The following is a 72,089-nucleotide window of genomic DNA, read 5'->3' as shown; positions in this document are numbered from 1 at the left end:
ATATTTCACATCAAAATATTAAATTAAATAAGTAGTTATTTATTAGTAATTAACTTAACTTTTAGCAGATGACCCAAAAAGAAATTATCTACACTTATAACAAGGAGTTTGTCAATATCATACTCATCTTTATTTAAAGTCACTTTTAAGATGAAATCACCTGCCTAAATTTTAGGGTGTTTTATTTTTTAAAGTACTACAAATTTTAAAAATTTATTTGATGAGATTTATTCTAATTTTATGTTTTAAAAATTGTTTCCAAGATAAATATTTTTAAAATACGAGCAACTATCACAAGCTTCGCTTTTATTTTTATTTGTGTGGTGGTACATTGATGAATATGTCATTTTCAGTAGTTTTTGTTTTGATGTTTTATAACTAGTTTTAAAAAAATATTTTTTTCATAAAACCAAGAATGAAATAAGAAAAGCTCTTGATCTAAATTTGAAGAAAATAGAAAACAGTGATCTTTACAAAGATAAACAAAAGTGATTGAAATTTTTTCTTATTCTTGAAATTAAAAAAAATATTTAAAGAGTGATTGAAAAATTTATCTTAAAATATAACATTATTTATAATTTTATAATCAATTTATGAAAATTTATGAAAATTATTTTAATTAATTTTATACAAAATCATAAATAAACTATAATTTAAATATTACTTATATAAATACTTGATTAACTTAATTACTTTTTGATACATCTACTTCTAGGTGAATCATAATTCTTAAATTAATTTTATATTATTTTTAAGAACAATCTTAAACATGAACATGTTTAGAAATTAGTTATTTTCTTTATTTTATCGTATGATTTTTTTTCTGTACTAAAATTTTAATTTATTTTTAATTTATTTTTAATAAATTTTTAACTATTATATTTTTATTTATTTAATATAGTAAAATATTTTTTATTTATTCCTAAAATATTAATTTTAAAAAACTATCAAAATTTATTAAATTTAAAATAACTATATATTACATTTTTAAAATTTTATTTTAAAAAATTAATTTAAAAATACACATACAATACATGTAAAACTTGTTAATTAATTAAACTATTATTTCAACAAATTAAACTCTACTTAAAATACATTTTAATATAAAAATCAGTTTTCTAATATATGTTTAGAAACACATAATAAAATATTAATAAGTAATAATTTTTGTTAAAAATTATAATATAATCTAATAGATTCGGTAATATTTTATGATCTTCAATTAATAAATTTTTATTGTGTATTTTCACGTGCATATTAAAAGAATTATCAATTTTACACGGTTTAATAAATTTTTTAATATTTTTTTAATAATTAATTACTAGAATAAAACAAAAAATAAACATATTTTTTATTTGAGACAAATTTTTTTCACGTTAGGCTATGTTTCTATTTAAGTGAGACGAATTTTTTTTTTAATTTACCTATTTCATCTCAAATAAGGATGAAATAAGCTAAAACGTGATATATGTCACAGATTTCGTATAAAAAGAAACAAAATGCATTAATTATTTCATTGAATTTGCAGACAAAAAAGTAAATTTGTTGTATATATAGACAAAATGCTTAGATATCGACACTAGTCAAAGTCTTGATAATTCCATCTGAATTTGGAAAGAAACTATGCAATCATGACACTATAATAATCATATTAATTTTGTCTTTATGTAGTGCAAAATTCTTTACCTAGTGGTTAAAAGATTGTCGTTACACTTTATTATCCAACAAAATTTACCTATATAATGCTACACTCCACACATTAAAATGAATCAAGCTAAAGGAAGAAGATTTGGAAGAAATATTAGAGGTGAACTATACTTGTAATATTTTGTTAAATTTTTTTATATATTTTTAAAATTAAAATATTTTTTAATTGCTTAAATAAATAGAGGTAGATAAAATTGATGAATATTTATTAAATGAATTTTTGTGTATGTTGAAATTAAAAATTTAATTATTATTAAAAAAGATATAGAAGTTATGTTAGTAGATGTTTAATATTATGTTGATTCATAATTAAAAATAATGTTATATTTGTTGTAAATATTTATTTTATATGTGTGTAATACGTATAAAAAATTTTATTTTTTAATATAAATTGATGTGAAAAGTAGTAGTATGTTAGTATGTGTTAATAATAATTTATTTTTTATTATTTATATAAATAAGTATAATTGTAATTGTTTATTGATATTGTGTTTTTTATAAATGTAGGATGAGTGATATTATTATTATTGTATATTGGAATGGAAAATTTGATGTAGGAAACAAAGGTGTGACATTTGAAGGTAACAAAAAAATGATAAAGATACAAAGCAGGATAAATTTTATGAATTTGAAAAAAAATATTCATGACAAGTTGAATCTTAGTAATAATCACTGTATATCTAGAATAATTTCTCGTTTTATGGTTGATTCAAGCACTAAACAATACACTGCATTGGATATATATGATGATAAAGACATTGATTGTATGATTATTGTGTATCAACAATAAAGTATTACAACTGTTATTGAATTATATGTGGATATTGCATTTGGTGATAGTTTAAAAGTTGGCTCAAATATGTTAAACTTAAGTTTATCAATGTCATCGCCTAACCTTATGAAAATGGTGAATATAAATGTTACAAAAGGTATAAATTATACCATTATAATGACTTTTGATTTATTTTTAGTGACGATACATATTGAATAAGTGTATGTATTTTGAAAGATGTGCAGATTTATGCAATTATGAGAAGATGAAGAAGTCAATAGTGATAATGATGATATTGATGAAGGATATATTCTGTTAGACAGCTCATCAAATACAGACGTAGATGGTGATTTTGATTCAAACTTAACTTTACCACAAGAAAATGCTTGAGGTATTGTTAGTTAAAGAGTATATTGATTAAATTGTATATTTTTTATAATGATCAATAATGCCCGTTTATATGTAGGTGTAGGTGAAATATGTAATGCCCCAAGTTTTATAAACTATTTTGATTATTGATATGAATATGAGGGTTTCTATTTTAATGTGTATTTGATGTATATGATGATGCGAATATAAGTGTATATGTGTATAATGACATGGATGTATATGAATATGTGTATATGAGCATAAGTGTGAATGTTGATTCTGTATTAAGACTGTTTGACTTATGGATGGGCTGGACTGATTGAAAAATAGGCTAAGTGTGGGTTGCAAGAGCATTCTTGTTTTAGCGAGAAGGCCTTGGGCGAAGGGCATGCATCTATTGCGTTCTCGCTACAATGAGAGTCTTCTTGCTATAGCAAGAAGGCAATACAAAATGGTGCATTTCTGGGTGCAATCTCACTGTAGTAAGATTCTGCAGAAACTAGAGTGCAATTTTCTCCAATATTTTCGCTGTAGCGAGAAGGGGTCTTGCTGCACCTCCCTGTAATGAGAAATGTCTCACTGTAGCTAGAGTATTGTGATTCATAAGATATTTGAGGGGTTTAGGGTTCGGGAAATTTATTTCCCCCTTTTCCCTTTGAGCCCTCTCTCTATTCTCACGATTCTTAACACATTCTTACTGATTAAATTGCCTCCAAAACCGTTTAGGAGCTAGATTGAAGGTTGAAATCATGTTTGGAATGCTTAGAGATAAGTTCTATGGGTTAGGGTTTTGGTTCTCATTCCTCTTCTTTGTTTTTTCAAATTCTCATGGAGTTTTTCATGTGTATAAGAGAAAAATCTGTGTGGGGAGCTATTCTACCGTTGATTTGTGTTGTGGGTCTTCAATCCAAGGTAAGGAGAGACTCTACCCTATCTATTTGAGTTGAATTTCGTTTATAATATTAAATGTTGAAATGTTGTTGAGATAGAACTTAGGAGAATGTGTGTTTTAATAAAAACTTCGTATGAAGTATGATATGGTAGTTATTAGGTGATATAGGGGATGGAATGGTTTGATTATAATTGGATTGTAATGAAAACTTTGTGTGGAATGCAATGTGATTGATATTGATTATGATGTGTGTTGAAATATTTGATTGCAATGTGGTTGAAATGGTGTGGAAATGGCACGAAATTGTGAGTACGATTGTGATTGTAAATTGGTTGGAAACTATGAATGGTTCAGCGATACACTAGGGGTGTGAAAGATGGAGGCGGTATAAATACCTTAGGGAAGAGAGGATGGTGGTGACACAACAGTGAGCGTGAGTGCACCACAGTCGAGTGAGATCCTCCCAAGTTGGAAGCAACATATCTCCGTCATAAGCTTAGAAGACCTTAATGGGGGAAAGTATTTTTCCAAGAATTGTTGAGTGAGATTCTCCCAATTTGTGATGCAATTGGCTTGGAGTGAGGAAAATCTTGCATTCACCCTTTTAGATATTGAGAAGGGAAAAAGTCAGAGTCGAATAGCATCGTTGGAGACTCCATTGTACTTTATGGTGTCCGTCAATCGGAGGAACTTTATCAGATGTAAATTAGGGTCTTCATTAGGCATGCCTCCAAACTGTATAGAGTTCTGGACCAAGGTTATGAGTGCTGGTTTCAATTCAAAATTGTTTGCCTCCACATTAGGGGCCGCGATGCTTCTAGGGGTGCCTCTAGCAGTAAGTGTCATGTAATCTTGAATTGATCTCCTTCCCTCTGTCATTCTTTGCACTCTTACTTCTTTTCTTTGTCTACAAATTATTCTTTCAATCTCCAGATCAAATAAACAAGTTGTAGAGCACTTAGAACAAGTGAGCATATATTAAAAAAATTAAAATAAAATAAAAACAAAAATTATAAAAAAAATTAACAATAAGCAAAATAGAATTAAGATAAAGTAAAACACAAATTGCTGAAATCAATTAAATTTGAGATTTTCTTAATATTGAAAAAGCAATCCTCGGCAACAGCGCCAAAAACTTGTTTGGAATGTAAGTGTACCCATCGAGAAGTAATAAAAGGGTTTTTAAATTAAGTTCCCGAAATATCGTCCCACAAGGATTGATTTCCAATTACTAAGAATTTTCTAATTCAATTGTTTAAGCTTCAAAGATACGAGATTAATTAAAAATAAGAATTTATAAAATCAATTATAAAACTAAGAGTAAGAAATACAATGCACGTCTTAGTTAAACTTATCGAAGAGGAACATAGGGCATATGAGTTTTCTCATTCAATCCTTTATGTTATTTTTCTGTTTAACTCTAAATCTGATTTCTTTATAAATTACCAATAATTCATACAAATACTATTAATACCAAGTGGTTATGCAATATTAATATTCTTTTCTCTAAATTAACATTCACAATGGTCATGCAAGACATGAATTTGAGAAAGTTTAAGGAACCTATGAACTTGTTAATTTAATAACGATTAGAAGAGAAAGATTGGTTTGGTCTACCTAATCTTTTGTCTCGTTTTACTCTATAGATCTATTAATTAACTGAGGTACGGTCGCTTGACAATATAATTAATTAGGATTAAGAGAGAAATACAATAAGATAAAATCTAATCACAAAACAGAAATTAAATATAGATTCAAATGTCACAATTTCATAAATTCATGAACAATAGTTCTCATAACCCTAATTATAGACTTAGTTACTCATGCTAAAGAAAAGAACTAAAACAATCTCAAATAAAACCATAAAGAAAAATAAACGAGAATGAGATGAGTTCCCGATCTTCAAGTACAATCGCTCAAAGCTTCAAGTCTTGCCAAGCATGTACTAAGGATCCCCGTGCAAGAGAAAAGAGACGAGAAGTGTATCCGAAAGCCAAGACTAGGTGTCAAAAATGGTTCCCCTTTACGATGCCTAAGATCTCCCTTTTAATAGGGTTTGAAAACTCTAAAGACTCTTTATAATTGAGCTTCCCGTAAATGAGCACGACCATGCATGGACTTAAAGCACCCCGTGCTTGTTGGAAGGGTCTAAGCGTGCTGACTACTGCGAAGCTCTAATCTTCTATTAATTTGGGCCCAAAAACGCACCCAAAGTATAGTTACGGCCTCTTTATACCAAACTGCATAATTAATATATAAATTAGTGTAAACACCAAATAAAATAAAGGTCAAATATAAATACATTGGATGTAAAATGGGGCCTAATTACAAACTTATCATGGGGACTATCTAGTGATCATCCATAGTGTGAAACTAAGTAAGTCCATGAGGTTGAGGGCATCAGAAAAATTATGATCACAATGTCACAATGAGTGTGGCTAACGTGCAACGAGAGCACGTGTGTTTATGGATTGATTGAAGGTGCAATAAGCGCACTTGTGTGTAAATTGATGTGAACGTTAGTGTAAAAAATTGATTTATGATTGTTTAATGATTGAATTAAATTATGTCATGATTATGTTAGAAATATGTTGAATGTGCAAGGTAAATCTCTGTGCTTATGTGCGATAGTGTAAAGTACTCACCCTTACATTTTTTTTTAGGTGACCAAGATAATCATCACCAAGATCAATGAAGGGATGGATGAAACTATTATAGAACTTAGAAAGTTATCTTTGAAAATTATAATGTATTTAAATTAGTCCTGTAGCAATTACTTGATTCAAATTGTAATCCATCTTTATTTTGAAAGACTTTATTGAAACCATGTGTTGGGAACTAATTAAATGAAAAATTTTATTTATTCCCACTCATTGCTAAATTTATTTATTTTAGAAATTAAATTTAAGGTGTTACAAAATACCTTTTTGGAATGTAAGTCCATACTATAATTATATTAATTGGAAACACCCAGATCAAGAAACTGAAGCACACGAAATTAGTGAAGGCATTTCATGGGTTATTAGAGATCCCTTACATGTGGGTTTATTATTTGACTTCAAAGATGAAGTTAAAAATGCCCTAAAACAGCATGCAATAAAAATACATTAGAGTTATTTTGTTATTGAGTTAAAATCAACAAAGTTGCATGTGAGGTGTTTGAACTATAACAATAGTTGTCCATGAAGAATAAAAGCATCATTATTTAAAAATTTAACAAAGTGAAAAATAACAAGGTGTGGAAGTAAGCATACATGTCTTAACCCTACAATATCTCAAGACTATACCAAACTAGATTCATATTTGATTTGTTTATGCATCATTGGTAAGTTTTTATTATATGAATGAAAGTTTGCATAATGTCTTATTTCGTGAAGCCTTTTCAGAATAAAGATACTTACCTCTTTTGTTGTGTTTTGTGTAGGTATGGTTAATCTTGAACCATCATTGTCTATAAGTCTAATTCAAGAAAGGATGATAACTCAATTTGGATATAAATTTTTATACAAAAAGGCCTGGAAGACGAAACAAAAGGCAATTGTAAGAATATTTGGTGATTGGGATCAATCATATGCTACATTGCCAAGATGGTTAGAGTATATGCAATTTCATGTTATTGAATTTGTTTATAAGATTGAAATGAAGATATTTGTTGTTGGGCATCAAGAGGACAACAGATTTAGAGTATTTGAGCGATTGTTTCAATGTTTTCATCAATGTAAGGAAGCATTCAACTTTTGCAAACCTATTATTCAGGTAGATGAAACATTTTTATATGCTAAGTATTGTCACACATTGTTAATTGCAACAACACAAGATGGAAATAATTATGTCCTACCACTAACGTTTTCTATTGTTGAAGCAGAGACTTTGTTAGCGTGGAAATGGTTTTTAGCAATGATCCGTGTGCACGTAACAACAAAGTCAGAAAAATGTTTAATATCTTATAGACATCAAAGCATCAAAAATGTTGTTTTAAACCCACATATTGAATGGCAATCTCCTAATGCATATCATGTTTATTGCATTTGTCATATTGCGAGTAATTTCAATCAAAGATTCAAGAACATTGAATTAAAAAAACAATTGACAAAATTAGGTAACATGATTTAATTGCCTTTTGTCTTCCTTTTACCTTATATTTATTTTAATTGTGAACAATTACTTTATGTACATTGCAGCATATGTACCTTCGAAGGTTGTATTCAAAGAGAAGTTAAGAAAATTTCGTAATGAATCACCAAAAATATAGAGGTGGATCAATAACATATCAAAGGAAAAAAGGGCTTTGATTCACAACGATGAAAGATGTTGTTATGGACACATGACCACGAATTTGTCAGAAGCTGATAACAAGGTATTAAAGGGGGCAAGAAACTTCTATATCTGCTCTGGTGAAATGCACTTACGGATAAATGGTTGAATATTTTATGAAGTGTGGAGAGGACGCAATGAATGACATGAATGCTTGTAAAAGGTTTTGTTCTAAACTGATGCTAAAAATGCAAGAAAATCAAGAGAAAGCATCTTCACATCAAGTGAGACAATATGATATAGAAAGAACAAGATTTGAGGTTGAAGAGACCTTTAATCCTATCATGAAATGTGGTGGTAACAAATGGACTATTGTATTGTTTAAAAGATATTATGAATGTGGAAGATTTCAGGCATATTGATTTCCATGCTCGCATGTAATCGCAGCCTGTCTATTGGTAAGTATTGACTTTTGGCAATATGTTAATCTTGTTTACTCTGTGCAATATGTCATCAATGCATACTCATCACAGTGGTTCTCCCTAGGAAATGAGAGTAATATTCTTACATGCAATGAGTGAAAGTTAGTTCCTGATGAGGCGATAATCAAAAGTAAGGGAAGACCAAAATCAACTCGTATTAGAAATAAAATGGATTAGCTTGAATCACAAAGTAGACAAAAGATATAGTAATTGTCATCAAATTGGTCACAATGTACTTCTTTATCACCTAATGAGTAGTATAGAAGATATTATGTATAAAGTCGTAATATGTAATTTGTTAATTATTAGTATGGTTCTTTGTAGTACATTTATTTGGCAATATGTTCATTATCACCCTACTTTTTGTATGTTTATATGCATAACATAATTAAATGTTAATCGAACGGTGTATAACATAAACTAAAGTAGTAAGTTTCATATAAGATTTAGTAAAACTAGAAAAAATATGTCATATAAATATGTCATATATTACATAAGAAATATGTAAAACTAGTAAATCAAGCTTTATCCTCGTCCGGTTGGTGGTGCTAATGTGGGGTCAATATGCACTCCCTAGGTCGATCTCTCACTCCACGATGTGGGTTACGATGCACCTCTAGAGGTGGAATATCTAATGTTGCTTCAAAGTCAATATTCAAATCTATTCCATGATTATACGAGGTATCATATGAGGTCCTACTTACAAAATCTAGTGCAGGTGGTGGTGGTGTTAGAATGGCTACATCATATGGAGGCGAGGTCATGAATGGTGATGGACATGGGATATAACACTTTGTGCTGATGAATGGTGATAGAGGGGTTTATGGTGGATGTTGGGTGGCATGAGATGAGTGGAAATATGTAGGTGGCCTGACATGCTGTGTGTGGAAAGGAAATTGCGACGGAACCTAGAAGACTCCATCAGAACGGTCAGGTATAGGAAAAGAAACCAGTCTGTTGCTTGTACCTCTGTGCATCTATGTTGTAATCCCCTGTCTTCCTCATGGTCCCTAGGTTGACCGACATCTAGAATTGGATCCTCAGTATTGCCACTATATATCGAATGCTCGAATGAAGAAACAGACTCCATAATGTGGTCCAGATCATTCTTCAAAACTAGCATAAACTGACACAAGTCTCGCATCTTATCAAAGGTAAAAGAATCATAGTCATCACTCATCAAGTAGTAGGCTCTCTCAAGACCATCACCCTATAAAACAAATTTTGTTTTGTAAACAATATCATTACAAATCATAAATACAAAACAAAATATGGTGCATTTAAGCACATTTTATTACACTTACAGTAATAATGAGATAACTGCGTCTCTTGTCATCCAGCGTCTAATGTGAGCTCTATACCACCACATATACTCAGAGTTGGAACTTCGTATGCCAATCTGGGGGTCATTTGTCATGACTCAATCTCTCCTTCTCTTCCAAATGTCTAAGACATCCCTAAGCTTCTCTTCCAATTCTCTGATACCTTCCTTTGCAGTGTCAAGTCATGTAGTACATCTGGCTAGTATGGGACACAAGATATGTGTTGAACCATACCAAATTGCCACATGACTCGATCTGGTTGGTGCCACTCACACACCTGAAAACATATCAGAGGCACTATGGCCTCCACAAATCCATCCTCTCACGACATATAAGTGGTAACGAATTAATCAAATCAACAGAATATGATTGCCAAATTATCTACAAATAATATACAAAAATTAAGGTCATTTTTCATAAATGAGAACAAAATTGACCTATGACGATAATTTCATATCTAATTAGCCAATTAATATTTACCTCTTCATTATTAAACATGTCAAATTTATGTATATAATAAGAAATATTCTTCCTCCCTTTACTATTCCTTTGGTATCACCTGCAAAAAATTTAAGATAATGTTAATACAAAAGGTATGTTAATCAAAGCTGAACAAATAAATGTTAAATATTACCTAGTAGCATATGAAAGATGGGCTCGTGTGATGGGGGTTACCAGGAGCTAGAAATGGAAATCTATCTCATGCCTACATTACAAGTAATGCAGCTAACCCACCTAAACCATGCCGATTAATGTTGATAGTCATGCACAACTCTTTATACAAAACACCCAATAATGCAGACCCCCAACTATATTCACCGCTGACAGCAAAACCCTATAGTAGAGGTAAATACCTCACTGAGACTCTGCTGCTAGAGTGGTCATTCAACATAAAACTCTCAATCAACCACAAAATGTAAGCCCTAACAAATCAGATGATTTGTAAAGGACTCTGTGCATGCATTGCAACATGGATAAAATGTTGATCTAGTCAACATATCTTTAAGAAGCTACCAACAAAAGCATCATGTTTTGGTCGAATCCCTAAGCTCTCCTCAACCATATCAACATAATTACCTCCAATAGGTGTTATTATAGGTCTTCCATCAATTTGTAAGCTTAACAAGATAGATATATCTTGCAAAATGATCGTACACTCGCATGAAGGCAAGTGAAAAGTGTGTCTTTGGCCTTCATCTTACTAATGCAGTGATCAATGGGAAGTCTAGTGGGAACTGACATATGTGAATAATCCCAGTAAATCCTGGAAGCTCTAAATGTGGAAGGATCTCCTGTAGAACATCATCCAAACCAGCTAGAATAAATTGTCTCTTCCTAACCTTCAAAATAGGATGATCCTAACCATCCCAAATATGCTCAGATACATGAATCCTCTGTAACCGCAATAATAAATGATCCTCTAGTCTAAAATGAATGACCTTATTCTGTCCTGAAGTCATCTAAAACAAATATTATATATATATATATATATATATATATATATATATGTTAGTTTCATATTTCGTGTTTAGGACTTACTATTAAATAAGTTATCAACTCAAATACACAAAATATCAATAATTTATAAAATACAACATGGTCAAAATTTTAAATTTTAATATAAATTATACAAAAAAAAATTCATAACATAAATAAACTATAATATAATAATATATTCCTACTTCATTACATTATTCAAATACAAAATCTATTTATAACATTTTAATCATTGTAAATACAAATAATATGAAATACAATTATTCACAATAAATTTTTTAAAATTTACTAAATAAAGTGGTTATTTGTTCATAAATTAACATTTTTCAATTCATTGTATTTTTTTAAAACTATTTTCTAAACTAATTCTTAGTCCTAAATATATGAATGACCTTTATGAATGATTTTTTTCTATTTTATCAATATTTATTATTTTAAGTTTACTAAATATTTTTTCAATTATTAAAAACATCAAAATTTACATTTATATTTTATTATCTAATTATCCACATTTTTTCCTTATTCATACATGAATTGATCTATTTAACAACAATCTTTTTAATTTTCTTTACATAAGCAATATGTATGTTTTCAATTAAATATAATAATTTTTGGATTTTTTAATTTATTCCTATATTTTAAAATATTTTTTTTTTTACTAAATACAACAAAATATATTATTATTACAATTAATAAATATAAACATTAAAATATGTGCAGTACATCCAATTTAACAATTTTCATCATACAATAACAACACTAATTAACAATATTTTTGTTTTTTTATTTTTTATTAGCCACCACTTATTTAGTTATTTAATCATAAAAAAATACTTATAATTATTTTTATTATTTCATCATAAATTAAATTATATAATTATAAATAATTAACTGAAACTAATTACTATCACTCTAAAAATTTATATTGGATAACTAACTTTTTATTTTATTAAAAAATTATATTACATATTTAAAATAATTTAATCTCAACTAATTAGTATCACTCTAAAAATTTTAATTCAATAACTAAATTTGTTATTTCATCATAAATTAAATTATATAATTAAAAATATTTATTCTAAACTAATTACTATCACTCCAATAATTTAAATTACATAAGTAAATTTTTTATTTCATCATAATTAACCAATAGTATTAAATTCTTTTCCAATTATTTATAAACTCAAATATTTACTATCATAATTTTAATATAAATTAGTATATAGTCAATTTTAATACATTCAATTTTTTACTTTTACATTTTTTCTGTAATTATCTAAATGTGTTCTTTAATTATAAATAAATATAAAAATTTACATATATTTTATGTTAATTAATATTAAAAACAAAATTTTTATTATCATATTTATACACTATTTTCTAAATATCATTTGTTATATAATTAATCAACTAATCTTATACAACTATTTTCTATTTTTCTATTCTGAATATTATTTAATAATTTATTTTTATATTTAATTATTTTAATTAATTTTTAATTGTTTTTAAATTTACACCTCAAATTATTATAATAATTCTACATGCACACTTTAATTTTACAAATTAAGATTTTTTTTTTATATTTTTATAAAATTATTGAACTAAATTAAAAACAGGTTGTCGTTCTCTCAACATCGTCAACCTTCTATTCCAAGAACAACCATCACTGGCGGCAACAAAAACAGAGTTGGAGACGGTTCTGCAATAGGTGAACAACATGACTTTGCTCACTCTAAAATTACGCTAAATGATCAAGAAGCAGCTGTTAGTGTATATGAACGGCAAAAATGGTAGAAGAAATTTTCGAACCAAGAAAGGGAGAAGAGAGAAGAGGGTTGCACAGTAACCATTGCCTATGCCAATCAAGGTTTTTTTGTTCCTGAGTAAGACAAAAAGACTCTGATTGAGCCACATGTCAAAAAAGTGGTAAAGTTAAATTTTTATTTTTATTTTTATTTTTCGTCTTTATTATATCAAAATACTAGACACATGTCACATTTGGGCTAATTTCATCCTTATTTTACATAATCTAACTTGACAAAAATTTGTCCCCGCCACAGAATATGTATTTTTTTTGTTTTATTCTGATAATTATTTATTAAAAAAGTATTAAAAAATTCATTAATTCATTTTTACGCTCTAAACATTTGGTTTTACGAAACTACCCCCGAGTAGATGGCATGGCACTTTCGCAACGCGTTGGAGTGATGTAAACGACGAAGGAGTACAAAAACGTCCCTGCGTTTTTCGTCGGTGGTGGATTTGGAACCGTAACCACTAAGCAAAAAGCCTTTAAATAAAAATTAATTCCCATCTCTTTCCGTACACCTTCCTTTGCAGAACAAAACCCCTTTCAAAGTTCCATTTCTCAACCCAAATTCTCAACTCTCCCTCTCTCTAAAACTAATCCCTCATTTCTCTCTCTAAACGGTTTCCGCAAACAAACCAGCCAACCATGGCCTCCACCGCCCCACCCGTCCTTCCCATTTCCAATGCACAACCCACCGCAACAACCGCCCCATCCGGCGGTGCCGTCGAAGCCCCCGCCAATAACCCTGCCTTCCGCGCCTTCATCAACCACCTCTCCGTCTCCCTTCGCCACGGCCTCGACCAACGCCGCCCCTGGACGGAGCTTGTGGACCGCACCGCCTTCGCAAAGCCCGAATCCTTCTCCGAAGCCACTCTCCGTGTCCGCAAAAACTTCTCCTATTTCCGCATCAACTACTACGCCGTCGTTTCGGTGATTCTCGCCGTTTCGCTCCTCACGAATCCTTTCTCTCTCATCCTTCTCATCGGTCTTCTCGCTTCGTGGACGTTCCTTTATCTCTTCCGACCCACCGATCAGCCTCTCGTCCTTCTTGGCCGCACCTTCTCCGATTTCGAAACCCTCGCACTTCTCGCCGGACTCACCGTTTTTGTCGTTTTTCTGACCAGTGTTGGCTCCGTTCTTGTTTCTGCTCTCATGCTTGGTGTCGCTGTCGTTTGCCTCCACGGCGCATTCCGCGTCCCCGAAGATCTCTTCCTGGACGAGCAGGAAAACTCTCAGTCAACCGGATTCCTGTCCTTCCTCCGTGGCCCTGCCGCAGCTGCTGCCACCGCTGTTCCCTCCGTCGCTGCACGCGTTTGATCTCGGATCCATCAGATCTGGCATCGGTGACGGTGTCTTTCTCCTGATCCGGTGAATTTTGGTGCTCGGAAGCGAATTCAATATGGAAATGTAACTTCTCTATCTTTTTTTGTTTAAATTCCTTTATCTGTATTAACAAATTTGATTATACGTAGGTGAATATGAATTATGATGATATTTGTATGGATATTTGTTTTTTATTTTGTTTTACACAGCATTTGCAGATCTTGTTGATGGATCTGTCTGTTAAATTTCCCTATTTTCTCCAATCGATTTATTCATTCAATTTTCTAAATCGATTTATTCATTATGTGATTTGTTTGATTTCATTCTGGAAAATTGTCATTAACGCTAAACTGTAGGAGGTGACCTGTGGGTTGTGTTGTTCGGCTGCTCATGCGTGGAGTGTTTGGGTATTTTTAGTTGTGGGTTAGGGCACTTAAATGGGCTGCCAATGCCATATCCAACCTAGTTATAGAAAAGGGTTGCCTTCGGCCTTACAAGGCTTATCTGAGGTTCGGGCCTTCTTTGGTTTAATCCAAATGTTTACAACCAAAAAAATTCAAAATTTACCTGAGGTTAAGATATATAAAAAGCATAATGTGAAATTATAAAAAGAAAAGTGTAACTTACCTATGATGAAATTAATTTTTTTTGTTCCATACATGAATAAGAATACAATATGTTTTGTCCAAACTTAACGATATTTGTTTTAAATTTAATTTTTGTATTGCATTGCGTTACAATTTTATGAAGTTGTGTTTTTACACAAATGACATCCAAAAAAAAAATAAAAATATCACAAAGAATGAAAAAAAGATCCCGGTATGTTAATATTGAAAGCAAACCAAAAGATTGTTTTGGGCACTTGAATTCATGAGTTATACAAAAAATATATATAATAATAAAATTGAGCATATTAGATACCCAATAATTAAAAAATGTTGCCATGTGACACAATGACGAGTGTTGAACATTATATTATAACTAGACGAAACAGATGCAGTGTTGACCATTTGAAAGAGGCAAAATAGTTGTCATGAAAAATCAACATGAACCCCAATATGACCTTTTCTACATGTCAATCGCTCCTATGTTATGCACAATCAATGTGTAAAAATGATCTATGGTCTAGACAATCAGCAAAAATAAATAAATATTGATGAAAAGAAAAACAAAGACACTGTTGAACACAATGACGTTTAGAAAGATGGATTTTTCATTCTTATTTTCAACAAATCTTGTTTAATATTTTGGTGCATGAAGTAATAGTTGGAAACTTGAAATTACAAGCAATCTGATGTATGTTATGTGGTTAAAAAAGAGTTTAAAGATTAAAGAAAAATGGATGAGAATTAATATTTTTTTTAATTAAGAAACTTAAAATCATAAGTTTAATATAAAACATCTCCCTCTTGACTCAAAACTTATTGATTTAATAGGATTTATTAGATATCATATTTTTTATAAAAATTAATTAAATTGATTATATTTTTCATAAATACAAATTTTATTTTAAAAATACCTATTATATTAAATAGTGTTATTAATGATTTGTATATTTAATGACACTAATAATTATTGTCTTATAACCATATATTTAATAATAAAAAATGATATAAAAAATTAATAATTTAAACAAAATAAAATTAATAATTAATATATCTCAAATTTATTTTATGTATCTTATAATTATAATTAAAAATATATTTTATTTTATTTTTAAGAGAAAGGATTGGAGGGATTTTTTTTTCCTTCATCCCAAAGAAAACCTAATTTTAAAAAGAAAGTTAAGAAATAATAAAAAAATAAAAAAGTGGAAAGTAAAGGAAATTATTTTATAAGAGCATGTGTAGTATGATGGTGTTGATGTGATTCATCTTTCAATGTGGAATTCTACATATTATAAGTATGGACTTTTTACTATATCTCTATACTAATACGATATTGTCTACTTTGAGTTTAAGTCTCAATAGTTTTATTTTTGTACATCAACCCAAAGACCTAATACTAATAGAAATATACTATACTTATATGTCCTTAATTCTCTTCAATTCTAATCAATGTGAAACTTTGTTTGTACATTCTAGCATTTACATCACACAACATTGTAACATGCGATAAGTTTTGTAATTTATTTTTGGCTTAATTATGATTCTCTTGCAATAAGTTTTTATAATTTTTTTTTTAAATTTAGTTATTGAAAAGTTAAGAAGTTAATAAAAACTTTTTGACGAGTTAAGTAACTTCCTAATGTTAAATACTAAAATAGCTAATGGAGAGTCAGCATTTTCATGTGATATGTTATTTAATTTTAATATATTTTATTATTTAAAGTAAATATTTGTAAACAAATTCTTTGACATATTTTAAAAATTTTAAAAAAGTCTCAATCTTCTTCTCCTTCACTTCTCGTAGCCTCAACTCCTTCCTTGTCTACTTTTTCCCCTTCTCTCGTCCTCAAATTCTGAACGACAGTTACTTTCAATGGACATAAAGACTTTGACAAAATAAAAGAGAGGTCAAACACAATTTTACAACAAGAAGATACAACATAACCACAAATTTAAAACTTCTCCACTATCTTTTTTTTTTTCATTAAGTTCAATTAACTTTTTTAAAAATCTATTATTAATTTAAAAAGCTATGCAAAAACGAAGAATGGATTAATTAATATAACCCCCAGCTATTGCAAGTTGATTTGTGATCGAAGTTTTCGGTCTTTTCAAATTCTCACTCACTCAATCACGATGATGTATATTGTTTTAAAGGAGGAGCGGATTCTGGTGACCTAAAATCATGAGTGTGAAATATTTATAGGGCTCTACCCATCATAAAGCCCAATTCAAAAATTAATAGAGGCAACCTCCGTATAAAATAAAAACAGAATATTGTTAATAGAGATATGAGTCACTATGTTCCTATTTTTATGTTCCTTAAAGATAGGAACTAAAACTAAATGGGTTGCTAACATTCTTCCACTTAATCCATTAATCACATTATCAACTATAACAAGAAACTAAGTATATGAATCATGGTGACAGTTCCTCCAATGGTGAGTATTATCTCCCATGTATCACAATATACTAAGCCTCTCAACACTAGCTCTCAACTTAATGAATAAACTACATATTTATTCAAGGTCAAATTAAAATGATATTTCTCAAACAAACAAAAGTGTGCACAAAATGAAAGAGAAAACATCAAGTCTGAATCAAAGTATTAAAAAAATAATAAAAGTACTCATATGATTGTCACATCATGGAACCAAGTCCCATTCGTGCTACATGATTCTTAAAATTCTTTGGTAACATGCCTTTAGTCAAAGGATCGACAATCATCAACTCAGTACCAACGTGTTCAATGACCACTTTCTTTTCCTTAACACATTCTTATATGGCTAAATATTTGATGTCGATATGTTTACTTCAACTTCTACTCTTGTTATTATTAACCATAAATACTGCAGCAAAATTGTCACAGTACACCTTCAATGGCCTAGATACAGAGTCCACCACTCTAAGCCCAGATATAAAACTCTTCAACCATACACCATGTGAGGTAGCCTCAAAGCAAGAAACGAATTCAGCCTCCATAGTGGAAGTAGCAGTCAAGGTCTACTTCACACTGCTCCAAGACACAACTCCACAGGCTAGCATAAAAATGTAACTAGATGTAGATTTCCTTGTATCAATACAGCCAGTAAAGTCTGAGTCAGAGTAGCCTATCACTTCCAAAGCATCAATCTGTTTGTACATAAGCATGTAATCCTTTGTTCCTTGAAGATTTCTCATTACTTTCTTTTTGCAGCTTTCCAATGGTCAACACCTGGATTGCTCTGATATTTTTCTAAAATTTCAACCGCAAATGCAATGTCAGGTCTAGTGTAAACCTAAGCATACATAAGACTTTCAACAACTGAAGCATATAGAATATTTTTCATGTGTTCCTACTCAAGGTCATTTTTCAGACATTGACTCAATTCAAGTCTATCACCCTTCACAATGGAAGCTACACTTAGTGAACAATCTTTCATGTTAAATCTCTCTAAAACCTTGTTAATATAGGTCTCTTGAGACAAACCCAAAGCCTCGAGATCTTTCTCTATGGATCTTAATGCCTATGACATAAGATGTCTCACCCATATATTTTATATCAAAGTTCTTTGAGAGAAATTGTTTCACTTCATATAGCATACACTTATTATTAGCTGCAAGCAAAATATCATCCACGTATAAAATAAGAAAACAAATCTTACTCCTACTAGCTTTCAGATATATACATTGATCCATGATGTTTTCTTCGAAACCAAATGAAGATATGACTTCATGAAATTTTAGATATCATTGACGGGAGACTTGTTTTAATCCGTATATAGATTTATTAAGCTTGTAGACTAAATGTTCACCGTTACTAGAGAAGAATCCTTCAGTTTGTTTCATGTAAATCTCTTCTTCTAGATCACCATTGAGAAACGTCGTCTTCATATCTATTTGATGTAACTCAAGGTCATAAACCAATGTCATAATCACTCAAAGAGAATCCTTTTTAGACACAGAAGAAAATGTCTCCTTGTAATTGATTCCTTCCCTTTGAGTGAACCCTTTGACGACAAATGTTGCCTTATGTCTCTCAATGTTGTCTTGTGCGTCTTTCTTGGTTTTAAAGACCTACCTATATCCAATGACTTTTACATCATCATGCAACTCAATGAAATTTCAAATTTTGTTAGATGCTATAAAATCCATCTCATCTTTCATGGCATTGTACCATAAATTTGATTCCTTAGAACTCAGGGCTTACAAAAACGTTTTAGGATCATTTTTGGCTCCTACGTTATAGTCTAATTCTTGTAAATACACCACTAGTCACCAGAAATTGCCGACTTTCTGACTTTAGTAGATCTTTCTTAATGTTTCCTCATTATCTTGATGAGGAACTTATTGTTCAACCACTTCCTCAACAGGTTGATCAATACTTACTTGTGGCTCCTCGTCAATAACTTGATCTACCAAATCATATTCAACAGCTTGTGGAACTTGGATAACTTGTTGTCTAATACGCTTTTGAACTGGAGGAGCATGAATGACTACCAATCTATCATTTGACTCAGAGGGCTTAACTTTATAATGATATGTTTCAAGAGTAGCGTCTTGAATCAGGTCACTCCCACTAATCAAATTATTTTCAAGAAACTTTACATTTCTTGATTCCACAATTTTAGTACTACGGATGGAAAATAGAACCAGGCATAGTGTACTCGGCAACAATCTCATGTTCTTGAAGAAATTTCACAAATGAACCAGGTGTTTGTCCATTCTCTGTGTATCTACCATAATATTTTCCACCTCAATCTGATCTCACAATCTTAATTTTCTCTCAACATTGTAGCTCTACTTTAACCTTGAAAACTTTAAAGGTATTCAATGCTTCATCTTTAGAACGAAGCAAGTAAAGATACATATATCGTGAGCAATCATCTATGAAGGTGATAAAATATCTCAAACTACTCGCGTCCATGTCTGGACAACAAATATCTGTATGAATGATCTCTAATAGGTTTGAACTCCTATTGACACCATTTTTAGACTTGTTAGTTTACTTACCCTTAATGCAATCCACACAAGTCTCAAAATCAGTAAAGTCCAAAGCACTAAGTACTCTTTCATTTACTAATCGCTTAATTCTCTCAATGGAAATGTGTCCCAATCTCTGATGCCATAACATAGAGGATTCCTCAATCACAACACATCATCTCACCCCATCAGTAACATGCATAGAATTATGAGTGACATTATTTTGCAAAGTAATAGAATAAAGACCATCACATAGTTTGCTAAAACCAACAATTTGGAATTTATTTAATAAAGTAAAACTAGAGTCCACAAAATTAAGGAAAAAATCCAAAGGTCCAAGTCTTGAAATTGAAATCAAATTCTTAGAAAAACTAGGAACATAAAATATCTTTTCTAAATTTAAAACAAAGCCACTACTTAAAGCCAACTGCACGTCCTAATGGCCTCCATATGTGAACTCATCCTACTCCATGAGTAGATGCATCGCTCACTTTCCACTGGCCTCCTTGGATTTTGCATAACTTGCAAGGTATTACAAACATAGATTGTAGAACCAGAATCAATCCACGATGTGTCATGATTAATATCAACTATATTAGATTCATAACAAACAAAAGCAAATGGATTACCCTTCTTGTTCAGCCAAGTCTTGAATTTCAGGCAGTCTTTCTTCATGTGTTCTTTCTTTTTACAAAAGAAACACTTTGATTCTTTCTTTATGTCCGGCTGAATAAAATTTTTTCCCTTGTGATTAACTTGATTCCTTTTACTCTTCGCAGAAGTGGTCAAGTTCACCCTCTCCCCTTCTTTCATCAGTAACCTTTCCTCTTCTTAAGCATACATGGTCAACAATTCATTAACAGACCACTTATTCTTATGTGTGTTATAAGAGATCTTAAAGGGGGCATATTCATGAGATAAGGTGCACAGAATGTAGTGTACCAAGAAGGAATCTGACATAGTAACCTCCAAAGCTTTCAGCTGAGCCACTATATCCTTATGCACATGATGAGATCACGCACTCCTCTAATCCTAGTGAGCTTCATAGATGAAAATTGTATTATAAGGGTGCTGGCAAGAGATTTATCAGAAGTAGTAAATTGCTCATCAATGGCCTTCAATAAATCCTTGACTTTATTATGCTGATCGATAGAACCCCAAATGCCAGTAGAAATGTTAGTCTTTATGAAAGTCACAGAAAGATGATTAGACTTCTCCCACTTTTCATAAAGTCAACTGCATCTAGAGTGCTGATCTCAGTAATTGCAGGTAATTCGTCCTTCTTAATAGCATAATCAATGTCCATCCAGACCAAATGGAGAATAATTCTTTTCTTCCAGATCTTATAATTGTCACCCCTTAACTCGGGAATACCACATTTAATATAAAAAATATTCACAGATCTGAGAAATTGCAAAATTCAAAATACCACATACTTATCATAATTTGAAGATAAAATAAATATCATGTTTTACCAATACAAACATGCTTTAATTCATTAATCTAATGACATAAAACTTACTTGTGGGCTAAAGTCTTATTCAATTAGGCTCATTATACATCTTTATGATAAAACAATCAAATTATGTTCCTTTTCTTAATTCTTGTGGGTAGATTAAGAAATATAATTCAATATTTTATCCTAATTAATTATACAAGTGCAATAAAATTCCTGTGGGTAGATTTCATCACATCACATATAATTAATTACAATTAATATTTTTTTAATGTGACTTAAAAACTATATATAATTTTAATCAATCAAAGATGTTGTGGCTACTTTCTAATTTATTAAAATTATATTCATGATCAAACATTAGTTCTCTCTCTCCAAAAAGGTAGATATTAGCATTAATATCAAAGAAATTAGGCATAAAAATTAATAATATCATGCTAAACAGTCATAAGGAAGGATATACAGTATATAGTTTTCAGAATCACATGGCTAGGATAAGTTTCGAACCCGCGCCCTTTACGAAGACCAAAGTGCTACTTACCACTAGGCCATCTTCGACAAAACAATATTATTGCACGTACAAAACTATATGTTCATATATTTAGAAACTCAGAAAACACGCAAAAAAAAAAAGACAAATAAGCTTGCTTTTTTTTTTTGTTGTCTTCAACCTCCAGCCAGATCGGCTTGACCCGGTTACGACCTGCGCACCCGATTTTAAAATTTTAACATTTCCAGTCTCCATTAAATGTGAAAAAAAAGATTTTTTTAGATTCAGAAAACATAGAAAATGATTTTTCATATTCGATTTTGATAAAAAGGGTCAAACACACAACATCCATGTCCAAAACAAAATTTCGAATATGCAAAACAAGCAAGGCAGAGGTATATGGAGCTCTAATACCAAATGTAAAAAGCTATCAAAGCTATGCGGAAGCGAAGAATGGATTGATTAATACTAAAATCTAGTCATTGCAAGTTGATTCGCGATCGAAGTTTTCGGTCTTTCCAAATCCTCACTCACTCAATCACGATGGTGTGTATTGTTCTAAAAGAGGAGCGGATTCTGGTGACCTAAACCATGAGAGTGTGAAATATTTATAGGGCTTTGCCCATTATAAAGCCAATTCAAAAATTAACAGAGGCAACCTCCACATAAAATAAAAATTGAATGTTGTTAATGGAAATATGAATCATATTATATTCATATTTTTATGTTCCTTAAAGATAGGAACTAAAAGAAAATGGGTCGCTAACAATTAGGAAAAGAAAACTTGTAATTTTCAATATTTTACTAAGGAGTTAGAGTTGCAAAGTGGGTTTGAGTGAGGAGAGGGAGAAGATTTGGGTGAGGGTTGGTTGGAGGAGGGAGAGGAGTTGAGATTGGGTTGAGACAAGAAGAGGGGTTGGAGGTGCGGGTAGAGTTGGCCGGGAGGGAGAAGAAGAGGGGAAAAGAGTGTCAAAAAAAGATGTGAAAAACGGGAGGAAGAATGATGGAAGTAGAAGGAGAAAAAAGAGGGAAGAATGAAATTAAAACTGTGGTGGTGAAAGGAAAAAAAGAAGAAGTGCAAGAATAAAAAAGAAAATAGTTAAATTTTTTATATAATTATAAAAAATATGTTTAAAATTTTATTTATAAAATTTTAAAAGAATAATATGGCATGTTACTTTCAATTTAACACTTAACAAACAGAATAAATCTTTAACTTCTTAAGAACAAATTTTTATTGATATTTATTGTAAAATATGCTAATTTTACGGGAATAAAAACTATAATTAAATCTTCATTTTTTAATGTTAAGTTAGTTCTGGTGTCAACCCACAACATCGTGACACATGACAATTTCTACAATTTCATTTTTCAACGTCGAGTTACTTCATAATGTGAAAACACACAATTTTGAGACATGCGACAACTTATGCAATTTAGCTTATAAACTACGTTATTACATAGTTAGTTGGCAGTGATATCTATTGTTGTATGTTTATTTTATTAGTTTTCTAGTATTTATTTTTCTTGTATAGAGAATTTTCTTTTCTATGCTAACAATTTATTTAGCAGATCTATTTAGTAATTGTATTATTAAATTTCTTATCAATAGAAACATTCTTAACTTTTTATGAATAAAATTTAAAATTTAATTGTAAAACAAATTAAAATTATTTTTAATTAAAATTTTACTTTAATAATTAGTGTCAACTTTTATTATACATGTTACCAACAATCAACACAAAATATTTAAGAAGGTATACTTAAATTTTACCTTTTATATTTTAATGTTCAGCTAGTTTACAATGGAATGTCTTTCATAAAGTTAAAAAATTATGACTTATTTATTATTGATTTAAATTCAAATATTTTATAAATACAATTAAATTTTAATTAGCTGTATATAAATTATTACTTTATTATTTTACACATTTTATTACTTTTAAAAAAGAAAAATCTATTTATAATATACAACACACATAATATCTTGTGAATTTCTTTTATAGTTAAAATTGTGCAATACAATTGTTATGTGTCAAAAAGAACTGTAAATTGATAAAATATTTTTTATTTTTATTATTTTGGTACATATTTTAAGTCTTACATTATTTTAGTAAAATGAAATGAATCTCACTTTCTAAAAAGGAAGGAAAAATAAATAACCCTAAAAAAAAAATGTCCGTTGACGTTAAGGAACCGGTGAAACAAATAAATTCTAAGATAAAGAAGAAATTGCTCAATACTTATTAACATTATAGATGCTAATGATAAATTTAAGTTATTTTTTTATGGAAAAATGTGAGAAGTTTACGAAATCAATTTTGATAAAAGAAAAATAAAATTCTACCATAAAATACATTTAATATGTCGTGCATGTCCCTGTTTTAACCTTGATTTTGATATTTTCGTTTGCAAAACAAAGAACAAAAAGGGTTATAAATAAAATTGATAATGAATGGCATATTTGATAACTTTTGAATGTCACAGTGTTTGAATAGTAAAATAGTGAATTAAAATCTTCAAAAGGGAAGGGATTCTTTCTATGGTTCAGCATCGAACTTCACCACCTCAGTCTTTGGAAAATCCAGCATGCTCCTCCACGTTTATACCCAAGCAATCAATTTATGACGTAATATATATGCAATTTTAAAAGTATTGTTAACTTAGAACAAATTTACGGTTATTTTTTTATTATATGAAAAAAATTACTAGAATATGATGTTTGCCAAAAAAATTATAAAAATATAATTTTTTTTCAAAAACCCTCAAATGATATTTTTTTAGTATTTTAAATTTTTAAATTATTTTTTAAAAAATACAGGAATTTTTTATTTTTAAATATTTTTATTAATTTTTAAAAGATAATGGTCAACTATTTTTATTTTTTATAATTTTTAAAAAACTTTGTCAGTGATTTTAAAAATAATATTATATATATATATATATATATATATTAAATCTCATATATATAAAAAAAATTAAACCACAAGTTTAATGTAATATCATACTGGGATTTTTTCTTCATTGTGCAAAAAACTAATATAAGTGACTGCCAATTTTTATATTTTAAAAAATGAGTGTCATTGTATTTTTTTTAAAACATTTTTAATAGAAAAATGCTAGTAAAAATTAATGTTTTACCATTGAGGGTATCTTGGGATTAAGAAAGAAAATGCAGATGGCCAATTTTTTTTACAAGTATTAAGACTGAGTCTAAATTAAAGAATAAACATGGTCGAAGATAATCACAACTATTCAAGTATTCATCTTCGAAGCAGACAAGTTTTAATAATTTGCAGAAAAAACTGTTTTTTTCACCTCATTCTTGCACAATGAATTGGGGAAATTTTCTAGCTCAATAATTGAAGAACATAGACTTACCCATTAAGAGTTGATGATGTATTTTTTTTAAAAGGATCACATGAAAAATGTTCTTTGTTATTATAAAATCAATCAACTTTTAATTAATTTATTCATGATTAAAATTGTTGTTACTTAATTTAATTTGATAATTTATATATATTTACATCAAGATTTTTTATTTAAGTTTCTGCGGGAAAGAATCTTGATCAGTTATGAGACAGTTTTGTCTATCTAAATTTTTCATTGTTATGAAACTTAAAATGAATATTGAAATTACACAATTCTCCTCCTACATTTTTTTTTTATCAAAAAGAAGACTAGTAAAATAATTAAAATTATCACAATTGTTAAAAGACAAAAATAAATTTAATGTAAGGCTGAATTCATATTATTAGTTTATAACTATTATCCCTATCTTGTTTTTAACATTTCAATTTATAGTTTGTTGTTCAAAAAGTTGAACACAAATGCCTTAATCCTTAATCCTCTGATTTTTCAATTTCTTGGGGTTCACTTCTTGGGCATGTTGTTCCAAAATGTAACGTAAAAATGGTTGAAACATAATGGGGTCATTCACCATAGTTTCCTAATGACAGTGACAGCTGAATATTTTTTTGCCCCAAAGTAATACAAATTCACAACTCTTTTTGTTTTATGTTTCACTTTTTTTAGGCTAATAATGCATTCCACCAATTATCAAAGTTTCATGGGGGCAACAAACAGTTCCTTTATTGTATTTCTTGCCGTCATTTATATAAAAAAATAAAATAAGTATTTTTTAGTAGAAAAAATTTAAAATATATTAATTATTTTATAGTAATTTAGTTTTTATTTTTTATAAAAAATTGAAGGGAGTATATAATATATTATATGTTTTCTGTCTAGACTTCTTCAAGCATCTTTCATGGTAAGTAATTTTAATTGGGTTGACAACATTTACAGAATGATAGAATTAGTCTTTTCAAAATAGATTTATTTTTTATATATTAGATTTGAATTTCATTTTTTTTAAAATTAAATCTGTCATTTGAAGAATAATAAAATCTTATGTTCTAATTTTGTTTTAAAAGAATTACTTTATTACGTTATAAATTATTTTAACCAAGACAACGGTATCTTTTGTAAATGATACTTCTAGTTTAAGAAAAAAATTTGTCATTTTTATATTAAAATATATAAATATTTTGAAAATTTTAATGACTTAAAGTTAAAGTCAAAGGCTTACATTAATAAAAAGAATTTGTTAACCTTAATTTTAAAGATTGAGTTTAAATAATTAATAACAATAAAATTTTATTAAAAAATATTCATCACTTTTTTGTAATTATAATTTAAGAATTTTTTTAATAAAATTATACTATTAGTTACCATTATCAAAATCCGAAAAAAAAGAAGTTAAGGACAGGTAGGCAATCCGTGTCACATTAATGTCCCTACGCGCAGTACAAATGCATGATGCCTCAACTCATCACCAGAAAGATAATGAAAAAGCAAAAGAAAAAAGCGAAAGGCTAATGAATTGCCACTTTTGCCCAAACGAAATGCATCACAAGTTTTATAATCAAAGGGTAGTTTAGGCGACCCAAATTTTTTGTCCCTCGTGGCACACTCATGTTTTCTTATACTATAATAATGTTGATGATGACCAAGTCACATTGAGGAAGCAAAACGTGGAAATGGGTCCCTCAAAAACATATATGCATCCAAAACCAAATCCAATGCAATGTAGCCGTTGGAAGACCAAACCTCATCTCTGCTTGGTGCTCTCATGCACGGTCTTCTAATGTCCCAACCCAACCCGTTATGTAGCAGTTATGATAATGTTAGACTATGAAGTAAAACTAGCCGTTAGGATTAAGAAAATTGTGAACTTTGACCCATTCTCCTTACCCATTTCATTTATCTCTCTCTCTTCACAATACCTTCAACCCCACCAGCTTTCTTCACTCACATGCCCTTTTCAGAATCATAGTCCTTTACTTTTCATTCTACACTTTCTTGTGTTATTTAGATCCTCCTCATTGTTCTTCATTGTACTACTATCTGAGCTAAGCTTGAGAAGTGAGAGACTGTAGAAACACACACATAATAAACATAGAGAGGGTAGTGTACAAGTGGAACCTGTTTGTTTCTTTTTGCTTAGCCGTTGTTTTTCCAAAGTTTCCACTTCCTACAACTTAAGAGATTCATGGGAAATAATGGATGTCATGTCAAAGATTTCAACACAAATCCACTTCAGCTTTTGTTCTCTTCAAATGGTGATGAAAGGAAGGAATGGAGGAGTAATCACAAAGGTGGTTTCATTTGCTTAGCCTTTTTACTCTTTCTTTTGCAAGCTTTGGCTTCCACCATTCAACCTGTTTCAGGCCACTTGTGGGATGGAGTGGTTGTTACTCAAGCTGATTACCAATCTCTGAGGGCTATTAAGCATGAGCTGATTGACTTCAAAGGGGTTCTGAGGAGTTGGAATGATAGTGGTTTAGGTGCTTGTTCAGGTGGGTGGGCAGGAATCAAGTGTGTGAATGGAGAGGTTATAGCAATTCAGCTTCCTTGGAGAGGGTTAGGTGGCCGCATTTCTGAGAAAATTGGCCAACTTCAAGCTCTTAGGAAGCTTAGTCTCCATGACAATGCTATTGCTGGTCCTGTCCCTTGGTCACTTGGCTTTCTTCCTAACCTCAGAGGAGTTTATCTCTTCAATAACAGGCTTTCAGGTTCTATTCCTCCTTCCCTTGGCAATTGTCCAATGCTTCAGTCCTTTGATGTTAGCAATAATTTCCTCACTGGTAAAATCCCTCCTAGTTTAGCTAACTCCACTAGGATATTTAGGATCAATTTGAGCTTCAACTCACTTTCTGGATCCATTCCTAGCAGTTTCACCATGTCTTCTTCTCTAACCATTCTTGCCCTTCAACACAACAATCTCTCTGGTTCTATTCCAGATTCTTGGGGTGGAATGGGAAAGAAAAATTCTGCTCAACTTCAAGTTTTGACCCTTGATCACAATCTCATTTCTGGAAAAATTCCAGTTTCTCTAAGCAAGCTAGCTTTACTTGAAAACGTTTCTTTGAGTCATAACCAGATTGTTGGGCATATTCCAAGCGAACTAGGTGCACTTTCCAGGCTTCAAGTTCTTGATCTATCAAACAATGCCATCAATGGTAGCTTTCCTGCTAGCTTCTCTAACCTCTCTTCTCTTATTTCATTGAATCTGGAGAGCAATCAACTTGAAAACCATATTCCAGATTCTTTGGACAGGTTACACAACCTTTCTGTGATTAACCTGAAGAACAATAAGCTTGATGGCCAAATCCCATCTACAATTGGGAACATCTCAAGCATTAGCCAAATTGATTTCTCTGAAAATAAATTAGATGGAGAAATTCCAGATTCCCTCACCAAACTTGCTAATCTCAGTTCATTCAATGTCTCTTACAACAATCTATCTGGTCTTGTCCCATCTATACTTTCCAAAAAATTCAGTGCTAGCTCTTTTGCAGGGAATTTTGAGCTATGTGGGTACATCAGTTCAAAGCCATGCCCTTCACCCCCACCACATAATCTTCCAGCTCAATCACCACAGCCTCCTTCCAAGCCAAGTCACCATAAATTAAGCACCAAGGACATAATCCTCATAGTAGCAGGTGTTCTCTTGCTAATTTTGTTACTACTATGCTGCTTTTTGCTATGTTGTTTGATCAGGAAAAGAGCTGCTTCAAGCCGAAAGAGTGGCAAGACTGCTAAGGCTGCAGCATCTGCTAGGAGTGTTGAGAAAGGTGCCTCAGCTGGTGGTGAAGTTGCTGAATCAGGAGGTGAAGCTGGTGGAAAGCTAGTTCACTTTGATGGGCCCTTTGTGTTTACTGCTGATGATCTTTTGTGCGCAACTGCGGAGATAATGGGAAAAAGTGCATATGGAACTGCATACAAGGCAACACTGGAGGATGGGAACCAGGTTGCTGTGAAAAGGCTGAGGGAGAAGACTACTAAAGGGCAGAAGGAGTTTGAAACTGAGGTTGCTGCACTTGGCAAAATCAGACACCCAAATCTCTTAGCCCTTAGAGCCTACTATTTAGGACCAAAAGGAGAGAAGCTTCTTGTCTTTGATTACATGACCAAAGGAAGCCTAGCATCATTCCTTCATGGTAAGTACTTAGCAGTAATATGAGTTAAGATTTTATCTCCTAATGTGTTGTGTCAATTCTTCTGATATTGATATTATGTGATATTTCTAACACATGCATCATTACTTCGTTGTAAGTACTAAACAGTAATTAGAATATCTTTTTGAGAAAATATTTTTTTTAATCTCTTAATGTGTTGTTTCAATTCTTGTGATACTGATATTACGTGATATTTTTAATATATGCATCATTCTTCCAGAGGAAGAACTAACAGTAATTAGAATATCTCTCGAGTAAAGATTGTTTCTCAAAATGTGTTGTGTCAATTAATTTGGTTTCTGACCTAGTCTTGTGGCGCGATATAATGATCCATTGAAGGATAAAGCTTTGTTGTTGTAGTATGTGTTGTGTGATTGTGTCAGTTCTTTTGATACTGATATTATGTAATATTTCTAATATATGCATCACTCCTTCATTGAAAGATTTTACCTCTCAGTGTGTGTTGTGTAGTTGCTTATGATACAGATATATGATATATTGAATATATGCAGCTCGTGGGCCTGAAATTGTAATTGAATGGCCAACAAGGATGAAAATTGCAATTGGAGTCACCCATGGTCTGTGCTACCTCCATAACCAAGAGAACATTGTACATGGAAATCTTACATCTAGCAATATACTATTGGATGAGCAAACAAATGCCCATATAACAGATTTTGGTCTTTCAAGGCTAATGACAACTTCTGCCAACACCAACATCATTGCAACTGCAGGAAGCCTTGGCTACAATGCACCAGAGCTTTCAAAGGCTAAGAAGCCTAACACAAAGACTGATGTTTATAGTCTTGGTGTCATCATGTTGGAGCTGCTAACTGGTAAACCACCTGGTGAGCCAACCAATGGGATGGACTTGCCTCAGTGGGTGGCATCCATAGTGAAGGAAGAGTGGACCAATGAAGTGTTTGATTTGGAACTCATGAGAGATGCACCAACCATAGGGGATGAGTTGCTTAATACATTGAAGTTAGCTTTGCATTGTGTGGATCCATCTCCAGCTGCTAGGCCAGAAGTTCAGCAAGTTCTCCAGCAGTTGGAGGAGATTAAACCAGACTTAGCTGCAGGGGATGATGATGGAACTAAGGTCCAAACAACTGAATAAAGGGTTTTTTTTTTATAGTGTGTTAAGGAAGGATATTTTAATTACTTGAGAAAGGATATATATATTATTCTTTATTTATTTGTTTATTAAGTTTATGTATATAGACGAGTGAGGATTTGTTTACACTAAGTATTCTTTTTAACTAGGGGAAATAATGTATGTTTTCAATATTTGTTTAGTTTGATAGTAAACCTGATGAAATTATGATTATGCTTCTGTTTTCACTTGATTCAACGGTATTTTCCATGCATGGCTTCTTCTTCAAGTGGAGTAAAAGAGGAAAAGATTATACTGTATTTGTGTTTTTCCCCTTAAGCTTACAATGCATTAACATGATATAAAAAAGTTAAATTTACAGCTGTACGACTGCTGTAAATTTAAATTTTTGATTCTTTATATGTAGCTTCATCAAGATGTCCTGTCTAATTTCTTGAAGTTGAATTTTCTTATATTTCTGTACCTCTTTTTCTTGATTTTACTCTCATCTTCTTTTTCTTCTTCTTTTTCATTGCATTTATCAATAATATTTTTCATTTTTTCTGTCTTCTCTTTTTTCTTATCTTTCTCTTCCTTTCACCCACTTTACACTCAAAAAGTGAGCTATTCTCCACTTTAATCGGTTGTTTGAGATACATGAATATGTTGCGATATGGTATAATTTGGTCTCTTTAACAGAGAATATTTGGCTTCATATCTTAGCAGTTTTTTCTATTGACAAATTGGAATATTCTTAACTAAAATCAAGTGTGAATAAAGAATAATTAATATTTGAAAAATATATTTAAAGAAATTCCAGATTTACAGCAAGAAAATTTATTAGTAATGCATTCTTAGTTATTTATTAAAATTTATTAAAAATTATCAAAATAATGTGAGTTTCATTTTTTTCTCACTTCTAATTTAATGTTCTTTTCTATATTTTGATAATTTTTAATAAGTTTCAGACAATAACTAAAAATATGTTAAAAGTAATATGTTGATAGCATTTTTTACTGAAGTTAATAACACAATCCATTGTTGAGTCAAATCTATTATGTAGTAGAAAGCTAAGTGTAATATTAGGATTAATCATTTGAAAAGTAGTGATAGAAAATTAAAACACACATAAAAAGTTAAAAACCAATCTCTTAGCTAGCAATTAAGGGTATGTTTTGGATTAATACTTTATTTTAAAGAAATTGGACTAAGATTTTGGAGAGATAGAGAAAAGAGGATACAATTTTTATTTCTAACAAATATTATCAAATTTAATCGATTTAAAAAAAAAAATAGACAACACAAATTCAATATTTAAAATTTTATTGTTTCTACAAATATTATAAATTCTATTAATTTTAAAAAAAATATTTATCCTCTATTTTATTTTGTTTTTAAAAATCTACTACTTCTAAACATATCTTTAAAAAACAAGATATCATGAGAAAATGATAGAAAATAATGTTTTATTATAAAGAGAGTTAGTTATGGTAATTAATGTAACGATCATGAAAAATATAATTTAAGACGTATGATACTTATTATATGAAAACAAAGTATGTTTTGTAATTAAATGAATCTAAATTAATTTTAAACAGTAAATAAATTTATATTTTATGTCTAAATCTTGCATTTGAAACGTATTAAAGGTTAAAGGCCCTTCCTAGTTATGAAGAATGACAAGTAAAATTGTGAGTTAGACATAATACATGTTTATTTTAAATTTTGATAATTTATTTTATATTTAAACATGATTAAAATATATTAAAATAATCTTAATTATAAAATTTTAAATTAATACCTACAAAATACTTTTCAATGTAAAAAGAATTTCATAAAATTAATAATTTCAAAACTTTAAATTCATACCTAAAAAATAATTTTTGACCTTCAAAATTTGTTATTTAATTTATTCATATGATTGTATTGATAGTCATTTTTTATCTTTTCTAAATAAATATTGTATGTATCTTGTATCTAGGTAGTGATTTTAAAAAAATTTGCATTTATACACTGGTGCAATTTCAATTTATAGTTAAAAATAAATTTTAAATTAATAGAATATTGAAAGTTATTTTAGATCTTTAGGATTTTTTGCAAATCTTGTGTATAAAATTCATAATTTTTATAATTAAAACTTTGACATTCATTCTCACAATTTCAATTCATCATAAAAATTAACTTTTATATTGATAGATTGTTCAATATCATTTTAAATCTTCCCCATACCTTCCTTCTACATTGGTCACATCTCTTTTGCATAATTTTTACAAATTTTGCTTAAGCCATATTTTCCTTTTTTAAATGAAAGTTTCAAGAAAAAAAATGACTCACTAGATGAATATTGCTTAACCGGTCATTAATTCACTTAAACTACATAAGATATTTTAATATTCGTTTAAGTAAATAAAATCTGACTTAAGCAAAGATTGTGTATTATATTTTTGCTTAAGCGAAGTTATTATGATTTAAGAAAAATTGACTTGACTTAAGTTAAAAATAATGACTTAAGTGAATATTGACAATATGTTCATCACTGTATAAAGTTATCTTAAGCAAATATGACATAACTTAAGTGAAAATTATAAAAATTTTTTTTTTTGCATTTTTTTAACATTTAATCACATTTCTTTAGTCATTATTCTTATTCAGATCTAGCCAAGTTGTTTGTTTCAAAGAGAATTAAGATAATTATAAGATGTTTACAAATTAAATTGGTTTAATTTATAAATATCATAGTTCAAAGTATGATACTCCAAAAAGAGTATTGTTATTTAGGTTTTTAAATTTGTGAAACATGTTTCATGTTATTTGTGAATAAAAATAAGGAGAAATTGAAGAATGTCCTTACCACACTATTTCAAGCGAGTTTTACTTGATTCCATTTGATTGTTTATTTTAGTCTCTTTCAAACCTTTATTACTTAAATATTAACTACAATTGATGAACCTATTGAGTTAGTTGTTACAAATATAAAAGAAATGTTTAAACTGTCTTAAAGACAAAAATAAAAGTAATTAATATTGAAATTATATAGTTGAGTTTTGTGTAAAAAAGAAAAAAAATTTACTTTCGTAACTATTATAATTATGTTTTTAAAAAATTATATATTTTTTAAAAAATACTTTTATAAAACCTATTTTATATATTTAATACTTAAAAATCTTTAACCTGTAAAATTTATTAAGAATTAAATTATAAATATTATAACTTTTAAAACATGTTATAGTAAGTTAAGTTATTTATGAGTCATAGAGTATATTAACTCTCATTAGTCATCATCTACATTATTTATTTAAAAAAAAATTAAGAATAATTTTAAAAAATATTTTTAGTGTAGTTTTTAATAAAAAACTTTTAATGTTTTCATTGATTATTGAAATAAAACTTATTATGAAATATATTCATCTGATCTTATTTGATTGCAAATTAAAATTAGATATGTATATTTATTGTTTAAGTATTGAGAAGATACATAATATAATATTTATAGAAATGCTACAAAATAAAAACTAAAAGAGGAAAGAAATAACTAATTTAACTAATTCATGTAACAGGTAATCATAATTAACTAAATGACAGTTAATTAAATATTGTTATTATTTAATGAAAATAAATTGATTAAAAAATAATATAAAAATATCTAAACAACTACACTAAACTTTTGTTATATTGATCAAAGATGAAATTACTTTAACGAAAATTATTTGTTGACACTCATTTTGCGTAAAAAACGGGTGAACGACATAAAAGATGTAACTAATGATATAAAAATATAAAAAATATTTCATTAACGATGGTATAAATTTAAACCGAGTAAAAATTGGTGTCAAATGATATGTATATTTGTTTAAAAACATTTATTAAACAATTGTAACACACTCAGACAGAATGAAAGAAAATAAATAAATAAATATAATAATATATAAAATATTTTTTTACAGACAAATATATCTTGAATTAGATAAAAATATTAGGAGTGATAACATATTTTATATAATTAGTTTATTTTTAAAATACTTGAAATACTTGTCTTATAAATTAGATTTTAAAAATTATTTAAATTTATAAAAAAATTATCTATTATCTATTATCTATTATAAGAAGTATTTTTGTCTCAGTGGTATCTCTAATGTAATAAAGAAAGAAAAGTGAGAGACACGAAAGAAGCAAAGAGCAACTATAAATCAGAATTGAATTGTCTTTGCTGTGTCTCGAGAGATACACTCGTAAAGAAAAACAGTGAGACTGTGTTTGTAGCAGAAAGTTGCAGCAAATCTTTCTCTCTCTCTGTGTGTGCGCCACCATGGACGACCCACCGTTGCAAAAGATCGCCATTTCGGGGCCAACATTAGCCTCTCTCATCCAACGCTTCTCCACCGCGTCCTCCGCCGTTGACGGCCTCCTCTTCGGCCACGTCACCCACGTGACCCCCCTCACCCTCTCCGACGACACATCCACCGGCAACGCCGCCACCACCACCACCACCCTCCTCCTCGCCACCATCACCGGCTTCCTCTGCTCCCCCTCCTTCTACGACTCCTCCGGCACTGTCCTCCCCTCCTCCCTCGGCCACGACTCCTCCCTCCTCGGTTGGTTCTCCGCTCGGCCTCGCACCCCTCTCCGGCCCTCCATGCGCGAATTCTCCATCACTTCTTCTCTCTCCTCTCTCTCCCAATTCTCTTCCCAAATCCAAAACTCACCCCAACCCTCTCTTTTCACTCCTTCACTCTTCCTTCTCCTCGCTTCACCCCCTTTCGAACATTCCCCTCACGTGCCCTCTCACGTGCACACTCACGAGTACCGCGCTTACCACTTCCGAATCGGGGCTCAATCCTTCGAGCCCAAGTCGCTCGACGTTGTCAACATTGGGCCCGCGTTTCGCGGCCACTATGGCTCATTCAGCCCTAATTCGCCGTTCCCTGCTCTCGATTGTGAGCTTCAGGGATCGCCGATGGTTGATGATAGTGGTGATGTGAGGTTGAGCCGCATGAAGCAGGCGTCCAAGGATCAGAGAGAGCTTGATGGGTGTGTCGAGGGTTTTGAAGTTGGAAGGTTGAGTAGAATGATGGGTTATGAGGCTAGGAATTATACTGAGGGTTTGGAGGATTTGTACCAGAAAATGCTTGTTAAGATTGGGAATTTGACTAGCTTGGTGGAGAAGAGTTCTGCTAAGGTTCTCGAGCAGGTGATGATACTATAGTTGTTCTAGTTGTTAATGTTGAACAATTATATGTTAATTATGTAACGGGGTGATCGTGGTCAGAATGTTGTTGTAGTAGTGGTAGTAGACCAGTAACTAGTTGTTGTTGATGTTGAACAGTTATACGTTATATAACATGATGTTATGATTACTTTGTTGTAGTAGTAGTAGTAGCAGTGGTACTAGTAGTAGCATGGTAGTGGTTGTTATTGATAATGAGTTAATGTTGAACAATTGCATATTAGATTACATGATGGTTGGTATCAGAATGTAGTGGTTGTTAAAATGTGGGGGAATGGGAATAGTAATTGATTGAAAGTACTATTGGTTTTATTTTGGAATATTCTGTTACCAACTTGTAGGTTTTGTTCTCGCCAATTTAACATGCGAAGTTCAGTCACTTTACATTCGAGTGTCATCTTGATGAAACGTACTTATACAATATTGTCATGCAACCTGAACATTTGCAATTCTTCAGTGGTGTTGATGAACAATTTCTTGTTCAACAAAAATCACCATGAATGAATGTCACTCACTATCTGGAGGGAATTAGTTTGCTTGTTTTCTTTAACTGTGATGAGGGTTGAGAATTTGTAATTTGGAATTTTTTGTGCGCTTTATAGAAAGTTATTTAACTCTATGCAGTGGCTAATTCATGTTTGATTTTTCTTTTATCAACTTTGAACAGGAAAATCATAATAGGAAGTTGAAACACAAAATTTCAAGATCTGCTGCCTCGGAATAACTATATCAGGGCTGATGATCGTTTTTTTTTTTGTTGAGGTGAGTTTTGTTTTTAAATATTATTCTTTTAGTTTAAGGATTTTTCAATTTAAAGCAAACTTCTTGAATAAATAAGTAATTCATCTACCAAAGAAAAATAGAGCAGACCAATTATGCTGCACAAGTGGTTTATGTCTCAGTTCATACCTATTTTGCTATAGTAGGCAGCAGCTTTTACATTTCTAATTTTGCACAAGCAGAACTGCATTAACAAAATTAAAACGTTTCACTGTCATATGGATGGACCTTTCTGCTAGACCTCTAACTTTAAGGAATATTTCAACTTCTAGTGCAATTTCCTGAAATTTATTGGTGTGGACTTAGGACTTTAAGTTTTTAAACAATTTGAGTTCTGGGTCAGATAATTTGTTTCCTCTAGTATATAGAAAGATTGACACTTGAAGAAAAGAACCATTGCTATCTTGGACTTCACTCATATAACACTCATTAGTCGATACAGCACTTTGACATCTCCAAGCAGTAATCTTTGGATTATGAAATAAATAATTATGATAGTTAACACTTAATGATTTTGTAATGTTTTAATGCATGGGAAATATATCTCATATATATTTGGTATATGCTTTTGTACTTAAAAAAACTTACACATTTTTTTAATGACTATTTTTCAATATTGGTTTTGTTAACATGAGTTTTAAGGTTGATCTTATGCATCTAAAGTTAGCAAGTTTTAACTGAAAAAGAAAATATTTATTATACTTTTTTTTTTAATGTAGCAAATGCTTTATTTTTCCACTTTTAGTTGCTTAAAATTAGTCCTAAGGATTGATGTTAACATTTTTGTTTTAATATATATGTTTACACCTGTTGTCCTTATATTTTGAAATTTGTTGTCTGTGTGTTTAATACTGAGTCTTGTGCACAGGGTTTATGTCTATGCTTTATAAATGTTATGCTCTTTGCTGATTCATTTGCATTTACTCATCAAATCTCCAGTTGCAAATTGCTAGCAATGAAAGAACTCTGGTTCTAGGGACCAAGTCCAACTATCTTTTAGCAACTCAGTTTATTTGTCGCTTTGGCCATTGAAATCTTCCTTAGTTTTTGGTATCTTCCCCCCCTCTTTCTATAAAGATTTTAGGAGTTTGACTTTTATCATATACTTTGCCTCAGTAACAATAGGAGACTAAACATGTGATAAGAACCTTGGGAGAATCACATTATAAAAGCTAGTGGTTGTAGTTGAAGAGTTTAAAGCCTTATAAACTTCATACCGAAATCTGATACTTTCAATGTTAGGCTCAAGTTACCTTGCAATTGGATCCTAAATCTCACCACCCATTGCAGCCTTAGCACTCATGTAAACTGGCTGAGTACTAATTCCTTGACTAGTCTTCGATGAACAATGCAATGCTTATGCCACTTGTTTGCAGCTGAAAGAGAAAGACATTGTAGAAATCTTTGATGTTAATTGGTTAGAACTTTGAAAGAATTACACCACAAAAGAAAACTGTTGTAGTTGAAGAGCCAAAAGCTTTATAAACTCCACACTAGAATCCTATACTTTTAATTTGAGAGACGAGTATCATACCTTACAATAAGGCATGAATAATCACCTTTTTGTTGTTAAAATTGGAAATGAAAGCCAAATACATTTTCTTAAACCAATAGACTTGCAAGTTTTGCTAACTTAACATTACTTGGACACTTAACCAACACCTAAGTAAGGTATGAATCTTAACATGATAGGCTGCTCTAAAAATTAGAAAGATTTGCTTTTTAAAGAAATAATTAACTTTTAGAAAGTAACTTACAATGTAAAAATGGTAATGAAAAATTCTTGTCTTGGTTATACATGAAATGATTGAAGGTAAATGATATATCTAAAATTCATGTATTGGGACCTTTTTGTGAAGAAACAAAGTGATTACACATTAAAAACCAACATCAACTAAGTCTTATTCCACTTAGTAAGGTCAGCTATATGAATTATGCAATGTCATTGAATTTGGGCAAAAACTAAATTTTTAGAAATATTATTTATTATTAGATCTCTTTGTAATAATTTCATTTTTAAGTTCTTTTGGATTTTCTTTTACCTTTTTTTATTGAACTTAAAGTCATAGTATCCATTCTTTTCACTAGTGCTTCCAATGACTTTCTTTGCACAAAACTAAATTATCTTAAACAATTTTTGGTCATTTTTTTCATTATTTACTCCAATATTTTGGTATATACAAGTTTTTCTTATTCTATCTTTCTTCAAATAATCACTCATCTATCTTAACATTATCATTTTTATTAGTCTCACTTTTTTTTTGGATTATTCTTTTAAGGTTAGCATTTATTACCATATAAGATAACTAATTTATAGCAGTACATAAAATTTTTCTTTCATCTTGATAGGTACTTTATAGTCATAAATAACTTTTGATTTTTGCTAATCACCCAATTTATATTCTACGAGTAGTATTTTCATTTATTTTTTTTATCATTATGTAGAATTGATTCCAAGCACCTGAACTTGGAGACTTATGGTATAATATTATTTCTAATTTTAACTTCCAATATATGGATCTCATCTTATTTTTTTGTTAAAATTGCAATGCATATACTCTGTAGTTCAACTCAAGTGAAAATCCTTAGATTTCAATAGCTTCCTTCATAACTCAAGTTTAGAGTTCACCTCTTCTTTTGATTTCTCAACCAACATTCTGTTTTACACATTAAAATAATGGCTCTTAAAATAAAGAATCATGGTTTTCCCAATTCATAACTTAGATCTTATTTCATTTTCAATGCTTATGTTTAATTTCACATGCATGTGCACACGAACATGTTACCATGTTTCAGTGTCCTATATTTTGGACATTGCATGTGTCTAAATGTCTAGCTGTGTCAATGGTGACGATTTGTTTAGTGCTGATTTATGTGAGTAATCATATCCTAAATTCTTGATTAAACTTCAGTTACAACTCTTCTATTTGAAGGCGTTTTTCGCAGCTAGATCTTTCACGTGTGAATGAAATTTATATTCTTTAGTAGTAGATCTGCACTGCAACATACTTAAACTTATAATTAATACAATGGTACTTTTGTTTCATCATCATTATCATCTCTCTCTCTCTCTCCTCCCATGTTTTAACTATCAATTGCTATGGGAACTCCTGTGTTATAATATTATGGTATTGGTAAACATAAGGTTTTTTTTTTTTTTTTAATTGAAAACATAAATTAATGTGTTAACTGTTGAGAATAATTCAGTCTCACTTTGGCTTCTAATTGTCCAGTTTTAGAGGGCTTATTCTAGTAGTGATCTGTAGAACAACATGAAAAGTGCATGTTTGGTATAAAACAATAATATATAAAACTCTGTAAAATGTTTCATGTCTTGCAATAATGCTTTTGCTTATGGTGGTATATTGGTCAGATTACTTATGTCATGTAGCTTCACGAAACTCACTAATGTCATGGTTAGAGAAAGTAAATGTTCGACTTGTATGCATGCATTGCATTATTGCTGAGGTGGCATGATTAATAGTAAATGTTAACAATCTTATATTATGTGGCACAAAACAGTGAAGGTTAGCAATGGCCAATTTTGCAGCCTTCTGTGCCTGATCTGGATCATCAACAGTTTCTTTGGGAATCACTTATAAAATGATATGCCTGTTCAGACCTTTCAGTGGACGGGTGGTATGCGCAATCCAGCTATTGTAGATGTGTTTTACTTTTTGATGACCCTTAAATCTGAAGGAGGTAGTAATTGTGCAGGGCAGTTGAATGATGTGGTCCCCAATACAAGAACGATCTGATGTTTTTCTTAACCTACCCTGTGGCATATATTCGCTTCATACCTTCGTTTATACCTTTTTTGATTAGTACATTTTCTGTTTTAGTTGCTATGTCGTCTTCACAAGGTCACTTTACTAGAGAAACATGAAATCAACATGCGTTGCGGTATTGTTAAATCCATACAGCATTAGGGTGTTTCTGAAATGCCTAGCTTTGAAAACTTCCTTTAACGAGCAGGAATTCTGTTTAGGGCTAGGGCTTGCCATCCTTGCCTTGAACTTCGAGCTTGTAGCTCTATTGCACCTGCCTTTGTTTTAAATTAGTTGTTATTTCAACGCCTAAAATCCTAATTCTAAATCTAATATCAATAATGAGTAAGCTATTGGTTTATAATTTCGATTGGTTAGTAGTGGCTTTAGTTTTCTATCAGCTTAATTAATCTCTTCAGTCCTGTGTCCAGGTGCTTGCAGCACCTTTTATGTAACCGACAATCAATCAAAAGTCATCTTGCGTTCGTACAAACGTGATACGAAGAAAGAAACGCTGTTCACTCGTGCTTTACAAAGTTACTGAATGTCTAGATACGCATTAAATAAATGTGCGCTTGATCAGCAGAAGTTATGTGTGTAGTGTTAGGGAAAACAATGCACGTTTGATGTATGTGAATGAGCAGTCAAACATGCCCTCAGTGTGTATTAAAGAGTTTAAAGTCATGTGATTTAAGTTTTTTTTTTTAAACTTCAATAGCAAGTTGGTAATATTCAACATAAGTTTTTTAATTTAATATAAAAGTTAAAATTTATTAGGTTAACTTAAATATAATTTTAATTATATTCAAAAGTAATTAAATGTCAATTTTTATAATAAAAGCACGTTACAGGTAATTATCATTTGCATGGAAGGACCGAATAATGGTCCGTACCCACGTTTGAAATGTTATCACAATAGCTTTTATTACTTCTAGTTTCTGCCCAAAATTATGATATGAAGAGAAATTATTTATTTATATACTTTGTAGTAACTTTTTTATTTTTCTGAGTTATTATTATTATTATTATTATTATTATTAGGCTTAAATATGTTTTTATTTCTTATATTTTGCAAGATTTTAAAAATTGGTAAACGTAGAATGCTGGTCTAAAGAAAAACAGCCATATGTGATACGTCAACGTAGCCAATAAAACCCCAGCCCCATGAAGAATTATCATTTCTAATTAACTATATTCTGGCTGTGTATATGCTGATATCTGGCTAATTAACTATAAGTCATAGGATTTTCCAAGTCCAAGTAACCAATAACTTTGGCTAATTAAAATTGATTAAAATTAATGAAGGCATGTTAAGGACAAAAATTTGAAGGTTTTGGAAAGACTTCAAGAGTTAATTATAAGATTAAAGATACAGAGGATAAAAAAAAATCTAGAGAAAATAGTTATCCTATTATGTTTAGAAAACTTAAACTCTAATGGGTTCTATTTAAATTTAATTATTATATTTAGTTTAGTTGTTTTAATTTTGGTTATAACTTACTTTAAATTTTTATTTAACATAAAAATTTGTTATTTTATTTAATTTATTTAAATTTGAGCTTGTTAAGAAGCTCATTAGAGTTTGTGTTAGTGTTGATTTATGAATTCTATACTTAACTAAGTTTTTGTAAACATATTTTTAATTAATTTTAAATATAATTTGAGATTAAACATATTTGTGAGAGTGTGTGACTCTAAGTTCTCTAATATGTCAATTTTTTTAAGCTTATCAAAAGATTACTTGTTGCAATTATTTTTTCAATTTATCAATTTTGCGATTATAGTGTCATTTTTCATTCTTTTCGCTTTTATTATTATTATTTTTATTTTAATTCTTGTTTTTACCTTAATAATTTTATTTTTGTCATGTGCAATATTCAAAATTGTTTAATTTAACAATATTATCATAGTTTTCATAAAAAAAAATCATACAATTGAGTATGTTGATGTCAGTCTCCATCCTAAACAAAATCTCATCATTTTCCTCATCTCAGATTTAGCACAAGCAACAACATAGGGTGTCACAACTATCAAGATCAAAATGAAATAAATATATTCAAAATATTCCTGAAGTTAAAAACGGAGTGGTAGCCATCACAAACACATTTCGTCTACACACTAGTCAAAATATCCACATAAAGTAAACACGTAATTTTAAATTTGAAATCACTCTTTCTTTATGTTGCAATATGTCAGTTTATTCTAGTAAACACTTGCATGCCACTGATATTTCGTAAAAAAATCTCCTGTAATTAATGTTTTATTACAAGGTTGCTCAGAAAAAACAGCATTTCCAACCTTTCAACAGAAAAAAAAGCTTATTATAACCACCTAATCACACCTTCGTGAGCCCAACTACATAAAAGTTCAGAACAACAGATAAAATAGTTTTTCAATTTAGTAGACCTTTCATGATACCTATACCTCACCACATAGAAAAGTTGTATAAAGCATATATGGCATTATATTGAATATTTATTTCAAGAAAGAATTTCTTCATCGACGCCTACATCTTCTTGCCATTAGTTTGTGTAATCAAAAAATTATTTTTCATTTTCTTTGTGTTGAATGGGGTTGGATAAGCCAAGGTAGGGGAGCACTTGTTTTGCTGGCCAATTGTATACCCTTAATAAGTTATGAAGTGAAGAAACATAATAATGATAAGAGTTATTGTATGAATCAATATTAATCCAAGTTTTACTTACAACTGGTGTGCCCATGCTATGAATAAGAATACCTGAGCCAAAGGAAAGAGCAAATGCTTCAGCAATTCCATGGGTTTACAACATGTGTAAAAGAAGTTGATGTCGAAAGAACGAGCCCCTTGCTTTGGTATTTCCCTGCAAAATCTAGATAATACCAACATGAGACCATAACTAAGAATACACATTTCAAATGTTGACAAACAATATTAATTTGGTAGTTTTGTGAAAGTTCCCATATCATCACTTAGTCTGGGGTCATCTTCCTTGCTAATAAGTGCTTCGACCTGCATAACAGATCTTCCTTGATAGTTATGAGTATACTTGCATGATAGTATATCTTGAGCAATTGTAGCTTATAGTTGTATGTTTAAGCACATAGTAGGACCTTAATAAATTATTTGAACTTTTGTTGATAATTTGAATGTTGTTACCAACTCAATTATTGTTACATGAAAGAACAGATTTTTTTTCCAAATCGAAATCTTTACATCTTTAAGCACAAAAGGAAATACATAGAACGATGGAAGGGAAAACCCAACTCCATTTGTTAAGATAAATTGAGATATTTAATCAGTCAATTCCATTTGTTGAATGAAGTTGTTACATGCTGAGGTGGTTATTGGGCTGACCCCAAACCCTTTTAATTCCAACCAGTTTGGAGTTCTAGATTCCTTATAACTGCCTATACCTTTAAATGTGCTATCATATTTCGCACCCCTGCTTGTAGCCCATGCTGTGGCCTTGATTTTGAATTTGGACAGAGTTTTGGCTATGCTATTTAGGTAGCAAGAACATCTTCGGTCATACAACGCACACACATGATCCGATGTGATCGTCCTCAATGGCAGAGAAGTGTATATTTCAATACTGCCCTTGTTACCTTCATTCTCATCACTAATATTGATGTTAAGCTTCAATGTATGATCCTTTATGTCTAAGTCCTCGTCAATGATGAAGCAGAAAATGAAGCCCAACAGTGGAGAAGGTGAAGCAGAAGAAAGATCAACAATTACATGATCCTTCTCCATTGTCTTGTACACCAACCACTCTGGAATCCTGCTTCCTGGATACATGTACACAGCCTGATAGTAATGATAACTATGATTGTAAAAGCCATAATTTTTTATGTGATCATTATCTAAGACAGAGAAGTGTTGGTATGCAAATTTCATCAAGTTGATTTGCGCGTTTAACCCAATTGCTGTGAGAGACTGTTCATCCAATTTCAAGCAATTGCAGAACAGAACACTTTTCCTGTTTTCCTTGAACTGTTTAGCAGATGTTGAAGGGAACAATACAGTCTTTAGTGATATGCAATTACAAGCATTTATAGTTTCAAGGGATGGTGGAAGCTCTGGCAGAATTTGAAGCTTGAAACAACTACGTGCATCAAGATAGTGCAGTCTTGTGAGATTCTCAATGGATGAAGGCAAGCTCTTAATGCCACTGCCTTCTATAACAAGAATTTCAAGCTTGCTTTGACGTCCAAAAGACGAGGGCAATGAATTGACGCGAGTCCATGATAAATCTAGTAAATTCATATTCTCTGATGTCACTGAGAATTCTTGCAGGTTTTTGCAGTAGCGAAGACTGAGACAACTGAGGGAGCTTAAATGAGTGTCACCAGAAAGTTTGGTAAGGGAAGTGCAGTTGAATATTTTCAATTTCTCAAGCTTGTCCAGAGACAAAACAGATGGATGCACGCTACTCAGCTGATAACAACCACTGATATCCAGTAATTCTAGATTTATAGCTTTTGAAAAGTCTGGAAGCTCTTGGAGGAACTCACAACCATGAAGTTTAACTTCTTTTAAATTCACCAGATTCTGTAACAAAAGAAAAAATCACATGTGAGCTTAAGTTGTTGATTGTGCATTATTTGAATGAAGAGGAATATAAAACAGAAAGACACGTGTTAAGATGATATATTTACTTTCACTCCATGCCAAAGTTTTTCCACATGGCTATGTGACAAGTTTAAGATAGCAAGTTTCTCAGCAGAAAATTGCTCAGGCAAGGATTTCAAAGGATAACATATCCAACGGAGATATCTTAGTTGATTTGGCAAAGATTGAAGCCCTTGTGGAAAAAGATCCCTGGAGGGTGCATTATCGGTTCTATGAAAATCCAAAAATTTTTCATCATGAAAATCCAAAAATAGGAGTTTGCACATCTTAGCAAAAACATGAGGTCTTAAATTCAGGTTCTTCAATGTTGACAATCGCGTTGTTATGCTTCTATTGACCTCGCTGCCCTATCATCAAAGTAGAAGAGAGTTAAAACATTATAAACCTCATTTCCCCCCGAAAATTCAAATACTCATGAAAATATATTGTATTTAATTAAGAATTTTTACCTTGTCATTTTTTAAAACATCACCAATCTCATTAGGATCCCACAATCGACTGTGATTTCCTAGGCCATCACTAGATTCATGGCGAACAATTTCCCATGCCATTTCTCGGATAATATCATGCATAGATACCACACTATCTTCAGAAATAGTTATAAGAGCTTTGTCTTTGAGTCTTTCTAACCCAGCAGTCACTGAATTATCACTTTCACAATCTTTTAGTAAACTTTTTATGAAGTCCACTTTCAAATTGACTACACTGAAGAAACATGCAATATCTAAAAGAATCTTTTGCTCTTCGCGATCTAAGTCATCATAACTCAATCTCATTACACTGTGAACTTTCTTACTTGGAATTCTTTTAAGTTTGTCTAGCTGACTTTCCCAAACTTCCTTATCTTTTCCGCGAAGAAGATGACCCAAAACTTTGAGAACTAGAGGAATGCCTTTGGCATAATTGACCACCCTCTTTGATAGTTCATAATACTCCACTCCAAGATGATTTTGGTTAAAGGCTTTCAATTTGAAAAGATCAAGTGCATCATTGTTGCTCAATACCCTAACCTCATATACATCATCAACATTGTTAGCAATTAGCACTTGTTTATCTCTAGTTGTTACAATGATTCTACTACCTGATCCAAATTGATCATAATTTCCAATTATTTTTTCTAGTTGATCTGAATCATTCAAATCATCAAGAACAATAAGAACCTTCTTACGACCAATCCTTCTCTCGACATAAGTGGGCAATGCATTTGCCGTGTCAATTTTCACATCACTTGTTAAGAGTGTAGCAAAAAGTTTTGTCTTCACAGAAGTTATTCCATGTCTTTCTATTTCTTCCCTTACATTTGCCAAAAAACAACAACCTTCATATTCAAAATTTGTTCTGTTAAAGATTTCTTCTGCAATGGTTGTTTTACCTATACCACCCATACCCCAAATTCCAATCACACGAACATGTTTTGATTCTTCACGTAACAATGATTCTAAATGTACAATAGTTTTGTCAATTCCTATAAGTCCTTTGGAGTGCACTGGGTGCTTACCCATCCTTATCAGTTGAAGATCAATGGTTTTGACAATTTCTTGAAGTAGCTCGGCATCATTCCTACACAAGAGAGAGAGAGAGAGAGAGAGAGAGAGAGAGAGAGAGAGAGAGAGGGTAAATGTACAAAATTCAATGGCATTACTGTCATCGTACTTGATTGGAAGTTTATTCTGTGCATGTGTGGTAATAAGGACAAATACCAAAAGAAATAGGCCTTATTGAATATATCTTGATGACTTTGAAAAATTGCATAATTTCTGTGTATCGTTTAGAATTGAAATATATTTAATTGTAGGCTAAATTAATGTAAGTCCTTGAATTATTTAAAAATCGTAAAATAAATCTGTATATTTTAAAGTTTGTAATATGATTCCTGAACTTAGAAATCATTCTTAGTTAGGTTTAAGGGCTCGCATACCATCAAAGCTGTATAAAATATTTTCGATCTCTATGTAGAGAAAGTTATTTGAAAATTCTCAAATAGTTTAGAAGGGATTAGTCACTAGTTTAATTAATCACTAGGTCCCTAAACTATTTGGTAGTTTTCAAACAGGTACATGTACTTTAACAAGGATCAAGCATTTCCCCTAATTTTGATGAAATTGTAGCCCTTAGAACTAATTAAAAATGATTTACTTGTCTATGGATCTAATTGCAAACTTTTAAAGTATAAGAACATATTTAAAACTTCCCAATTATTCAGGGACTAGCAAATGAATTTAACCTTATCTGTAAAACTTAAGTACAATTTGGGACAACCAAGCATCAGTTGCTCAATCTAAATCCTATAGTTGTGCGATCGACTGAAATTTGTAGTAGTAATAGTTGGTCTCTTTTGGTTTTTAAGCAACCATGAATCCATGATTTATACCGAGCAACATTAACCCTTTGAGAATATGTATATAGCTATATAACAAATAAAAGGTAAGAAAATGTAGAGCTTTTATTGAAAAAAAAAAAAAAACTTACCGAAAAGCTGATGAATTAATTCCTGATAAGTTAGCAGATTTGTTCAAAGCACTTCTCCAAATATTCACCTTGGTTGAATTATAATATTTTTCCTGTTCAACAAGTGCATTTTCATAACTCCCTGTTTGATGTCTCACATTTGTGGGATCTACATTGTAAAAGACAGGTATTACAACTTGTCCATATTTCTCTTTACACTCAACAATTTTTTCAAGTTCTTCCAAACACCACCTCGAAGAAGCATAGTCCTTTGAAAATATGATTAGAGAAATGGATGATCTTTCAATTGCTCCAAGAAGTGATGATGATATTTCATCTCCTCTTTCAAGCTTATCATCTACAAAGGCATGTAATTGCTTTCTAGGAAAAGCCTCAATCAAATGGCTAAGAAAACCTTGACGTATGTCCTTGCCTCTAAAGCTAACAAAAACATCATAGACCGTTGCTTTAAATTTTGGTTCTGGTTGTGGTTGCAATTGTGTTGCAATTGTTGAATTTGTGGAAAATTGCACGCATATAGGGAAGCAATTGCGGGCACTCTGTGGTTGTGAAGACCTTCCAAACCCTAATATTGTAGGTCTGCAATTGCTGGCACAATTTGGTTGTGAAGACCTTACAAACTGCAATCTTGCAGTTGCAGAATGTAATTTAAAACTATACATCGTACTTTATTTGGTAAAGTTCCAAAAGAAGTATCAATATGCCACAGGATAAGAACAAGTACGTTCTGGATCTTCCCTTGTCTTAATACTTGAATATGAAAATAAGGGAGCCACAAGAAAACTGGAGAGGGAGAAAGTAAAAGAGTAATAAAATTAGTGTGTGTTTAGATGAATTAATTATAAATGCATGTTTGTTTTAATGCTACCAATTATAGTTTCTATATTAAGATGATCTTTAAGCATATTCAAAAGCAGTTCTAAACATTGTGTTAATGCCCAAGCTATAAATCACAATCTATGTTGCATAGATACAGGTACCGGCGTTTTTTAAAAAACTAAAGTACGGGTACGTCGAATAAAAAAATATAAAAAATTATATATAAAATAAAAGCACACAAATTTTAACATATTATATATTATATAACACAAAAGAGATATATATTTGTCCATAAAAATAATAAAACATCTTACAGGATAAATTACAATACTTAAATTGTTCAACATATAGCTATTAATGTCTCATTTCTTTCCATAAATGAGATTTCATTCTAAAATAAGGACCCTTGCATTTTCTCTACTATCCTTTTTACTTTGTAGCAAAGTTACATAATTTCAAAGAGGATTTTCACCCTCAACTGATCATGTGAAAAATTTACTGTTTAAGGATATCCTAGAACCACTATCAGACTATGTTACTAGAATATTGTGATTGCATCTGTTACAAAATAAATTAATAAACTTGTATCACTAATTTATTTTAATTCAGATCCAGATTAGTGCTCCTACAATTCACATGAGATTAATCACATATTTGAAATTTACCTTAGAGCAGAGATGGAGAGTAGAGATAGAGAGCAAAGATGAATCACAGCTGAGGATGGAAGTGATGTGTGGGAGGTTGGAAGGCTGGATGGAGTTTTGCGTAGGTTGGAGTGGAGGCTGAATGGAGTGGTGTGTGCAGGTTGGAAGGGGTTTGGACGCTGGACACCGCTACTGCTACTGGACGCTGGATGTCGAACGCTGGACGCTGCCGCCGCTGCTGGAAGCCGCCGCCGCTGCTGGACGCTGCCCTGGATGTCGCCGCCGTTGCTGGGTGCTAGACGCCGAACGTTGGCCGCTGCAGCTGCAGCTACTGGATGCGTTGGCTGCTGTACGCTGGACGCTAGATTGAATAGTTGCTGCAGGTTGAGGATGACAGAGGTGCTTGAGGTTGGAAGATTGATGGAGGACGGGAGGAGTTTTGCAGAAGTTGGGAAGCACGGTTTGGAGGCTGAAAGTGGAGGGTAAACTGCAAAAATTGGGAGAAAGTCAGGTTGATTTTAGGCCCAAAATAAAACCTATCCTTCACTGGTTTTGGCAAAAAATTTTCCCTTTTCTATACCCATTAACGTACTCCACATATCCACCAACATACCCGTTTTTTTTTGTTTGCAAAATTTGTTGGGTACATACCAGTACGTACCGGTACTCTGGCAAGAATGGAGTACTCGTGCTTCAGAGATCACAATCAATTGAAGTACTCTTGTACTTCAAATTATTTATCTTTGTTTATCCAAAAAGAGATTATAAAATCTGTGCTGTAAGTAAGCGAGCAAATTTTCAACTTGGTCAGATCTTATGTTATTTTAATTCTTCATTTCCTTATTCTGAACCTTATCTATGGACAGAAATGAATGACTAATGAATATCATTGTAAAGCAATTAATTACTGACCTCCAATGATTTTACCGATTTGAAGCTTTGGCTGGTTAGGGATCAGAGTCATCTTCAACTCTTGCTCATGTATGTTGGGGCAACATCATAGTTATTTGACCAGTTGATAGAAATAAAAGCAATCTCATTTGACATTACAGTCTAAAAGTGTGAACTCAACTCACATTCACACTTAACCACCGAGCATACGGTTTATATATATTATATTATATTAATATTTAACTAATATTAACTTGACCTCTGTATAAATATAAAATAATGACAGCAAGTGCATAATCAAAGGAAATGTGAATACCCCAAGCACTATATGGCGTGGAATCATTTGCGAATCATGTGAAATGTAGTTTCCTAGTGTGAAAGACGGAATGTACATTGAAATAAAAATTCGATTCGGTAGAATTGTAATTTCTGGTGGTTAGAAAACTTGTCAATATTTGGCCTTTTATTTCTCCATTGCATTGCTAGATTTTAATCTCTCCATTAAAACATTTTTATATTTCGTGTGTTGGAGCAGGTGCCCAATGACCCTTTGCCTTTAAGACTAACTCTTGAAATAAAATTAGAATTAGTCGTAATTAGACTCGATGATATTGAAAGGAAAACAAAATTGATATTTCCAAGAAACTATGGGCTCATATGCATATTATAAACATAAAGCACATCAAGTTGCAAGAATTTTCTATTTCCTTTTTGTCTCATTCAAAATAAACATTTGTTACATTTCCAAGACTTCCACGGATTTGGTATTCCTTACAATAACACCATCTATCTTCTAAAACTCGTCTTATAGGAGGAGACTAGGAGAGTGCATACAACATATATTTACATAAATATTTATACCAAAACTGAAACACTTATACGTGTCTCCTGACACACACATTCCCAAAAAGAACAAAAAACAAGGCAAAAACTTGGGTTTGTTGCAGCATGCAAGCCATCCAATAGAATTATTCCCTCTCATTTTGTCCTCTAGGTAGTTGTACCTATTCTAAAATTTTACTGTTGTCCTTATTGATCTTCTGGAGGATGGGCACCAATCTCCAATTGTTAGAGCTTTTACATGCTTTATGTCCAGCAAGAGAGTAGAGAGAGAAAAAAAAAATAGTGAGTGGGATATCTAGCAAAATCTGCTCTGTGAATGTTTCAATATATTTGTGGATATATAAATTTGAAAATTATATAAGGACAAATGCTTGAAAACAGAAAGGAGACAACTAGTGAAGAGTTGTTAGGTTGCAAATAGATTTGTTAATGTGTTTTAATGTTATCCTAACAAATACATAGATAAATTTAAGATTGCAGAAAGTGGTGATACTGGAGTAGAAAGTTATACATCAAAAGAAGGAGTCTCTTGCTTTGGTATTTCTCTGAAAACTCTTGATAATACCAACATGAGACCATAACTCTAAGAATATACATCTCAAATGTTGACAAACAATAATAATGTGATAGTTTCGTGAAAAAATACATCATCATGATTATGAGTATGATTGAATAATAGTATATCTGGAGAATTTGTTGCTTATAACATGTTTAAGCTCTTAGTAGGACCATAATAAATTATGAGAACTTATGTTGATAATTTGAATGTTGTAACAAATTTTAGTTCTTATTACATGGAAGAATAGAGCTTTTTCCAAATCAAAATCTTCATCATTGAGCACAAAAGGAAATACATAGAAAGATGGAAAGCACAACTCAGCACCCCCTTTATCAAACGAAATTGAGATATTTAGTCAGGCAATTTCATTTGTTGAATGAAGTTGTTACATGATTAGGTATTTATTGGGCTGACCCCAAACCCTTTTAACTCCAACCACTTAGGACACATAACTTCTATATACCTGCTTATGTCTTTATTAAGCATGTCATCTTTCATAAACCAGCTTGTAGCCCATACTGTGCGCTTTATTTGAAACTTTGGAATACTTTTCGCCTTGTTATTGAGGTAGCAAGAACATCTTTTGTCGTACACCACACACAAATGATCTGACACAATATCCTGGGAAGGCAGAAAAATGTCTATTTCGATATTTCCCTCATTGCTTTCATTCTCACCATCACTAGTAGTGATTTTAAGCTTCAATGTATGATCCTTTATCTCTTTGTCCTTGTCAATGATAAAGCAGAAAATGAAGCCAAACAGAGAAGGAGGAGCAGAAGAGAGATCAATTATTATATAATCCTCCTTCATTGTCTTGTATGCCAACCACTCAGGAATGCTGCTCCCTGGATACATATATACTGGGTGATTATAATTATAACTATAATTGTAGTTGTCATAATTTTCAATCTGATCATTTTCTAAGACAGATAAATGTTGGTATGCAAATTTCATCAAGTTGATTTGCGCATTTAATCCAATAGCTGAGAGAGACTATTCGTCCAATTTCAAGCAATTGCAGAATAGAACGCTTTTCCTGTTTTCCTTGAGCTGTTTAGAAGCTGTTGGAGGGAACAATAGAGTCTTCAGTGATCTACAATCACAAGTATACAGAGTTTCAAGAGATGGAGGAAGCTCTGGTAGAATCTGAAGCTCTGAACAACTACGTGCATCAAGATATTGTAGTCTTGTAAGATTCTTGATGCATGAAGGCAAGATCTTAATGTCACTGCCTTCTATAACTAGGATTTCAAGCTTGTTTTGACGTCCAAAATATGAGGGAAGTTCAAGGATTATGAGTTTCAACTTCAATACCATCCAGGCAAAGCTAATGTAGTAGCAAATGCTTTGAGCATAAGTGTGGTTCAGACTTTCTCACTAAAAGTTAGTGAGTCTCTTTTGATAGAACAATTTGAAAATTTGAACTTATACATGGAGATAGTACCTGGAAAGATCAGTTGTGGCAAGCTGATAGTGACTAATGAATTCCTACAAGAGGTTAAGGATAAACAGTTGTGGGATGCTAGATTATGCCGAATTGTATTTCTTTTAGGCATAGATCGTACAATTGGCTTTAATCGAGGTGCTGATGGTATTCTTTGATATCATGACTGAGTTTGTATCCCTAGGGGAGCTGAGTTGAGGAGGAAAATTTTAAAGAAAGGACACGAGAGCAGTCTAAATCTCCACCTTGGAGTAACAAAAATGTACTAAGACTTGAAGCGGATGTTTTGGTAGCCAGGCATGAAAGCTGAAATAGCCAAATTTGTTGATGTTTTGGTGGCCAGGCATGAGAGATGAAATAGCCAAATTTGTCAAGGCCTGTTTGACTTGTCAAAAGGCAAAAGTACAACACCGTTGTCTGCCTGGAGAATTATAGATCATAGAGATCCCTGAATGGAAATAGGATGGTGTAACTATGGATTTTGTATCCCATTTGCCAAAGACTGTTAGAAACATATAATGTTGTATTGGTCATAGTTGATTGATTGACTAAGTGTGCTCATTTTCTACCAGTTAATATGACCTATTCTATGGAGAGACTTGCTAAGTTGTATGTCAAGGAGATTGTTAGGATACATGAGGTGCCTTCTAGTATTATCTCTGATAGAGATCCCCACTTCACTTCTCAATTCTGGCAAAGTTTTCAAGATGCTTTGGCTACCCAGATGAAACTGAGTTCAACATATCACCCTCAAACTGATGGTCAGTCAGAGCGAACCATTCAAACATTAGAAGATTTGTTGCGTGCTTGTGTTATCGATTAGAAGGGTGATTTGGAGGACATGCTTCCTCTTGTAGAATTTACCTACAATAATAGTTATCAATCAAGCATCGACATGGCACCTTTTGAAGCTTTATATGGCAAAAAATGTTGAACTCCCATTTGTTGGTTCCAAGATGGAGTGAACTTGATGGTTGGACCTGAGATGCTTCAGAAAACTATGAAACAAGTTAAGCTGATTCAAAATAAACTAAGAGCAACTCAGAGTCGTCAAAAGTCATATACTAATCAACGCTACAGACCTTTGGAGTTTGAGGCGAGTGATCATGTGTTTTTGAAAGTATCAAGAAGTACGGGTGTAGGACGAGCTTTGAAAGCAAAGAAGCTGACGCTTAAATTTATTGAGGCGTATCAGATATTGCATCATAGAGGACCTGTAGCATATGAATTGGCATTACCGCCTCAATTAGCAGGGCTGCATAATGTTTTTCATGTATCACAGCTGAGAAAGTATGTTCCAAATCCAAACCATGTGATAGAGCCAGATACTGTGCAGATATGAGATAACTTATTGGTTGAACTTCCAGCTACACGTATTGAAGACAGTAAAGTTAAGGAACTCAAAGGCAAGTCAATTCGATTAGTGAAAGTCGTTTGGATCCTACTGGTGATGCTACATGGGAGCTGGAGGATCAAATGAGAAAGAAATATCATCATCTCTTTGATGATGAATGAATTTTTGAGGACAAAAATTTACTTTCAGGGGGAGAATTATCAGATTGATGTATTTATCATTCCAATCGAATTGTGCTGAGTATGTTTAAAGTGTATGAATTATATATATATATATTGGAATGTGGGCGTGAAAGCTGTATGATTGTAGTATGACAAGTTGTATATAGTTTGTATGATGTATTATGATGCTGTCGATTGTGATAAGCAAAACGGCTAGAAATTGGTTGTTAAGTGTGTTGTACATGAAATAAGCTAGGAAGTATAATTGAGAACCAGTATAATTCCGTTTGAGAGGGAGATTGAGAGTTTTGGATGCAGGGTGTTTTGCTCAAGTGAGAGTAATCTCACTCAAGCGAGAAGTTGTTGTGCAGAATTAGGAATCTTGGAGTGTTCTCGCTCAAGCGAGATCAGTCTTGCTTAAGCGAGAGCAGATAGGATCACCCCAATTGTCTCCTCGCCCAGGTGAGCAGGAGTCTCGTTCAGGCGAGAGGTGCTCGCTCAAGCGAGATGTCACAAGAGTAATGGGTAGCTCTCTGGACATAATCTCGCCCAAGCGAGAATGCTGCTCGCTCAAGCGAGATGTAGCTCCCTCAAGAAAAATTGAGAGGTTCCACTATCTGGTTTTCTCATCCAAGCGAGGGTTAACTCGCCCAGGCGAGAGTAGAGCTCACTTGTGCGGGAGCATACCCGCTGGTGGGGTATTTAAGGGGCCTCAGTGCCCAAAAACTTTATTTTCTCACCAGACAACTTTTCTCTCTCAGTTTCTCTTTGTTCTCTCTCCTATTACTCTTCTTCAAAGCTGAATTCCCTCCCGATCAAAGTGAGATCTTCTATCTCATTGAGGTTTAAGTGAGTTCTCGAAGCTCAGTTATTAGTTTTACCTTGTTTCTTCTCTTTTTTTTTCAAGGGACTTGAATCAGGTTATTTTTTAGTAGATCTAAGATGATCAAGCCTTATTCCATATTCAAACGGTCGATCTCTCTACAGAACTCCCTAGGAGTACTATTTTGTATATGGAGCTAGTTAGGAACTTGATGTTGATGTAGCCCAGAAATAAGTCATTGAGTGGCCATATTCTAAATCAAGATTTAGAGTAGTATAGCCGAGTAGTTTTCTTGACTATTTAACTATGCTGATTTAACTCATATGATGAATAACCTTGGTTAGCTGTGATTGAATATGTTGTGTTATAATGTTGTGCTATATATGCTGAGGATATTAAAATACACAAAATGCTGAGTTTTGCTGTGAATATATGCATTGCTGTTTTGTTGAGGTTGTGAAAATATATAACTATGATGTTGAAACTGAAAATGAAATATTTTGCTCTATTGTAACATGCTGATTAGCTGTGCAGCATCATAGTGATTTTATCATTCTAGAGCCGAGTTACATGTTTAGGTAGTTAGACATGTAACAATAAGAATGTTGAGTTGTGTTGTATCTGGATCCAGATACCGGATGGGTCACTCGTAAACTGGAATAGTTCCTCTGGACTACTTAGCCTGTAAAACCAGATGGAAACTAAAATTGCTGCATTTGTATTAGATGGGCTGGAAATGGACATGCTGCATTATTGTATTGAAGTTGTGTAACGTGGTGTGCTGATTGATATGAGCTGTTTAATTAATTTCACCTATATTTATTCATATTTCATTAATAAGGTTGTTGATTTCATAAGCTCACCCTTTGCATTTTGTTATTTTGATATTTGTGTGTACTGCAATGATCGTATGATGGTACGTGAGTAGAAGGTACAGGGAATGTGTCTTCTTCTCAAGCTGGAAGGTCTAGCTGAGAAATATTGAAGTTAGCAACTTTTGGGAAGAACATGGAGTTGATCATTTTGTTGGTCTATGTTTAGTTTGTTGGGTTACTAATTTTCAATGAATGTAATTATGTTTTAAATACTTGTATTCAATTTGCACCGAATTAGATAATGTAAATGTGAAAGTTTATGTAAAGACTTGAATGTTGTATATAAAGGCCCATGAGGCTTGTTATTTGTTCACTTAAATATTGGAGTTCTATTTTTGAAAAAAAATTATACTCTTTTACTAATATACATATATTTAGTGTCATATAAATTAAATTAAATAAATGAATTAAGAAAGATACGTAGAAATGTTATTGACTCTTTATAAAAGGGGGTCGTGACAACTGAACTGAGATAATATTCATCAAGAAGAAAAATTCAGGGACTGTCACGAGCATAATTATAGAGCATTGATCATTTTAAATTTAATGTTGCATTCCCACGTTTATCTAACATAATTCAAGGCTGAACTAAGGTTCAAATAATCACATAATTACAATTCACCTGATCAGCTCAAGGGGTTAATAATGTTCTACACTTCTGTATTACACACAAATTTTGTCTAATCAGGTGACCAAGCTACGTTCTACACTATACATAGGCCATGCACAATTAAGTAACAAAATGCATTCTACATAATGATTAAATTAAGACACATACTCATTCTGCATAATTGCCTCTCAAAACACATATTCTGCACACACAAGCTAATCTTATTCTTTATTAGATTAAGACACATACACGCAAAATCTACACAATTTCCTAGTCTGCACATTCAAGATACACATACTGCATAATTAATTAATCTAAAGCTCTTCTGCATAATCAGTCAACCAAAACATATTCTACATATTTAGTCCATTAAAACATTTTCTACACTTATGTTCTGCAGAATTAACTCAGCCAAACACATTCTGTATTAGCATACAATTCTGCATAGTTAATGAACTAGCACATTCTGTACTTACACTACTATATAACCACAAAACCAAGACTATAATCCACACAAAAGAAGGGAATTTCATAGGCAAATCATCATAGTTTCAGCGAAGAACATCTATCATTAGTTTAACATTGCATTTTCTCTTATCCAACATGACTTAAAACCGTGTTAAGATTAAAACGACTATTAAAGTCTCATTTACTCAATATCCAATTTAGTCCTTTCCTTTTTGTTTAAAATTCCAGCTGCTCCACACAATACAACAAGGGAATTACACAAAACTCTAACATATTTAGTTTATCTCCAAACCAATACAGTTCAGGGTTATTACTTAGTTTTCAGCACAAGCACAGATTTTTCATTTTCCATATTATGCACCAACACATTTGAGACTTGAATCGAGGCAGTGGATATAATGTAGCAAAGGTAAACAGAATTTTTTGTTGTTGAATAATGTTAGATGAGGACAACTCTCATTCTTCATGCATCACATGCACTTTTCACATATTAGAATGTCATCGTATCAAACACATTATAGGAAAGCAAAATGGCTAAGAACTTAATATCATGAAGGGAATCATGTTTGATGCCTCAACCATCTTGTGTAACTTGTATTTTGTTCAATATACTCCATAGGTTTGCATCAATGTCAATAATTACACTAGCTCCTTTATTCCATTAGACCATATCTTGCCTGCATGAAACATCACAAGAACTTCATGTAAATACATAGAAGAAAGTGTATAATGGAAAACAATAGATATCATGGTTCACACGGACATTAAGAGTCTTTTTTTATTTATTTTATTTTTTATCTCAAACTACCATGCTTCAACATATAAGCGCAAGAGAAATTTGCTTAAAAAAAAATTTTCACTAGAAAAATATTGCTTAGGCAATGTTGAAATTGATTTAAGAATATAATTTTTTGTTTAAGCATATCACTAATAACTTAAGCGAAATTGATCTTACTTAAGCGAATTGCACAGACAAAGAATTCTTGCATTTTTATCTTAAATAAGAAAGAATGGCTTAAGCAAAATTTGGTGAAATTTATATGGTCATGATTGCATATATTTAGCTTAAACGAATATTGTATGATTTAAACGAATTTTGTAAAAATTGATTTTCTTTCTTTTCTTTGCGATCCACCACATCTATGTGTTCATTACCTCTATACCGATGTAATTTATTAGTTATTGAGAGAATTGATATGAGTATATGATATTTTTAAATTTAATTAGTTCCACTTTTAGATATTATAATTTAAAGTATGACAATGTAATGATAGTACAATTATTTGAATAGTTAGATTTAGAAAATAAGTTTGCATGCTATTTGGGAGGTAATTTGGTGCATGTGATATTCATGTGGGATGAACATAGTCTCTACATCGCTATTCAAAGTAAAGATTATTTGATTTTATTCAATTTCTTAGCTTAGAGTATCTCTTTCAACTTTTTAACTTTAAATTTCAATCATAATTACTGAATCTATGAAATTAGTTATAAAAAATACAAAGAAAAAACTTAAATTATCTTCAAAAACAAAGATGAAAGATAATATATTTGAAAGAAGAGGATTGAATTTAATGTAAATGTGAAGAAACCCATGATCTAAATTATTGCAATTAGGTTTCTTTTTATATTGTCTTTAAATAACACTTCAAATGATGAATTTTAAATATCTAATATTTTAATATTCTTAACCTAAAAAATATTTAAATAATTAAAATATAAATATTATAACTTTTAAAACTTATTATAATATGTTATCTTGTTAACTTATTTATGAGTCATATAATACACTTACATTAGTTATCATTGCATTACATCAATGTTATTATTAGAGATAAAAAAAATACTAAATTAAACAAATTTAGGATTAAAATTTAAAAAAATAAACAATTTTTTTAAGAAAACAATTTAAGATGTGGTGGAATGAATTACGAAAAAATAAAAGTTTGTTTTACCATAAAGCTAAAGTTTTTAATTATATTTTAAATATATTTCTAAAAATGTATATATAAAAGATAATAAATAAATTAAAATATAAATAATGATATATAATATTACATATAATATTAATTTTTAAGTAATCAAATAATCAATTATTTTTAAAAGTACTAAAGAAAGTGAGTTTAGTTAAATTTATTCATAAAAATAATGTGTCATATTTTAAGAATTTATATCTTAAAAGATAATAATTAGGTATAAAAGTTAATCATTCGAGACTGAAAATGAGATAAGTTAATATCAAAGATGGAACTAAAATAAGACTAGTATAAACTTAAATATTTGATAAATTAAATAATTAATTAAATTAGTTTAAATTACAATAAATATGATAAAATTTAGATATAATGTTATAAATATTATTAATTATTTTTAATTAAAAATAATTTTTTATTTTCATAATATGCATAATAAATATTAATATTAAAAAAAGTATTAATATATTATTAAAAATGAAATTTTAATTTCAATTGAAGAATATTATAAATAATACTTATGATCTTACACTATAAGATTGATAAAATAAAAATTTAAACTGGATATAAAACAATTTTTATATTTTTAAGTGTGATTTAATATTTTTATTTTTTTTACAGAATATTTCATGTCATTTTTTATTTAATCTACTTTGAAAGTTAAATTACTTTATTTTGGTTTAATTATAAAAATATTTTTCATTAATTAGAACATTTTTTTTACGCTAATTTTTTTAAATTTTATCAAAATTAATGAATTATAATTATATTATAATTTAAGTTTTATAATTTTTTATTTTGTCTCATTATTTTAGTTTGACAAAAATTTTAAGAATAATAATAAAAATAATAATTATTAATTTATAAAAAATTCTAAAATATATATAATTTATTGTTTTAATAAATAATTGTTATTAGATAATATAAAAAATAAAAAATAATTTTAAGTTTAAATTTCTTTATTACTTATGATTATTAAAGTAAATTAATAATATAAAGAAAATATTTAAAAACTTAATTTTTAAGTTAGCCAACGGTTAATTACATGTCAAACGGTAATGCCTTTCTTCCAGGCTATATATTTAAGTTTATACCTCACTTGGAGAAGATTTCATGGGTGAGTTTTGTTCACTCGAAAAGAGATTCAAGAAAACGAAAATATGGATGAAAAAGGGAGCTTCACCCAGTTTTTCTCTTTACTTTCTTCTTTGCGTTGGACTTCTTTGTTGAAACCCTTTTCTTTCTTCTTTGCTCTGTTGTTGAAAAATGTTTTAGTTTGACTTAAAATTTTAAAAATGTCGTGTTGTGATCATACTGTTTTTGGTCTGTTACAACTAAATATATTGATTTTCAAATAAGTTCTTGATTTGCTTCAAAACTGCAACATTTTGACACATTATGATTGACAAAACCTTTTCTAAATTTAACTTTTATTACTCTAATATATTGATTTTTACCTTGTTCAATTCATAATCAGAAAATTATTTCTATTGGAAGAATTACTTCGTCTTTTTCATGATAACTAAATCCTAACATGCCTCGAGATATGAGCACAGGGATGCTTTTATGCAGAAAAATCAAAAGACAGACACAAACACACTTTATCTTTGACACACATCAGTTGTGGAAGCCTTTTGAACATTCAGGGAGTGTCTTTTTCTTCTTTTTTCCCTTAGTTCACTTAATTTACCACTTTAATAATGTGCTTGGATATATTTTGATATTATTTTGAGATGTTTGTGATGAAATTCTATGTTCTTATGTTGCCTTAATGCAATGTCCAGATAGTATTGGATTCTCCATGATCTGTAATAGGATGAGTGTGCATGAAAATCTCATTGGCATTGCTGAGCATTTTGGTTGATTGAAAAAAATTTGTTCATTACATAATGATTGTGCTGGTAGTGGATTTTGGAATTGTATAAATTCTTATTACAGATAAAAAGCAGTGAGGATTTGGGCCTAAACACTAAAAGTTTCATTCCTTGTGTGCTTAGCCCTCCCTTAAGGTTTTACTCTAGAACTTGATATGTTCCTTGATTTAGATTGCATTTCACATGTTTGCACAAGCATGATTGAGGCATTTCTTTGTTTTAAGCTATTTGACCACACTGACCCACCTTACATGAAAATCATTTGCTAGCCCTTTTGAGCCTCTTACCCTTTGTTTCTTTTTAAACCCAATACAAGCCTCAAGTGAAAAACCCATATGTCCCTTATCATTGTGGATTGGAGGATATAGGTAATATCATTAGATGAGTTTTTGAATTAACTTTGGATTTGTATATTCATTTCTTTTGCAGACAACCAAATCTCTTTTGTTTGGGGTGGGGTATCAAGACTACTTTTGGGATATGAAGAAAGAGAGAGAAAAGAAAGAAAGAAAAAGAGAAGAAAGAAAGGAAAACAGATAGAAAGAAAAAGAGAAGAAAAAAAAAAGAAAGAAATGAAAATTTCAAAAAAAGAAAAAGAAAAAAATGTTGAAAGAAAAGAAAAATACAGAAAACAGTCTACCAAAGTGCAATGCAAAGAAAAAAAAAATAGAAGAAATTTATAGGATGCAAATTGAGTGAATCCTTGAATGTACCTAGTCTTTTTATTCCAGAACTCAACTCTGATCCTGTGTCCTCTAATCTTCTTTGATTTAGCCACATTCATCCATATTATCCACCGTGACTTCAACCTCATTACAACCATTACAAAAAGTCCTCGTGATATGTGTTTGCATGTGCATAGGTGGTGGAAATCTTAGAATATTATCAAGCCTATGGCAGTAGATCTTAACGTGAGTTGGCAATTGAGAGTAAACACTGTCCTTATATACTTAAGAGTGAGAGTGAAACACTAAAGCTGGAAAGGAATGTGATTTGGGTTTATGTTTTTCCATTTGAAGATACTGCACATTTCATTTTTGTAAGTGAATCAAGTTGGATTCAAGAAATCATGTGTAAGGTGTTGTCAATGTATGATTTGTATGACACTTGTTTGAAGTTGTGGATCTAATACCAGCTGGTCTATTGTGAAGGAAGAAAACATGGAATTTCATTGCAAATGCAACCCGTATGTTATTTAATGATACAATCTTGTTTTATGTTTATGAGCTCTGTTACTAAAAGGTTTTCTCTTTCCTACTTTTAATATTACGGAGAGCAAAAGCTAATACCATATTCTATTGATGAATGGACATTCTTGTATCATAGATAATATAATCTGTCTGACAATTAATGTAATATTTTTATTAACATTTTAGGGGTTTCTGTTCCTAACTACTTTCATTTTCTTTTTTGATTGTTTATGTATGATAGATAGACATTTACTGATACATGTAGGACTTAAATGATTCATTTGGTGCTATACAATGGAAGCTTCGATCACTAATCTAGAGTTTTGTCCACCACCAGATTTCGTAGGTCTGTGTAAGTTTTAATATTAATCTTCAATGAATGCTTGTGATAATAGATGTATTATGTTTAGTGGACTTATGATGTGTTTAGGGTAGATCTGAACATTTATGCTACTATGTTGTTATTTTGAAGCAATTGGGGTTTGTTGAATGTGTTTGTATATATTTTTTGATATAGAATTTGATATAAGTAAATTATTATGTGTGTTAATGATATAGAGTATAAAATTCCATCAACTACGGTGCTAAGAAGAAAATATTACAAAGAACTGCTAGAAATACTAAGGAAGATTGGCATAATGTATTGTATTATGATTTTCAAGGAAAAATTCAGAGACTTAGAAGTTGAATTGATTGACCAGAAAATTCTTGTGCCTGTGCACAGTTAACTACTAAGCAAGTTAATTGAATTTGTTAGGATATTTTGTCCTTCTTTAAGTGTTGTTCCTGTGTTTCTTTTTATATGAACAAGTGGATGTGATTAGATCCTAATTTAATGATATATTTTGGATTGATAGCTACACCATTAGCATCAATTTTATGTTTTCTTCTTCTAGACACTCTTTAAATTAGTTAGCCTCTTAAAATACATATCAATTGATGTACTAGAGAGATTTGCTACTGCACCTTCTAATTTGGTTAATGTCTTTCTAAGGCTGGGATGTGAAAATAATAAGTTATGTGTGACTTTTTCTTCTCAGTTTCAGTCTCGTTGAACTGAAGTTCTATTGTCATAATGTGTTTCCCTCTTAATCTTGGTAATAGCTTTATCCTGACAGGTAATTTTAATGTATGATAGATGTACTGACTGATACATGTAGGACTTAGATGATTCCTTGGTGCTCTACAATGGAATCTTTGTTCACCAATCTCTAAGGTTTGTCCACCACCAGATTTGGTAGGTCTGTGTAAGTTTAATATTAATCTTCAATGAATGCTTGTGATAATATATGTATTATGTTTAGTGGACTTATGATGTGTTTAGGGTAGATCTGAACATTTATGCTACTATTTTGTTGTTATTTTGAAGCATTTGGGGTTTGTTGAATGTGTTTGTATATATTTTTTGATATAGAATTTGATATAAGTAAATTATTATGTATGTTAATGATATAGAGTATAAAATTGCATCAACTACGGTGCTAAGAAGAAAAAATTACAAAGAACTGCTAGAAATACTAAGGAAGATTGACATAATGTATTGCATTGTGATTTTCAAGGAAAAATTCAGAGACTTAGAAGTTGAATTGAATATCCACCACTAGATTTGGTAGGTATGCACAATTTTGATACCACTGCGTGCTTTTGATTATAGATCTATTGTGTTTAGTGGACTTACGATGTATTTTACTATTTATCATAAATTTGAATATTTTTTCCATTGTTTTGAAGCATTTGAGATTTTGTACTCATTTTCCCTTCTTGAATACTTATTTGTGTATATTTACTATTATAGGTCTTTCTATAAGTAAATTATGATCCCAGGGAGAAAAAGATTTCAAAGAACCCCTGTAAATACTAAGGGTGACTGGCATCATTTATAGTCTTCTGGTTTCCACGGAAAACTTCACAGCCTAAGAAGTTATATAGAATCATCAGAAAACTCGTTTAAAGTATTCAGTTCACAATCAAATAAAATTGATATACTGATTGACAAAAAAACATTTCTTAAATTTAACTTTTATTACTCTAATATACTGATTTTAAAGTATTCAGTTCACAATCACATAAAACTGCACAGTTCTTGTTCCTGAAACTCTTTTAATTAGTTTGGGCTTAGGGTTTAGACTTATGATGTGCTGTGTTTTACTGTTTGGAATACACCTGAATATTTATGCCATTCTTTGTATAAATAAATTATGATTGTGTATAATGATATAGAAATTTAAAATTGCATCAACTCTAAACAAGATTCCAATGATCTGTGTGAAGATTTGTGGTGTAAGCATGTGGCTTTCAAGGGAAACATCACAGACTTAGAAGTTGAATTTTCACATCAGAAAAATCATTCTCTTAAGCAAATTGGACATCCCAGGCTCAACAACATTGTACACTTTGCTGCTCTTTCTAATGTTGATGATAGCCAATTCTTCCTGCAGCTTAGAGACATTTAGTATGTTCTTTTAACATGCTTTCTGCTATGCCATTCCTTCCTGCTTTTTTTTTTTATATTTTATTTAATTACATTATATCTTTTGGAACAATTTTTAATGTGGAAGAATGTTCTAGGGCTGATTTTATTCTATTTTTTATCTTGTAACTGTATTGTATGTTTCTGATTGATCTTCTTAGTGCTTTCATATTTGGGAAACCTTTTTGTGAAAAAAATACTCTGAATGTTTAGGCTATATTTGAGTATATAACCGCATGTCAAAATAATAAAAATATGCAGAAATTTTTGGATTTTGTCATAGCTTTTAAAATTTGACGCATCAAATTTGGAGAAGCTTTAACTTTTCTTTAAGTACTTTTGTAATGCATAAAATATAGCATTCTTTTACTTAATCTAATTTGTTGAATTGGTTTCATTTAGGAGTTACTTCTATAACATATATATTACAATGGTTAATTTAAGAGTTCTTGATTATCAAAACCAAAACTACTGTTGCTCTGTCTTTCCTTTCTAAATATTTTGGATACATACTTCTATTCTTCGTTTGCCCTTATTTGTTCCTGAACAGCAAATATAACGAAAGAATATGGATATGCTACCATGACATTTACCATACTAATGGATAAACATCATGGGTCCAGGCAAGTAGATCATGTCAACTTGCTGTTTTTTTTTTTGACACAATGATTGACAAAAAATATTTCTTGAATTTAACTTTTATTACTCTAATATATTGATTTTAAAGTATTTAGTTCACAATTAGATAAAAAAATTTACATTGAAAGAATTTTTTTTGTCTTTTTCTGATAATTAAATTATAAATGTGATTTTTTTTTTTACTTTAATTAGTGTTGAATATTTTGTCTTATACACATCATGGATCCAGGTAAGCAGATCATGTCAACTTGCTGGTTTTTTTTTTTTGACACCTTATGATTGACAAAAAAAAATTTCTTAAATTTAACTTTTATTACTCTAATATATTGATTTTAAAGTTTTCAGTTCACAATCACATAAAATTTTTTATATTGGAAGAATTATTTTTTGTCTTTTTCTGATAATTAAATTGTAAATGTGGTTTTTTTTTTATTTAGTGTTGAGTATTTTGTCTTTTACACATTATCATTGAATACAACCTTTCCTAAATTTAACTTCTGTTGCTCTAATATATTGATTTCACTGTGTTCAAATCACAATCACATATGTTATTCCTATTGAAAGAATTATTGTTTTATCTTTTCTTGATAATTATATACTAAACATGGTGTTTTTTATTTTATGTTTCTGAATTAATGAATTATAATCACATTTATAATTTTACTTTAAGTTTCAAAATTTTTTCTTTCAACTCAGATTGTTTTAGTTTGACAAACATAATAATAATAATATATAAGAAATTATAAAATGCTGCATCTGACTTGCCATTTTAATAGATAATTGTTACTGGATATTATAAAAAATAATAAATATTTTTAAGATTGTTACTTGATAGACATACATTAAATTCATATCTATGCTAATTTATTCCTCAACAGGAAATATAACAAAAGAATATGTACCTACTAGTGTGATATTTACCTCATATCTATGCTTCTTTTTTTGTTAATTACCGTTATTATTCAGATATATATAAGCTCATTCCATGCTAGTTTGTTAAGCTGTATATTTTTGTGCAGAAAAATCTGAACACAAACAGAAACACACTTTATCTTGGGCACATACATCAGCTGGGCAGTGCCTTTTGCTTCACCTGTCCCCTAATTCACAGGCTTAAATTACCAGGTGAACAATGTGCTTAGATATATTCTGATTTTATTCTTAAATTTTTGTGACATTCCATGATATGCAAATGTAGCTAATGTAGTAAGTCTATGCTTCATTATGAATGAGGGATACATGATGGAACATGCCAAAATTGATTTAGTGCCAAAGTGTCATTTTATTTCAATTTGGACAAATTTAATGATCTAATTCAACAATTATAATGAGATTTCCTACTACACCTTCTTGTTCAGTTTGTCTTTTAGTAGCTGTGAGTAGAAATAATATGTTAAATGTGACTTTTTTGTTCTCATTTTAATCTTGTTGAACTAAGGTGGCCATATTATGTTTTTTTTTTTGTTGGTGCAATCTTGATAGGTAATTTTTATGCATGATGGATGCATTGACTGGGTAGGACTAAAATGATGCACTTGATGTTCATAAATTTTGAGTAAGCAGATTTAGTGCTTGATGATAAAGAAGAGCTACCCTCATCTAACATTATTCACATGCAATGCTTGTGAATGTAGCCAATTCATCAGTCTATGCCACATTAAGTATGAGAGATGCAGAATAGAACATGACTAAACTAATGCATTTGTTTGTTAATTATTGGTACTATTTAGTTAATATATAAGCTAACTCTATGTTATTTCACATATTTAAATTTACCACGTAAACAATATGCTTAAATATATTCTGAAATTTTTATGATGAATTTCTCTATTATGCAAATGTAGCCAATGTGGTCAGTCTATGCTACATTAAGAATGAGGGATACATGATGGAACATGTCAAAGCTCATTAAGTGCTTTCTAGTTTCCTAATTTGCCAACTTGTATAGTTTTCTGCAGAAAAGTCAGCAACACACAAACATACTTTATCTTTGAGACACATCAGTTGTGGAAGCCTCTTGAGCATTTAGGGAGTCTCTTTTACTTCTTTTTTTCCCTTATTTCACTTACTCAATTTACCACTTGAACAATGTGCTTGAATGTATTTTGATATTATTTTGAGATGTTTGTGATAAAATTCAATGTTCTTATAATGTAATGTCCAGCATAATAATGCAATAAATATGAACAACATTTAGATAAAATGCTATAAATATTGTTAATTATTTTTAATTAAAATAAATTTTTATTTTCATAATATGCATAATAAATATTAATATTAAAAATAAATATGTTAATATATTATTAAAAATAAAATTTTAATTTCAATTGAAGAACATTGCCAACAATACTTATAATCTTACACTATAAGGTTGATAAAATAATAAATTAAACTTGATATAAAACAATTTATATATTTTTAAGTGTGATTTAATATTTTAGTTTTTTTCTTAAAGAATAATTCATGTCATTTTTATTTAATCTACTTTGGAAGTTAAATTACTTTATTTTGGTTTAATTATGAAAATATTTATTATCATCTAGAATTTTTTTTTTACACTAATGTTTTTAGATTTTACCAGAATTAATGAATTATAATCATATTATAATTTAAGTTTCATAATTTTTTCTTTCATCTCATTTTGTTTTAGTTTGACAAAAATTTTAAGAATAATAATAAAAATAATAATTATTAATTTACAAGAAATTCTAAAATGCATATAATTTATTGTTTTAATTAATAATTGTTACAAGAAAATATAAAAAATAATAAATAATTTTAAGTTTAAATTTTTTTATTACTTATCATTATTAAACTAAATTCATATTATAAAGAGAAGATTTACAAACTTAATTTTAGTTAGCCAACGGTTAATTACATATGTCAAACGGTAATGCCCCTCTTCAAAACTGTATATTTAGGTTTATACGTCACTTGGAGAAGATTTTGTGGGTGGGTTTTGTTTACTTCGAAAAGAGATTCAAGACAACGAAGATATGAGTGAAAAATGAAGCTCACTTAGGTTTTCTCTTTACTTTCTTCTTTGAGTTGGACTTCTTGGTTGAAACGTTTTTCTTTCTTCTTTGCTCTGTTGTTGAAAAATGTTTCAGTTTGACTTAAAAAATTTAAAATGTCGTGTTGTGATCATACTATTTTTGGTCTGTTACAACTAAATATATTGATTTTCAAATAAGTTCTTGATTTGCTTCAAAACTGCAACATTTTGACACATTATGATTGGCAAAAACCTTTTCTAAATTTAACTTTTACTACTCTAATGTATTGATTTTTACCTTGTTCAGTTCATAATCAGAAAAATTTTTCTATTAGAAGAATTACTTCGTCTTTTTCATGATAACTAAATCATAACATGCCTTGAGATATGAGCACAGGGATGCTTTTGTGCAGAAAAATCAGAAGACAGACACAAACACACTTTATCTTTGACTCACACATAAGTTGTGGAAGCCTCTTGAGCATTCAGGGAGTGTCTTTTTCTTCTTTTTTCCCTTAGTTCACTTAATTTACCCCTTTAATAATGTGCTTGGATATATTTTGATATTATTTTGAGATGTTTGTGATGAAATTCTATGCTCTTATGTTGCCTTAATGCAATGTCCAGATAGTATTGGATTCTCCATGATCTTCAATGAATGCTTGTGATAATAGATGTATTATGTTTAGTGGACTTATGATGTGTTTAGGGTAGATCTGAACATTTATGCTATTATTTTGTTGTTATTTTGAAGCATTTGGGATTTGTTGAATATGTATTTGTATATATTTTTTGATATAGAATTTGATATAAGTAAATTATTATGTGTTAATACGGTGCTAAGAAGAAAAAATTACAAAGAACTGCTAGAAATACTAAGGAAGATTGGCATCATGTATTGCATTGCGATTTTCAAGGAAAAATTCAAAGACTTAGAAGTTGAATTGAATGACCAGCAAATTCTTGTGCCTATTCACGGTTAACTACTAAGCAAGTTAATTGAATTTGTTAGGATATTTTGTCTTGGTTTAAGTGTTGTTCCTGTGTTTCTTTTGATATGAACAAATGGATGTGATTGGATCCTAATTTAATGATATATTTTGGAATGATAGCTGCACCATTAGCATCAAATTTATGTTTTCTTCTGCTAGACACTCTTTAAATTAGTTAGCCTATTAAAATACATATCTTTTGATATTCTAGAGAGATTTGCATCTGCACCTTCAAATTTGGTTAATGTCTTTCTAAGGCGGAGAGGTAAAAATAATAAGTTATGTATGACTTTTTCTTCTCGGTTTCAGTCTTGTTGAACTGAAGTTCTATTGTCATATTGTGTTTCCCTCTTAATCTTGATAATAGCTTTATCCTGACAGGTAATTTTCATGTATGATAGATGCACTGACTGATACATGTAGGACTTACATAATTCCTTGGTGTTCTACAATGGAATCTTTGTTCACCAATCTCTAAGGTTTGTCCACCACCAGATTTGGTAGGTATGCACAATTTTGGTACCACCTTCAATGTGTTCTTTTGATTATAGATCTATTGTGTTTAGTGGACTTATGATGTATTTTACTATTTATCATAAATCTGAATATTGTGTTTAACTTTTTTTTACTCTAATATATTGATTTTAAAGTATTCAATTCACAATCACATAAACTTTTTTTTATTGAAAGAATTATTTTTTGTCTTTTTCTGATAATTAAATTCTAAATGTGGTTTTTTTTAATTTTATTTAGTGTTGAATATTTTGTCTTTTACACATTATCATTTAATACAACCTTTCCTAAATTTAACTTCTGTTGCTCTAATATATTGATTTCACTATGTTCAATCACAATCACATAAAGTTGTTCCTATTGAAAAAATTACTGTTGTCTTTTCTTGATAATTAAATAGTAAACATGGTGTTTTTATTTTATGTTTCCGAATTAATGAATTATAATCACATTTATAATTTTACTTTAAGTTTCATAATTTTTTCTTTCAACTCAGATTGTTTTAGTTTGACAAACATTTCAAAAGTAATAATAATAATAATAATTTATAAGAAATTATAAAATGCATCTGACTTGCCATTTTAATAGATAATTGTTACTGGATATTATAAAAAATAATAAATGTTTTTAAGATTGTCACTTGACAGCCATAGGTTAAATCATGAAGTTCTAATATATAGCCTCATATCTATGCTAATTTATTCCTCAACAAGAAATATAACAAAAGAATATGTACCTGCTAGTTTGATATTTACCACAATAATGGATAAAACATCATGGTTTTAGGTAAGCAGATCATAAGAAATATAACAAAAGAATATGTACCTGCTAGTTTGATATTTACCACAATAATGGATAAAACATCATGGTTTTAGGTAAGCAGATCATGTCAACTTGCGGATTTTCTTTTTACATGTTATGATTGACAAATTTCCTAAATTTAACTTTTATTACTGTAATATATTGATTTTTATGGTGTTCAATTAATAATCATAAAATTGTTTCTGTTGAAAAATTTACTTTTTGTCTTTTTCATGACAATTAAATACTAAATGAATTGTTTTTATACTTACCCTGCCAATAATGCTTGGTACGGATGCACAACACAAGCCCAATCATTCCCTAAACCTGGACAAAATTTTGAAGATGGTGTAAAATTTTATGTCTTTCTTTTATTAGAAATCAATTTTTTTGGTTGCAATATTATAATTTTTTAATATATTTTAGGAAACCCAATTTAAAATCCAGATTAATTTTAAAACCAATTTTACATTCAAAACTGGTTTAAAGTGAAAACTGGTTTTAACAAGGAGAATTGGTTCCTGTAATTTTCTGATGAAAAGTCTGTAAAATGAAAACGAAAGCCTGAGTAGGTCATTGGCAATGAAACAAGCCCAGAAAAAGTGGTCTAGTAACTCAAGTTTGTGAACAAAAATAAGGAAGTAAGATGCCAAACTTGAGAAGAAATAACCCTAGTTCTCTTGTGATCATATCTTGAAGCATGGTAGGTTGAGATAAAAAATAAAATAAATAAAAGGACATTTGTGAACCATGCTATCTATTTTTTTCTCACTATACACTTTCTTCTATGTATTTACATGAAGTTCTTGTTATGTTGTTTTATGCAGGCAAGATATGGTCTAATATTAAAAAAAAAAAATGCTAGTTTAAAAATTATTGACATTGATGCAAACCTATGGAGTATGTTCAAGAAAAATACTAGTTGCACAAGGTGGTTGAGGCATCAAACATGATTCCCTTCGTGATATTAAATTCTCATCATTTTCTTTTTGTGTAATGTGTTTGATACGACGACATTCTAATTGATGGATTTTATTTATTTATTTTTGTTAATTACGGGTTTTGTTTTACCTGTCCCCTAATTCACAGGCTTAAATTACCAGGTGAACAATGTGCTTGGATATATTCTGATTTTATTCTTAAATTTTTGTGACATTCCATGATATGCAAAAGTAGCTAATGTGATCAGTCTATGCTACATTATGAATGAGAGATACATGACGGAACATGTCAAAATTGACTTAGTGCCACATTTTATTTCAATTTCGACAAATTTTATAATCTTTTGATTTTACAATTATATTGAACCTTTAACTGATGCACATTTTTGGTTAATTAGTTCACAAACTTAGAGGTTGGATTGAATGATTAGAAAAATCTTGAGCTTATGCACATTGAACTACTCAGCAGGCTAATTGAATTTTAAGCACGACATGTGTGTATGTTTTCATTTGTTACACTGTTTCAATCAAATGGCCAGGAAAAAGACTTATAACGATATAATTAGTAGCTGTGAGTAGAAATAATATGTCAAATGAGTTTTCGTTCTCAGTTTAATCTTGTTGAACTGATGTTCTCTGGCCATTTTTTTTTTATTTTTTTTCAATCTTGATAGATAATTTTCATGCACTATGGATGATGCATTGACTGGGTACGACTAAAATGATGCACTTGATGTTCATAAATTTTGAGTAAGTAGATTTAGTGCTTGATGATAAAGAAGTCCTCATCTAATA

The 72,089-nt window shown here is 30.6% G+C and overlaps 4 protein-coding genes across 10 annotated transcripts; 3 read left to right on the top strand and 1 right to left on the bottom strand.

Moving 5' to 3' along the window:
• Positions 1-13,576: 13,576 nt before the first annotated feature.
• LOC113850070 (PRA1 family protein B4-like) lies at positions 13,577-14,680 on the top strand. Its single transcript, XM_027480405.1, has one exon. The coding sequence runs from the start codon at positions 13,751-13,753 to the stop codon at positions 14,420-14,422; it is 672 nt and encodes a 223-aa protein (XP_027336206.1). The 5' UTR covers positions 13,577-13,750; the 3' UTR covers positions 14,423-14,680.
• Positions 14,681-27,051: 12,371 nt separating this feature from the next.
• Positions 27,052-30,727, top strand: LOC113850064 (probably inactive leucine-rich repeat receptor-like protein kinase IMK2). 2 transcript variants are annotated; one of them, XM_027480398.1, is made up of 3 exons: positions 27,052-28,462; positions 28,607-29,446; positions 29,977-30,727. In XM_027480398.1, exons 1-3 carry the CDS (start codon positions 27,496-27,498, stop codon positions 30,582-30,584), a joined length of 2,415 nt encoding a protein of 804 aa, XP_027336199.1. In that variant the 5' UTR covers positions 27,052-27,495; the 3' UTR covers positions 30,585-30,727. The 2 variants fall into 2 exon arrangements, with proteins under 2 accessions (XP_027336199.1, XP_027336198.1); XM_027480397.1 differs by having other exon boundaries at positions 27,052-29,446.
• Positions 30,728-34,727: 4,000 nt separating this feature from the next.
• On the top strand, positions 34,728-41,043 carry LOC113850145. 3 transcript variants are annotated; one of them, XR_003502170.1, is made up of 4 exons: positions 34,774-35,748; positions 36,452-36,546; positions 40,115-40,203; positions 40,282-40,681. XR_003502170.1 is itself a non-coding variant. In XM_027480533.1 (3 exons), the coding sequence occupies exons 1-2, from the start codon at positions 34,867-34,869 to the stop codon at positions 36,506-36,508; spliced, it is 939 nt and encodes a 312-aa protein (XP_027336334.1). In that variant the 5' UTR covers positions 34,728-34,866; the 3' UTR covers positions 36,509-36,546; positions 40,087-40,690. The 3 variants fall into 3 exon arrangements, 1 of the variants encoding a protein (XP_027336334.1); XM_027480533.1 differs by having other exon boundaries at positions 34,728-35,748; positions 40,087-40,690; XR_003502171.1 differs by lacking the exons at positions 40,115-40,203; positions 40,282-40,681 and adding an exon at positions 40,751-41,043 and having other exon boundaries at positions 34,751-36,546.
• A 2,381-nt stretch (positions 41,044-43,424) lies between these two features.
• On the bottom strand, positions 43,425-49,957 carry LOC113850280 (putative disease resistance protein At4g11170). Of its 4 annotated transcripts, none has more exons than XM_027480750.1 (6): positions 49,788-49,957; positions 48,897-49,362; positions 47,413-48,195; positions 45,393-46,503; positions 44,970-45,290; positions 43,425-44,862 (listed from the first exon to the last, which is right to left on the bottom strand). In XM_027480750.1, the coding sequence occupies exons 3-6, from the start codon at positions 48,072-48,074 to the stop codon at positions 43,603-43,605; spliced, it is 3,354 nt and encodes a 1,117-aa protein (XP_027336551.1). In that variant the 5' UTR covers positions 48,075-48,195; positions 48,897-49,362; positions 49,788-49,957; the 3' UTR covers positions 43,425-43,602. The 4 variants fall into 4 exon arrangements, with proteins under 4 accessions (XP_027336551.1, XP_027336553.1, XP_027336554.1 ...); XM_027480752.1 differs by lacking the exon at positions 49,788-49,957 and adding an exon at positions 49,527-49,625; XM_027480753.1 differs by lacking the exon at positions 49,788-49,957 and adding an exon at positions 49,537-49,583.
• Positions 49,958-72,089: the final 22,132 nt, after the last annotated feature.

The sequence above is a fragment of the Abrus precatorius genome, unplaced genomic scaffold, assembly GCF_003935025.1.
Source record: "Abrus precatorius isolate BTA unplaced genomic scaffold, Abrus_2018 Scaffold9, whole genome shotgun sequence".
Classification (NCBI taxonomy): domain Eukaryota; kingdom Viridiplantae; phylum Streptophyta; class Magnoliopsida; order Fabales; family Fabaceae; genus Abrus; species Abrus precatorius.
This window is presented reverse-complemented; position numbering and strand designations above follow the sequence as displayed.

Bases quoted from the DNA above. Each gene is read 5' to 3' on its own strand.
- LOC113850145 (XM_027480533.1), top strand. From the start codon at position 34,867: ATGGACGACCCACCGTTGCAAAAGATCGCCATTTCGGGGCCAACATTA. The intron at 35,749-36,451 runs GTGATGATACTA...AACTTTGAACAG, and splicing joins CTGCTAAGGTTCTCGAGCAG to GAAAATCATAATAGGAAGTT.
- LOC113850280 (XM_027480750.1), bottom strand. From the start codon at position 48,074: ATGTATAGTTTTAAATTACATTCTGCAACTGCAAGATTGCAGTTTGTA. The intron at 46,504-47,412 runs GTAAGTTTTTTT...TCTCTTGTGTAG, and splicing joins ATTAATTCATCAGCTTTTCG to GAATGATGCCGAGCTACTTC. The intron at 44,863-44,969 runs GTAAATATATCA...CTTTTGTTACAG, and splicing joins AACTTTGGCATGGAGTGAAA to AATCTGGTGAATTTAAAAGA.
- LOC113850064 (XM_027480397.1), top strand. From the start codon at position 27,496: ATGGGAAATAATGGATGTCATGTCAAAGATTTCAACACAAATCCACTT. The intron at 29,447-29,976 runs GTAAGTACTTAG...GAATATATGCAG, and splicing joins CCTAGCATCATTCCTTCATG to CTCGTGGGCCTGAAATTGTA.
- LOC113850070 (XM_027480405.1), top strand. From the start codon at position 13,751: ATGGCCTCCACCGCCCCACCCGTCCTTCCCATTTCCAATGCACAACCC.